This window comes from Sphaerodactylus townsendi, linkage group LG07 (assembly GCF_021028975.2).
Source record: "Sphaerodactylus townsendi isolate TG3544 linkage group LG07, MPM_Stown_v2.3, whole genome shotgun sequence".
Taxonomy (NCBI): domain Eukaryota; kingdom Metazoa; phylum Chordata; class Lepidosauria; order Squamata; family Sphaerodactylidae; genus Sphaerodactylus; species Sphaerodactylus townsendi.
The window spans coordinates 16,774,459-16,846,547 of NC_059431.1; positions in this window are offsets into that span (position 1 = coordinate 16,774,459).

The following is a 72,089-nucleotide window of genomic DNA, read 5'->3' on the forward strand; positions in this document are numbered from 1 at the left end:
GTTTCCACGCCATAACACAAAGCGCCAATCCACGATCGAGGAAATGGAAACAGGCACCAAGATGATCTCGCCCACTTAGCTCGGTTCCAGGGGGCCAACTCAGTTGCTGTGGGGACAGCCTGGAATCGCCCTCCACTGAAGGGAACCGGGTTGACCTTAGCTCCCTTCTGTAGTGGGGAAAGCCCCTTAGAAACACCAGCTGCTCATCTTGTGTGGGCAACTCCACCTTAGCACTTAGCCCTGGTTCAGTAAACTCACTGTGGCTCTTCTCCACTCAAGGTGCTTGAAAGACTTGCAGTGGAGTCAGTGTCCAGGCCCAAGGAGTGGCTGGCTACCCCAGGTGCCTTCAGGCCATTTATTTGCAGGAAGTGGTTCAAGCAGGCCTCCTCCTTTACTCTTCAAGATGTTCACTAATTATTCCCTATGCCCCTCTTCCCTCTAGCCTACACTGAACCTGCTTATACTAACCTATTTACACAAATCAAGCCATAATAAGAATGAAATGTCCCCTAACCATACATTAAGCCTGCCTTTTCACTAAATAAGCTCATGAGCATTTATTCAGAACACCAAACCCCCATGCATAGGACAAAAAGCAACCTTGCTCCATTCCTAACGGTTGTTTCTTTCCCCTCTTCTTTCTGCCTGCGGTCTGTGCAGGCAGGTTGATTAAAGGATGGGGCCGGGTGCCGAAGTGTGAAAAGTACCATCTTGGGGCAGGGGTTCATTAATGGCCTCTTTTCCCCTGCCAGACCTATGATTCACATACTGCTTGCATTAGTCAGGGATTAATGGTCCCATTCCAGGTTAGCTGTGTATAGATTTAGGAACCTGATCTTGCCCTAAGTAGTGGCTGGAACAGCTGCGTCTGAAGGCAGGGAAAATGTTAGCAGGTGCCTTCCCAACTCCAATCGACGGCGTCCTAATAAATCAGCGTCTGTTCGGAGTGGCACTTGGGAGAACAACTCTGCTATTCAAGAACCGGGCCCTCACCTCATCAAGAGGGCCACGCAGGGCAGGCCAAAATGGAGGAACGGGGCTAATTTTGTTTTCTTTCCTCTTCATACAGGAAATGTGAGATTAGGTCTCATTGGCTGGGTCGGCAGACTGAAACTACTATTTATTTTCAGGGAGGGGGGTTGTTGGATACTGACAGCCGCGCTCTCTAACTCATTTGCTCGCAGCTCTCCGGCCAGCCACAGAGTAACTGTTTATAAGGGCAACCCTCCAAGAGGAAACGCCCTTAAACAGCACTCCTTTGCCCATTCATTCACACTCAGTTTGGGAACAAAGATTGCGATTCATTCCTCAAACTCACATCACACTGAGCTATATTCAGAAAGCTCGGGTGCTGTATTGACGACAGATCCGTTCCCTGATCCGGGCTGGGGTTCCAGAAGAACCTGAGTCACCAAAAATTAGTTCACCTTGAGTCTTGCACTAGACTAGAAAGACGCAGGGTGATCGGCCAGGAAGTGGCCAGATGTACTTTGGCTGTACTCCTGTGTTAAACTAGGGCAGGGGTAGGGAACCTGCGGCTCTCCAGATGTTCAGGAACTACAATTCCCATCAGCCTCTGTCAGCATGGCCAATTGGCCATGCTGGTAGGGGCTGATAGAATGGATTCTAATTTATCTGAAAGCCCGGTTCCTGAACAAAGAGCAGGGGTAGGAACCTGCGGCTCTCCAGATGTTCAGGAACTACAATTCCCATCAGCCTCTGTGTCAGCATAGCCAATTGGCCCATGCTGGTAGAGCTTGATAGAGCAATTCTAAGGCTATCTGAGGTCTAATTTAGGGGCAATAAAATTTTCCCATCTGTGTTAGCCCTGGAAAGTCATAAGAGTTCTTGTCTGGGTTTTTTTCCCTCTCCTATGGGCCTTTCCTCAGATTCCCATTGGGATAACATGGTATATTGATGAGCATTTCACATGAGGACTGTTAAGACCTGAATCAACTGTTCCCACATGGAGATTTTTACCCAGATGGAACACAGCATGGTGGTGGAAATTGCTGTCAATTCACAGCCATCTTTTAGAGATCCGGTAAGGTTTTCAGGGCAAGAGACGTTCAGAGGTGGTTTGCCTTCACCTGCCTCTATGTAGCATTGTGCAGATTGGAACCTGAGTCTCCCAGATCGTAGCCCAACGCTCCACTGTGCTGACTCTTATTTAGCATTGCCAACTCTGGTTTAGTGCATTACGCCGATGGACTCTAATCTGGAGAACCAGGTTTGATTCCCTGCTCCTCCAAATGAGCGGCCGACTCTGAGCTGGTGAACCAGATTTGTTTCCCATCTCCTAAACATGAAGGGGAGGAGTCTGTAAGCCACTTTGAGATCTGTGCTGTTGAGAAAAGCAGGGTATGAATCCAAACTCTTCTTCTTTTTCTTATGGTCTGAGAAATTCCTGGAGATCTAGGGGCAGAGCCAGGAAGGACAGAGTTTAGCAAGGATGTGATTGCATAGAATGATACTCTGCCGTTTTCTCCAGGGAAACTGGTCTCTGTCATCTGTAATTCAGTTATAGGCCCTTTCCCCACTTACCTTAAGCCCCGCGCTACTCTCCTAAAGTAGCGTGGGGTCCAGCTGCACTCCCCACTTCAGGGGCGGTGAGAACGCAGCCGCCCCGACGCTGCCTCTCTCGCGCCCCCTCAGCGTGTGTAATTCCTGGAGCCTTTTCAAATGGCGCCTTTTGATGACGTTGTGGGGAAGCTGGGGCGCATGGCAGGAATTGCGCACGCTGTGAATTGTGCGCAGCAACCCTCCGACGAGGGTAAGTGGGGAAAGGGCCATAGTTCCGGGTGAATTCCAATCCACCTCCTCACCTGGCAATTCTACTCTTTTTCATGGAGCGGGCCGCAACATTATCCCTTGGATGATGAAAAACAAAGCAAAACTTGCAACACACTTTAATTTAATGATTTAAGCCCTGCCCAGTGTCAATGGTTCACAGCAAACAACAACATGCCTTTTGACTTGAAATCATTACAGATTTAAAAACCATCAGCCCCTGAGGACGAGCGTATAAATGGCACAGGACGTGTGTGTAACCTCAGCTTGTGTTTCAAGCTGTGTTTCAAATTCACACAGCAACATCACATAACAAAACAGTTTGATGGGGATCAAACCCCAACTTGCTGCACACTTCCATTGCAAGCAATTTATATTTGCAATCTCACTTCCAAGCCCCACGTTGGGCGCCAATTTGTAACCTCAGCTTGGGGGTTCTGTGGGGCAGAACTTGGAATGAGTTTGCAACAACAATTTTTTTAAAAAACCAAAATGGTTTACTTTCTTAACAAATAACACTTTTAACATTTAACATTTAACACATTACAGTTCAAGGTCCTGTTCAGGTTTCATTTCCTTCTAGTTACCGTCTTGTAATGCCAAGTCCATTTCTTCCTGCAAGTGGGTTGGCTCCTGAGGACTCCAAGGGCTTGGTGAACAGGATTCAACATGGTGGTTTCCAGGAGAACTCTCACCCATTACAACCACAAAAAGAAACCCTTAACACCTTGTTATACAGAAATCAAGGTCCAAGTCTGGTAGCCTTGTCTCCTCCAAACTACATGAGGTCTGCTGTAGCCTCTTGCTGCTTTGAGTCTCCACCCCTTACTGGGTCAACCCATTCTGAGCATGGGGGTTACACGTGGATCATATTTCCCACAGGATAGGCACTTGCAGAGCTGGTCTGAACGTTATATGGAGATCGCTGGGGAAATGCTGCCAGGTAGCTGTTTTCTGCACAGGCAAGGATTGTGTCAAGCAAGATACCTAGCGCTCCACACAATTTTACAAATCCCAGTGCCAGTGTGAAGGCATACCTACTGCCCATGTTCAGATACTGTGGCCCAGTAACAAAGCAAATACTGACCTACTGACCTTAATAGATCAATACTCTGGTTCAGCATAGGATGGATTCATCATGTATTCATTATACGTTTAGTCCAGCTCGTTGCTGTAACAGCTTCATATGACAAAAGGTCCCAGGTTCAATCCTCGGCACAAGACCACATGAATCTGTCTTGTATTGAATCAGACCCCTGATCCATCAAGATTATTATTGTCTATTTAGACAGACAGCGGCTCTCCGATGTCTCAGGCTGAGGTTTTTTACGCTACCTGCTACTTTATCCTTTGAACTGGAGATGCTGGTTGAACCTGGGACGCTCTGTCGCTGAGTCATGGCCTTTCTCCCCATCCCAGGGGGTCCAAAGCTATGGACTCCCGAAGGGGGTGCTCCCATCCCCCATTGTTTCAAATGGGAGCTAATAGGAGATGGGGGCTACATATTTGAGGGTCCATAACTTTGGCCCTCATGAATCAAACTTCACCAAACCTAGGTGGTACCATCAGGAGGGTCTCCTAAAGATACTCTGAAATTTTGGTGCTGCTAGCTTAACAATTGCACCCTTGACAGCAGGCACACCCCCCCCCCAAGGGACAGGCCTAGATGTCTTCACTATGTACCGGTAAGTTCTTCCTTGACCTTAGGATTGGCAGGGACTGCCTGGCAATCAGTAGGAGGGTTGTTGCTGGGAGATCGAATAAGATCACCGTAGGGTTTCTGGAGGTTGGTAGAACTACTCCCATCACTTCCAGATAGTAATTACATGTGTCCTTATTTTGGCTTTTAATGTTTTGCCTCAGGACAATCATGCCTAGGGTTGCTAGATCTGGGTTGGGAAATACCTGGAGGTTTTGGAGGTGGAACTTGAGAAGGGTGGGTTTTGAGGAGAGGTGGGACCTCAGCAGGGTCTAACGGCATACTGTCCAGCATCAAAGACAGCCATTTTTTCCAGATGAATTAATCTTGATTGCCTTGATTGTCTCAAGTTCAATTGTAATAGTAGGAGATAGCCTGGTGCCTGCCACCTAGAGGTTAGCAAGAACAGAATAATCTGCACCAGATTATTCTTGCTATTACTGGTGCCCCCATTCCCCCCTTCCTTATCACGGTGGATGCACTACCTGGGGGTTGCCAACCCTAACTGTGCTCCCACTTTGGCCTCACTTTCCACCTGCTGATCAGCTGAGCATCAGCAGACAGAAGCTACAATCGGCTGGAGGTCTCCAGCTATAAACTGGCAAGTGGGAACCCTGCTCCTTTTGGACTGAGACTGTGCTTATAACCTAAGAAGAAGAGTTGGATTTATATCCCTTCCCCTCTCTCCTGTAAGGAGACTCAAAGGGGCTTACAATCTCCTCCCCTCCCCCCCCCACACAACAAACACCCTGCGAGCTAAGTGGGGCTGAGAGAGCTCCGAAGAACTGTGACTATCCCAAGGTCACCCAGCTGGCATGTGTTGGAGTGCACAAGCGAATCTGGTTCACCAGATAAGCCTCCACAGCTCAAGTGGCAGAGTGGGGGAATCAAACCCATTTCTCCAGATTAGAGTGCACCTGCTCTTAACCACTACACCACGCTGGCCCCTAACAGATAAGAATGGATGCTGCTACAGGAAGCTACAGATGGGGGCTGGAGAGCTCCCAGAATTACGACTCTTCTCCAGATTCCAGGGATCAGTTCCCCTGGAGAAAATGGCAGCTTTTGCTGGTGGGCTGTCTGCTATTGGTCCCCTCCACAGGCTCCACCCCCAAATCTCCAGGAACTCCCCAGCCTGGAATTGGCAATCTTAGCACTTCCTGTATTCATATTTAACGCTGGAGCCTCAAGCTGCTTTCAATTGTAGATTGAGCAGCAAGGGTCAGAGCTGGCGAAGGGCCACGCTCCGCACCTCAGCATCCTTCCAGGGATCAATCTGGCTCTTAATCAGGACTGACAATTAGGCTATACGGTTAATATTTTTACAGCTGTTTTATTAATAACACATACAGTGCATCCAGCCAGGATTTGTTGGAGACACCTCAGGAAAATGAATGATGTAAATAACAGATGGGAGCGGAATATTCTTACAAACAGGCATAAAGATATTCCCATCTTGTTTAGAAGGAATTTAAATAGACAGATTGTAGATAAACAGGCAGACCAAAAAGAAAAGGGGGGGAAAATCCCTGGAGGGGGGGAACTGGTTGGCGGGGGTGGGAGGAGAGACTTTAATATACATACAGCACAATCAATAGCACACCCCCTTAATCTATTTTCAGGGTAATGTCATCTATTTGCAGCACTTGAAATACCCACTTGAATTGAGAAGGCAGCAGTGACAAAGGTGGCCGCGGCGCACACACAGACACACATGCCGGAGTTGTGGTTTCATAAAAACAGATGGTGCCAAGAAGACAACTCGTCTTCAGTGCTCACTGATGCTGTTTCTTGGTGCCTTCAGCTCTTTGTCAGATCGGGCGTTCCTTCAGTACCATGAGCCTCCCTGACTTCTGACAAGAGGGTAATTTAATGCCGTGGGAGGTGGGCTTGTCAATTTCCAGGCGGTGGCTGGAGATCTCCTGGGATTACAACTGAGCTCCAGGCAACAAAGATCAGTTCACCTGGGAAAAATGACTGCTTTAGATGGTAGACTCTATGGCATAGGTGTCAAACTTGCGGCCCTCCAAATATTATGGACTACAGTTCCCATCATCCCCTGCCATCATGCTGGCAGGGGATGATGGGAACTGTAGTCCATAATATCTGGAGGGCCGCGTGTTTGACACCTGTGCTCTATAGTATTAATGCCATACATGCATATGGTTGAGACAGCCACATATGGTAGAGGCAGCCTGTTCCTTCCTTGACCTTTTTCTTCCCATTTTCCCGTTTTCTTTTCCTTCTTCCTAATTTCCCTTTCCTTTCCCTTCCCCCCTCCCTTTTATTAATTTTGTTCCCCTGATTTCTCTGCAGGGGCCCCATTTAAATCCCTATTAAGTTACAAAGTTACAACAGAAAATGGGGCCCATGCAAAGGTGGGATCCAGCAGGCTCTCACCAGTTCCCGAGAGTGGGTTACTAATTATTTGTGTGTGCCGAGAGGGGGTTACTAATTGGGTCTGCTTTTCCATCTCCATGCCCTCGCCTCCCTGAGAGGCATACTGCCTTTGAACATGAAGGTTCCATATAGCAATTGCGACTAATAATGTAACTCCCTAAACTGGGTTAATCCCTTTCAGGTACTGCAATTCATTGATTCTCAGCCTTTCAGGTACTCTCAGCCAATTCATTGATTCTCAGCCTTTCAGGTACTGCAATTCATTGATTCTCAGCCTTTCGTACCTTTTATCTCACCAGTCTCTATCAAAGAACCTGCTGTGTTCAGATTTGTGAGTTGGGGCATTTTCTATAATGTGATGATGATTTAGAAATGACCTGGTGCAAAAAAATTTGGGGGGGGTCATGGTGGGGTGGCTTCCCATGGGGGGGGCATCCAACTCAGGTTTTGCCCAGGGCTCAGGTTTGCCTAGGTACCCCTCTGCCCCCTTTGCTGGGGGGGGGGGCTGGCGAGGGAACCTGTTACTAAAATTTTTGGATCCCACCACTGGGCCCATGTACAAACTGAACTGAGGGCCTGCAGGAGTCTATGCTGATATGTTTTAAATGTAAATGATATTTATGCTGTAATTTCAAAGTATTTATATTGTTTTGTGTATCGTTTTATCAGATGGTGGAAACCACCCTGAGCTTCTCAGAGAAGAGCAGTGAATAAATCCAATAATAAAATTAATTAACTTATACCCCATTAAAGTCCCTCCCCTCCACAAATGCCACCCACATCCCAAAGTTCCTGTTAATCTCCAACCCAGAGCTGATAACCCTGGTGTGAGGTCCCAGAATGGTTGGGACCAGGACACAAAGACATTTTGCAGCACACAAATTACCCGTGGACTAAGGAGATGGTGTGTTCCTGCATTGCAGGAGGTTGGACTTGATGGCCCTTGGGGTCATCCAACTCTATGGTTCTATGATTCTATGAGATGATGGGTAGATGGCCGAGTCTCTTTGTGACTGAAGGTCTTCTTAGATAACATGGAATCAAGCCACCTAGTAGTGGCTTCCTCCTAGAGAAGGTTACCAGCTCCGGGTTAGCAAATACCTGGATATTTTGGAGGTGGAGCCTGAGGAGGAGAGAGTTTAGGGAGTGGAGGATTTCAATGAAATATGATGCCATAGAGTCCACCTTCCAAAGTGGCCATTTTCTCCAAGTGAACTGATCTCTGGGGCTTTCCCCACTGACAGAGTTGAACCGGTTTCTACCTAGGTTCGCCTCAGTGAATCCCCACTGCCACCGAGTTCAACATTGTTTTGTCTCAGTCCCCCCCTCCCCTCAGAACTGTGACATCCTTGTCACAGTTATGAACTACACTTTCTGCCGGAACAAGGTCAATACCACTTCGAAGTGGGGAAACATCGAAACGACACCTCATCCGTTCAACCAATCACGAGCCGCTTTTGTGGCATGCGCAGAACGGGACAGTCGTGGCGGGCAGAAAGCGCATGTAACTGTAAACTGTAAAAACTGTAAAAAAAAAGAACACTCCCGTTTCCCGCCGTAACACAAGCGCCAATCATGATCGAGGAGCGAAACAGGCACCAAGATGATCCTGCCCACTTAGCTCGGTGCCAGGGGGCCAACTCAGTTGCTGTGGGGACAGCCTGGAATAGCCCTCAACTGAAGGGAACCAAGTCAACCTTAGCTCCCTTCTGTAGTGGAGAAAGCCTCTGTCTCCTGGAGGACAGTTGTAATCTGAGAAAAGCTCCAGCCTTCAAAGAGAGTCAAGCTGAGAGAGTCAAGTTGTAAGAAGCCTGGCCCTGGTTAAAAAAAAAACCATCATCATTTTTTCTTGGAAAATAATTATTTTATGGGTGTATGTTTGTCATTTTTTAAATTTTATTTTGTTTAGGAAAGTGAGAATTAGCTGAAGTGCAGAGTTTGTGATTACAACCTGAATGGACTGTGCAAGTAACTGTAACTGATTAGTCACTAACTACTGGCTTGTATCCTTGCAGTGGCGTAGTGGTTAAGAGCAGGTGCATTCTAAACTGGAGGAACCGGGTTTGATTCACTGCTCTGCCGCCTGAGCTGTGGAGGTTTATCTGGTAAATTCAGATTAGCCTGTGCACTCCCACCCATGCCAGCTGGGTGACCTTGGGCTAGTCACAGCTTCTTGGAGCTCTCTCAGCCCCACCCACCTTTGTTGTGTTTGTTGTGAGGGGGGAAGGGCAAGGAGATTGTAAGCCCCTTTGCGTCTCCTGCAGGAGAGAAAGGGGGATATAAATCCAAATTCCTCCTCCTCCTCCTCCTCCTCCTCCTCCTCCTCCTTCTGTTTCTGTTTCTGTTTCTGCTTCTAAATTTTTACACTGATTACTGAGCTGCATAGAAGTGCACTCACAAAGGCCCCTTCTGCACATGCAAAATAATGCATTTTCAAACCACTTTCACAACTGTTTGCAAGTGGATTTTGCCATTCCACACAGCTTCAAAGAGCACTGAAAGCAGTTTCAAAGTGCATTATTCTGCATGTGCGGAATGAGCCAAAGTAATACCTCATCCTCAGGTATACAGCCCATTTAAAGTGCCCAGGACTGTGACCTGGTGGAGCCCCCGAAAATCACAAAAATGCTCTGAAATGCTCCAAAAACAGGGCAAGGGGATTCTGCAGGAAAGGAGCGAGCTCATAAAAGGGCATTTTAAGTGGCCCGCCCAGGCAAAATGAAGCCTTTTTAAAAATGTTTCATCTGGAGGCTTGTTTGAAAAGGGGATCCATTTTGAGGCTGCAAATGAAACGTTTTCGGGGAGAAAACAATGCAAAACTCCTCGGAGGAAGCATTTTATTTCCTGCCTCAAAACATTTCAAAGTGTCTGTGTGGAAAGACAGTTAGAATCTCTTCTGGGCAGGAACCCCCACTTTACCCCCATCTACATTCTAAAAGCACATAGTGGGCACCAGAAAAGATGTCAGCGGGCGCCCCGCCCCTGCCTTTGGACCTAAAAGCTCCCATCATCAGAGCAGTGGTGTGACACTAAATATCAGTGGGCAATTTCAGAGGAAGGCCTTCTGAGTCCCGATGACCTCTGGTGTGTCATTTTTTGAGCACAGGATGCTGGATTTGATGGACTTTTTTTCGTCCGCTCCAGCCAAATATTCTTAACGTTGTTATGTTCTGAGTAATGTGAGCTGTTCAGAGTCAAGGAGCGGAACAAAACAGGATATTAAACTCATGCCTAGATCCTTTTGCATTGTGTGGTCAGCTGTCTTTTGCTGCAAACGGTTGGCTTTTGAGGAAGCGTTTGCAATACAAGGGTCGGAAACTGGAAACGCCAACTTGGACGCAGTAATAATTGGGACAATAGCAAACGCTCGGAGTTTGCAGTAAACAAGAACCTTTTTTCTCCTGAAAAGAATGCTGGTGAAATGTGTGCGCATTTTTTTTTTTTTTAAAAAGGACTCGGGTCACTCAGAACGAGACGTCTGTAAAATATTTGATTTCAGTTACGTTGCTGTTGGACTGGTGAAGCCACAAGTGAGCACTTAGCGGCTACAGCTGTGTCAGTTTGCAAACTCACAGACTGATCGGTGAGATAACAGGCAGGATATACTCTCGCACAGACAAGCCAATTTCTCAGGGATTTCAGTTTCTGGGGCTCTCACCAGAGAACGCTGGCATCAAGCAGAACAAGGTGTGCCCATGAGGATCACAAGAAGGGTCAGCTCTTGTCTGTGTTCGTTGTTGAAATGAACTGAAGGGAGCACACTTGGTGAAGGCATGCAAAACACCGGGTGATGTAATTCCAAAACAAAGGATTTCACAATGAGCTGTTCTCTTTCTGTCTATGCAGATGTTCTCAACTGGCGACATAGGACCAGAGGTGGGATCCAGCAGGTTCTCACAGGTTCCTGAGAGTAGGTTACTAATTATTTGTGTGTGCCGAGAGGGGGTTACTAATTGGTGATTTTGCCACGTGATTTTTGCCTTAGTTACGCCCCTCCTCTCAGCAGTAGCGCGCAGAACTTGAAGCAGTCTAGCAGGAGGTGCACCGGTGTGCGTGGCAGCCTGCACCTGCGTGCATTCATTTCCCGCCCAAGGACGGCGCAGTGGCTGCGTCCTTGCCACAGCCCCGCCCAGGAATGCCCTGCCCAAGGAATGCCTGGTCACGCCCCTGTCGTGCCCCGCCCAGCCCCATTGGCGCTATGCCACAGTTTGAATCCCACCACCATGGGAACCTGTTACTAAAATTTTTGGATCCCACCACTGACTAGGGCACTACCATGAAGAGGAAATAGGAAGTCTTTTTCTGGGTTGATTCAAAGACCAGAGTCCACTATATTGATTCAAAGACCAGAATCGACTATATTTCTAGTACTAGTCAGCCAGCCAGCTGGATATTCATAAGCAGGGCATTTATTCATTCATGCACCATTTTTCTCCCCAAGGTGGACTCAAAGCTGCTATGATGTTCCGGTCCTCTCCTTCTTGAAAGGAAATGCCCCATACTTTGCTCGGTTAGAGGTGTACTGCTTGTTCAGATAAATCTATCTTCTATGACTTTTCTATGCTTTTTTCTTTTCAAAGTCTTCACAGTGCTGAAGTAGCTATCACTCAGCAGATGATGAAGAAGAGGAGGAGGAAGAGGAGGAGGAGTTTGGATTTATACCCACCTTTCCCTCCTGTAGGGAGACTCAAGGTAGCTTACAAACTCCTTCCCCTTCCTCTCCCCACAACAGACCCCTTGTGAGGTAGGTGGGGCTGAGAGAGTCTGAGCAAACTGTGACTAGCCCAAGGTCATCCAGTAGGAATGTAGGAGCGGGAAAACAAATGTGGTTCTTCAGATAAGAGTCTGCCACTCATGTGGGGGAGTGGGGAATCACCTGCTCTTAACCACTGGTATAAAATAGTCTCCTGATTTTTTTAACAAATTAAAAGCAGCAGAGGGGTTGACTGAATGAGCTGTAGTTGAAAGAAGGATATGCATTATTCTTCCCGAGATTTTTTGCTCAGAAACTGCATTTTCCCACTATTTGTCCATCTGTAGGAGAGCCTACAGATTTAAAAAAGCAAGCAGATACAAAGGGAATGAAAACACAGTTGTAAGGGAAAGGACAATTTGGGCCAGTTTTCCACTAAAACCCATAGCCCTTGTAGGCTATTTTATGAAAACACCAGTCTCAAAACTGATTTGGCCCTGAGAAGAAGAAGAGTTTGGATTCATACCCCACTTTTCTCAACTGTAACAGCTTTAAAAACCCTTCCCTTCTTCTCCCCATAACAGGCACCTTGTGATGTAGGTGGGGCTGAGAGGGTTTGGAGAAAATTGTGACTACCCCAAGGTCACCCAGCAGGCTGCATGTGGAGGAGCGGGGAAACAAATCTGGTTCATCAGATAAAGAGTCCGCCGCTCATTTGGAGCGGTGTGGAATCAAACTTGGTTCTCCAGATTAGAGTCCACCTGCTCTTAACCACTGTAGCACTACACCACACTGAGCAAGCAGCAGTTACCTTATCCTGTGGTCATGAAATACAGAAAATAATTACTTCTGTGTAAAGAAAGGTTGTGGAGGAAGGCAGTAGCAAACCTCCTCTGCTCGTCTTTTGCTTTGAAAGAGCGGTTAAGAGCAGGTGCACTCTAATCTGGAGAACTGGGTTTGATTCCCTGCTCTGCCACTTGAGCTGTGGAGGCTTATCTGGGGAACTAGTTTAGCTTGTGCATTTAGCTTGTGCACTCCCACACATGCCAGCTGGTTGACCTTGGGCTGGTCACAGTTCTTTGGAGCTCTCTCAACCCCACCCACCTCACAGGGTGTTTGTTGTGGGTGTGGGGAAGTGAAAAGAGATTGTCAGCCCCTTTGAGTCTCCTTACAGAAAGGGGGGGATATAAATCCAAAACTCTTCTTCTCTCCAAAACCTCAAGCAGAATCACCATTAACTGTTTGCAACTTGGTGGTTGTTCACTCAAGAAGGGGTTCCTTTTGCTGACCCAGAAGAACCTACCACCACTCAAAATCATAGGGTTATTCTATCAAAAATGACAGGGGATGATGAAAATCCCAAACTGCTTCCAACCTCTGTCCAATTCTCTGTTAGTACTTGGTTGTTTTTTTTAAAAAAAAATAATGACTGGAAGCAGGATGAGCTTAACAAATGGTTTCAAACAATGGCTTAGATCCACAGGAAGGTTTCTGCAGGTGGAAAGGATTTCCATCTGTGAAGCACGTCTTCCTGCCGCAATCCAAGGTGCTCTCCAAAGTCCAGCTCTCAGGAGACACAGGAATTCTGGAGCAGCATGAGAGTTAATCTGGAGGTTTATAACAGAAGGAAGAATTTGGTAAAAATTGCCCCTTTCCCCATGTACATGCCAAGAAGTTTGGATTATTTTGACACAAGATTTAAAGGTGCAAGAGTTAATTTCAAGCACATGATTTTAGCCAGGTCAGTTCAGGCCTGTGGATTTCTTTCACTGAACAGCAATAGAAACAACAATTTGTACCTTAAACAGCAGCTCTTACGCATGTGTTTTTGTTTATCTCTGGCCCTTAGCTGTTGACTTCTTTAGGGGGAAGGCTGCCAAGTGGTCATATGCAATTTATAGTTTGGTCAACAACTGAACCATTAAGCATGCCAGCACTTTGCGTGCTCAACAGTGAGGCATCGTTGTTTGGCATCAACAGTGGGCAAATCAAATGGATTTCCAGTTGCATTTATGTATGGAACAATTGTTTTGCATTTATATATGGAACTATATCTGACATTTTTTTGAAGCTGTGATTTAAAGGGTAAGCAACTGTAATTGATTTGACAAGTTGGGAGCTTGGGTTATCCACCAAACAGCAAAGAAATGCGGGGGAAATGAGGTGAGGAACGGGATGACGCCAAGACATAACAGTGGAAACCTCAAAGGAAGAATGTGCCACTGATCCACTGATCATGTGTGTTGTGGGTGATTTCAGAGAAAGGGTATGTAACGTTCTGGCTGGCTCTTCCACATCTGCCTGAAATGGAATGGTGTACGTTAAAAGTTTGAACTGCCATCACATGATGTTCCTTTACAGCATCATCAGGTGAAAAAGGAGCCCTCGGAGCAGACGTCTTAGGCAGATTTGCTACAATGGATTCCCAGAATTCACCATTTTGTCCAAAGGCTGAATCTGATGATGACTGGGCTCATCAATATCACTGGAAAGATTTGGCAACAACCTTTCACTGAAGAGACAGAACAGAAGACTGCTCTGAAGCAGAATTTGTCAAAGTCTCAAGTCTGGGAAAGGGGGAACAAGAAAGATCAGCAACTGCCTCAACTTGAGCTTTTTTTTTTTAGTTGTGGGCCCTACCTGCTGACATGGCCTGCCTCATGAGCTCAGAATGACTCCCACGCTACTATAGTTCCACAACAGGAACTCTTCTTGAAAGACTCTGGAGGAGTCTTCAAGCTTGGTCATTGGCCTAGGGCAGTTCCCCTTTTCCCCTGTCAAGACAAGTGGGGGGGGGGGAGCTCTGTACTAGGGTGCTTCAATGCTAAGGTGACCAGATTTTCACCTTTTTAAAGCGGGACGCTTGTGACCGGGCGGGAAACCGGGGAGCGCCCCAGAAGGCAGTGTGGCAGCCTTCCAAAAATCAGGAGATTTAAAAAACCCCGTGGGACGTGGGACAAATTGCTTAAAAGCGGGACTGTCCCGCCAAAAGCGGGTCGTCTGCTCACACTATTCAATGCAGTTCTTTAGGAGTTCAGCTACAGCAAATCCCGTTCCTTTTTCCAGTTACTGCTGCTTGGAAGAAGGATTGTTAGCTCTTCCCAGGTTCCACAGTTCTCAATGAAAATAGTTCAGTTCTTCCAGCTAATGAATTCAGCTTTTCCTGTACTGTTTCAGCACCAAAGCTTGTCAGCTCCTGGTAATGCTCTAACAATTTCCACTAATCTTGATGGTAACGACCATAGACACAACAAGCTTGACCCTCCAGAGAAGACTACCTTCAGTGCTCCTCAATCAACCCCCTCTTGTTCTCTTAGCTAGCCCAGTCCAGCTTTAAACCACCTTTTAACGTTATGGCGATCGTTTCAATGGCATATCCCATGAGCCTTTGCTAAATATACAAATTACCACAAGCCTATACATATATCATCTATCTGCTGGTGTGTTCAGGCCTAAGGTCTATCAATACATCTATGATCTACTAATCAGACGGACACTTAAAACTCTTTGTTTTTTTTCAGTACAGACTACATGTATGCAGAGGTGGGATCCAGCAGGTTCTCACAGGTTCCCGAGAGTAAGTTACTAATTATTTGTGTGTGCCGAGAGGGGGTTACTAATTGGTGATTTTGCCACGTGGTTTTTGCCTTAGTTACGCCCCTCCTCTCAGCAGTAGTGCGCAGAACTTGAAGCAGTCTAGCAGGTGGTGCACCAACGTGTGTGGCAGCCTGCGCCTGCGTGCATTCGTTTCCCGCCCAAGGACTGGCGCAGCGGCTGCGTCCTTGCCCCACCCCACCCAAGAATGCCCCGCCCCTGGAATGCCCGGTCATGCCCCCGTCGTGCCCTGCCCAGCCCCACTGGCGCTACTCCACAGTTTGAATCCCACCACCATGGGAACCTGTTACTAAAATTTTTGGATTCCACCACTGCATGTATGTAATGAGTAACCAGAATTAGTTTTCAAATTGTGAATCTCTGCATGAGGTGAGAGTTGAGAAGAACCAGTACAGGCCTGGCATGGGCGCATTTTTACTTAGCCACAGTTAAGGAAGATGTCAAGATGCTGCCTAGGCCCGAGGCAAGCCACTATCTTTGTTCTCTGTACCCCTTTTGCTCTCCTCCAAATCCCTTATAGGTTTCACCTGAGCTAACATCCACTTTACCTCAAAGTTTTCTTTTTTCCCTTCAGGCAAAAATTCAGTGGCAGCTCCCAGACATAATGTATGCGAGTTGCTTGGAATGCTCCAAATGTGCTATATAAATAGTAAGCATTATTATTATTTTGACAGACACCTATATAGACACAGATTCAGGAGCTTCATTAAGGTATCCAATTTTGGGGCGGGGGGAAAAAGAAGAGGAGAACCTGGCACCGACACACAGATTTAAATTTCACATATTAATGGTACCAGATGGTGCTGCCGTGCGGTTTAAGAATGAGTTGGCTACTGAGAAGGTAACCTTTAGTAACAGTTTGAGGTAGTTATATCTGCAAAATGATAGCTGTGATTCACCTAAAATGGTTGGGCAATTAATTATATTGGTGCAACATAAAAGGAATCTAAAAGGCTTCTTCCCAGACATCTGACGACGGCTGCTCTGTGACAGGAGCCCAGCGGGGGGCCCAGGAAGAACTCCAAGGAACGGTTTGTCAGCCAGCCTTGCTGAGAAGCCATCTCTTCATTCAGATCTAGTGATGGCGCTGAGATTTTTCCACTGGGGAGATTTACAAGCAGCTCCTCCCAATTCAGGCATCGCAAGCTTTTCACTTCAAGCAAAAATATCCTTCAGAATACTGATATTTATGTAGCGGATTTCTGCAAAGTATCTGTTCCAGCTAGGATTATAAGCGGTGGTGGGATCCAAAAATTTTAGTAACAGGTTCCCATAGTGGTGGGATTCAAACTGTGGCGTAGTGCCAATGGGGCTGGGCGGGGCACGATGGGGGCATGGCTGGGCATTCCAGGGGTGGGGCATTCCTGGGCGGGGCTGTGGCAAGGACGCAGCCGCTGCGCCGGTCCTTGGGCGGGAAACGAATGCACGCAGGCGCAGGCTGCCACGCACGCCGGTGCACCTCCTGCTAGACTGCTTCAAGTTCTGCACGCTACTGCTGAGAGGAGGGGTGTAACTAAGGCAAAAATCACATGGCAATATCACCAATTAGTAACCCCCTCTCGGCACACACAAATAATTAGTAACCTACTCTCGGGAACCTGTGAGAACCTGCTATATCCCACCTCTGATTATAAGTACGGCCAAGCCATTCTAGTTAGCCCTGTCTTTCCTGTTTCCCCAGTTTTGGCCCAGCATTAAGCTGGGGAAGGCTATTCTATGGGTCTTTGTTATGCCCAAGGCCTTCCTAGGTTGCTAGCACCTCCTTGGTAAAGGTTGAGAGATCTAGAGGGTAATTCCCGGGGAAGGTGGAGCTTGGAGGAGGATGTGATGTTGACTCCGGGTGATAGTCTAACAATTTACACTAATCTCGATAGTAAAGATAATAGTCATGGCAGGAAATGCCTAGAGTGTCATTGTCAAGGGTAGGGAATTGGGACATAGGGTGGAAGTTATCTGCTTCCCTGTGATGTGGACATATAGTTTATGATGTTTTAAGCCATTGCACTTAATCATACAAGTTATATGCGAGTAATTCAATGGGTACCAAGCACTTCAGAAGCTTATTTTAGTTGGAAGAAACCAAACTCATGGGGCAGCCTGACACTGAGTTTTTCAGGTGGTTTGGGAAAACAGGGCCCCACCAAGGAAATAAGGAATTAGCAGAAGCTCACAAATACAGATAAAGGTAAAATAGAAACCAGTAGTTGTTATAGAAACCTTTTACGCAAGGTGTTTTTGACTTAAGTTTCACCAAATATGGGAATGGGCAAGGTGTGGTAAAAGGTGGGATGAGATGACCAGGTCTGTACGTCTTCTTGACTCAAACCAATGGTCAGAAGACAAGGAGGGATGTTTGCAAGAGGGTATAAATTATGTTACACAAGCAACAGCCCCTTGAACCTCCTCCCTGTTGCTAACAGAAGAGAGTTCCCTCTTCTGCACAGAATTGAAAGAAAACAATAAATCTCTGAACACTGAAGAAGCTTTTGGATGGTTATTTTTGTAACCGGTCAGAGCTTTTGCTCTGTGGACAGGGCCTTGCTCTGTGGACAGGGCCTTGCCCTGTGCCTATCACCTGGACTCTGGTAGGGGAAGTGGGAAAGGTTGCTGGATCCAGGCTGGGAAACTTCTGGAGATCAGGGAATGGAACCTGGAAAGGAGAGGAACCTTGGCTGGATACAATGCCATGCAGCCTATCCTCCAAAGCATCCATTTTCTCCTGGGGAACTCATCCCTGCAGTCTGGAGATTACCTATAATCCCAGGGATCCCCAGGTCCCACCTGCAGAAGGGCAACCCTAAGTCTTAGTGATACTGTGAAGTTCATCCACATATTCCCAACTGAACCCCTCTCAAAACTGCCATTTGCCCTACTTGGATCCATTTGTAGAGCCAAGTTTGTCTCACGTGACAAACGGGAATTCAGACTGGCCCCTTCCGCACATGCAGAATAATGCACTTTCAAACCACTTTCACAATTGTTTGAAAGTGGATTTTGCTGTTCCGCACGGTAAAATCCATCTGCAAAGTGCATTGAAAATGGATTGAAAGTGCATTATTCTGCACGTGCGGAAGGGGCCAGAGAGAGGCAATTTCAATAGGGAAAGCAGCAGAGAAGAAAAGGGTAACCTCTTTCAACATCTTCCATGGTCTAATTGATGCTTCCATGTTCAGAGGCAGTCAACCCCTCAATACCAGGGCCAGGAGGCAATGTCAGGAGAAGGCCTCAGCCTCTATCCCCTCTAGAGAAACTGGTTGGCCACTGGGTGAGAGAGGATGATCCAGTAAGGGTTGTCATGTTCTTACGTTAGACCTATGATGGACCCTTGGCTGTAGTTATCTTACCACATGCAAATGTTCTGCCCCTGAGCATTTCTTTCCTGCTTTAATTGAAATAATTACATTCTGCACTCTACCTTTGCATCCTGACTTCTTTCTTTGTAGCACCCCTCTGACTGGGATATAAAGACTAAGGGATCTCCATTCCTACTGTTATCTGACGAAGAAAGTTTTGACTCTCCATGCCCTGAACATCTTGTTGGCCTCTAAGGTGCCAGTGGACTCAAATCCAGCTCTTTCTGTCATTTTTAATTTTAAGAGAAGCAAGAGGTCATACATAGTTTGAAAATTTAGCCCTGTAACTATCACAAACACACATGAAAAAAAGCACTCTATGCTTTACTTCAAAAGCTTTCAGTAACTAGCAGTACCGCCAGTGGGCTTATCCAGTGGCATGATCAACCAAACGGGGCCCTGCAGATTGGTATCGGCTGATTGATACAAAGCAAACTCTGATGGGAGCCTCCCAGGAATGTAACAGCAAGACAGGAATGTCTCCAATATAGAGTCCTGGGGCTATATATTATGCTACTGGGCTCTTGAGAAATGCCTTCTCTTCCAAATCACAGAATCCCATCACAGAAACAAGTGTCTGATGGCTTGAACTAAAGCAATAACATCATATTACGTGAACCTTACCAGAGCAGCAGAATGTAAGCAAATCCTTTTGTTTAGCAATAATGGCATGGCCCTACTGTAACTTCAAACTTATCAGCTAGGAAATTCTCTGATAAGGCTGAAATTCTAACCTCTAAATGGCTGCAGGAGGATCGTCCTTTGTGACTTATCATAGCAATGTGAATTCTTTAGGCTTTGATGGTGTTTGGGATCGAAAGTGGGGCTTAGCGGAAAGCTGTTCAGCAACTGAGAGATGGCATCTTCAAAGAAGCACAGCCCACTGGCCACTTCTCCTGTTGAAGGCCCAAACGTCGAGCTTCGTGGGAAATTAATCACCAGATCTCCAGACTTGACACTTCCTTTCACGTGAAAAAGTAGCCATGGAGAAAAGCTCGGTTGGGAACAGGGCCGTGAAGTTCAGGCCTCCCTGACATGCTGTTTCATCAAGAGAAGTCCTAGTTTCCCAGTCAGTAGATATACCTGTTTTTATTTTGAGTCTAGTAGCGCCTCAGAGACCAACACAATTCTAGGAGCATCAACTTGCGAGAGTCACGGCTCCCTTTCTCAGATGACGAAAGAAGATTTGACGGTTGAAAACTTATCCCCTGAAAATCTTGGGGGTCTCTAAGGTGCTACTGGGCTCAAAACTAACAATACTAAAAAATCTGAGGCCAGCCAAGCCTAGGAAACATGGACTGTATATATAGTGACACAGGGCAATGAACTAATTGGTATATGCAATTAGCTTGAGTATAAAGTCAATAGATAATTCATACACCGTTCATCAAGATTATTCATAAAGATATATTGTGATTATATTATAAGTAATATTCAACTGGATATAAAGGTAATAACAAAACATACAATGAGGGCACTTAGGCAACCCAAGAAACGCAATGGGACTGTACTTAGTAACAAATTCTCAAAAGCATCGTATAAGATGTCATAAACATTGTACATAAGGCAAGAAATCTGCAACATTCATATTGCGTTTCAATACATTGAAAGAGTCAGTATCACCAATGTTCAATGAGTAAAAAAATATTAAAACGAATTGTGGTAGTAGACAGCAGCGGCTCCAGCAAGTGGATGAAGACACCACGGGCGACAACAGCAGCCACACTTCGCGGAACAGCGTGCATGCCATCGTCCACGTTTTTCAACAGAAATTTCTTCAGTGCCTTCAGGTAAATATAGTAGAAATAGAGATTGAATTCTCTCCTTGTGTGTTTAGCTAAGTAAAGCAGCACACAGCTTCAACATTCAGTGAATCAGCAAGTTACAAAGTAATGTATAACTGCCTCAGCAGACTTCCAACACAGACAACACAGCTGCTCTCTGATACTTGTTTTGTTTTCTTCCCAACTGGAACAGGACAGAGGATTTTAGGGAAAAGGCATGCTGAAAAGTTTTTCTTTTTTCCTTTTTGAAAGAGTCCTGTGCAGTGGCCCGGTGGCACAGCATGTAAGTATGGGTCCTGTGCTGTACCCCTGACCCGTCAGCCTCGTGATTTGAAACGTTGTTGTGTGCCCTTAAATCTTGCCAATCTTGCCCACCCCAACCTGAGCCCTTACTGCTGTGATGTTGAAGAAAAGATTGTGAGAGTGGGGTCTAGTGAGTGGAGGAGGCACCTTGGTTGGGTATAATGCCACCCAGGGCTGCCTTTCAAAGCAGCTGTTTCCTCTAGGACAAGTGGGGTAAACATTTGAAGAGTCTGAAGAAGAGTTTGGATTTATATTCCCCCTTTCTCTCCTGCAGGAGACTCAAAGGAGCTTACAATCTCCTTGCCCTTCCCCCCTCACAACAAACACCCTGTGAGGTGGGTGGGGCTGAGAGAGCTCCGAAAAGCTGTGACTAGCCCAAGGTCACCCAGCTGGCATGTGTGGGAGTGCACAGGCTAATCTGAACTCCCCAGATAAGCCTCCACAGCTCAGGCGGCAGAGCGGGGAATCAAACCCGGTTCCTCCAGATTAGATACATGAGCTCTTAACCTCCTGTGCCACTGCTGCTCCTCCTTAACCTCCTACGCCACTGCTGAAACCAATACGTAATGAATAAATGGACTGTTTAGGTAGTCTTGGGATCAGATGCCATTCCAGGAAATCTGCAGCTCCCACCTGAAGGTCGGCAACCCTATTGATGGCTGATGGTGTGAGGACTGATTAGACCAAAGGTCTGCAATGTGCGGCTCTCCAGATGTTCATGGACTAAATTGCCATCAGCCCCTGCCAGCATGGATCAATGCAGTAGCCTACCTATTCCAGCAACCTGTTTTATTCAGAGGCCTACTCAGTGGTGGGATCCAAAAATTTTAGTAACAGGTTCCCATGGTGGTGAGATTCAAACAGTGGCGTAGCGCCAATGAGGCTGGGTGGGGCATGATGGGGGCGTGGCCGGTAATTCTGGGGGTGGGGCATTAATAATTTCTCTGTTACTGTAAAAAACTCTTACTGTAAAAAAAAGCTCCTAATTTCCAGCTGGTATCTTTCTGTCCATAATTTAAACTCATTATAGCAAGTCCTATTGTCTACTGCCAACAGAAACAACTACTTCTCCTCTAATTGACTGCCTGTCAAATACTTCATACTTTCAAATACTTCATTCTGTTTCTAGAAATCAAAAGAAGGATACTTTCCTTAAACAAGGAACTTTACCATATTTCTAAAACATGTTTTTAAAACAGGCCAACAGGGAGAATTATCCCGTTTTCTACCTTCGCTAACCAGCCACATAGGAAACAACAGGACTTTATGATTTTTGGACCTAATGGAATTTCTAACGGAAAAGCAGACCCAATTAGTCACCCCCCTCTCGGCACACACAAATAATTAGTAACCCACTCTCGGGAACTGGTGAGAACCTGCTGGATCCCACCTCTGGGCCTACTAGTCAACTCTGGGGAGTGAACACTCAGGGTATTCCTAATAGATGGTTGATCGGCAACGGAGGACCCACCACACCTCTACTCAACTGGTTTAATTGTCAAACTGCTTTTATTCTCAGGAAGTTTGTGGTGGTGATGGAAAGTCAAGTGGCAGCCGACTTGTGGTGATTCAGTAGGGTTGTTGAGGCCTAGTAGTTTTCAAGGACAGGGACGTTCAGAGGTGGTTTGCCATTGCCTGCCTTTGTGTAGTGACCCTGGGCTTCTCGGTGATCTCCCATCTAAATACTATCTGGGCCTGACCCTGATTAGCTTCCAAGATCTAACAAGATCAGGCCAGCCTTGGCCAGCCAGGGCAGAACGAGTTATCCTCCTGCAACGACCCTCTTCTGCCGCAAAGTTCAACCCTTGGACCAGTCACTCTCTTTGGGTCTCATTTCCCTCGCAAGGTTCTTGTGATGTCAAAATGGGAGAAGAAGAGAACATCTGGCACTCCATGGAGAAAGGCCAGGAAAAAATGTTCAAGATGGACAGAGAAAGCAGTTATGCGATTTAGAACAGTGAAGGTCGCTTCCCCTAACTTACCTTTGACCCTTTCCTGCTGGGCTGCGCCAGCTACTTTCAGTCTTAAGGCTGTCATTTCTGGCACGCATCCCTTTGGAAAGCTTCTCCATCGACCCGCTTGTGAAGCGGGGTCATCAAAAGGCGCCATTTTGAGGAGTGCCGGGAATGACGCGCGCTGAGGGGGCGTGACAGCGGCAGTGTCGGGGCGGCTGCGTTGTCGCCGCCCCTGTAGTGGGGAGTGCCGGGGGATCCCAAGCTACTTGGTGACAGTAGCGCACAGCAGACGGTAAGTGGGAAAACGACCATAGCTTGTTTCAGGGCTCAAGCACATGCTGTTTTCTAAACAAGAATGTTTCTGCTTTAGGGACCGTCATCCTTTATCCCGGTACCTGCATGCTGATCTCGCGTGTGTGCAATAAAAACAAAACCCCTTAAATTGGCTACCTGCTTATGAATAAATGGACCTTGTTCAAGGAGGCTCTTCCTATTGCTTGCGGGAGCAAAAAGTTACATATAATAATATAATGGAAATAAATTACAGAAACATGGAGGTTTGCTTTAAAAGAGGGGAAAGGAATGTTAATATAGAAGGCCAGCAGAAGAATCTCTCTTGGCGTTAACAGCGTATACAACCACACGTTCTCCCTAGCTGAGCGTGGAGCGCAGGAGAAGGCTAACACAAATGCCTTTTTCCCTGGCTGTTCATCACACTCGGAAATTGTGCTATCAAATCACAAAAGATCATGCGAAAGTTCACTGTAGCTCATCTGAAGGTCTCTAAGGACATGAGTAAACAAACAGCAATTAGCACCAACTTTAACATCACTACTATTTAGACAAGCTGCCTCCTACTATGGCTTGCGTGTTTCATCGTATGGAACAGAGTGTTTGGAAAACTTCACGCATAGCATGGTAAGCAGCCTAAATCGTAGTGACGGCTGAGCTGGTCTTCTTGAGTGAACTTTGTGGGACCTCTCAGCCTGCAAGTCCCCAGTCTGCATCCAAGAGATGGCCGTAGGCAAGGTAGTCATTCTCAGCATTTATTATTATTATTATCATTGTAGATTTCACAGCTGCTAGATCTTTAGCTGGTTGTTGGCCTTCATTACAATTCGAGCCTCACCCAGAAGCCTAGGAAGTTGTAATGTATCGACATAGTATTCGCGCGGATCCCACAGGGCTGCCTTCTGAATATGACAGATGTTAATTTTGTCAATTCGAAGATGTTTCAAGTGCTGCCCTAGTGTTTTCGGGATGCCGATTACCACTGGGATGACCTCAGCTGGTTTGTGCCATAGGCGCTGAAGCTCGGTATCTAGTGACCTTCTCGTGTTCTTTTTCAATGACCCTGCTGTCACCAGGGACTGCTATGTCGATGATGGTCACTTTTTTGTCCTCGATCACGGTAATGTCTGATGTATTGTGTTTCAACACTTTGTCCATTTGTTGTTGTTGTTGTCGTTGTTGTTATACACATAACAACACAGCACAAGTGTCTGGAATTCATCTCTGAATATCGAGTCCTTCCCAAGGACCTAGGATATTAGAGGTATTTGCATAGAATGTGTGCAGTTCCTAGAAGTGCTGCTTTCTGCAGCAGGTGGACTTATGTTCAAGTTCAGGCTTTTCAGATGCTTTTCAAGGTTGTTATTATGATGGTAGATTTCACAGCTGCCAGATCTTTAGCTGGTTGTTGGCCTTCATTACAATTCGAGCCTCACCCAGAGGCCTAGGAAGTTGTATATTATTATTATTATTATTATTATTATTATTATTATTATTATTATTATTATTATTATTATTATTATTATTATTATTATTATTATTATTATTTTATTGATACAAAAACAGTAATACACAGCAAACAAGATCAATATGCTGGATTTTGTATTAAATCACACGTCAGACACCTCCCTAGCGTCTAGGACTGTGTGATGTATTGATGAATAATGCGTGCAGAGCTGAGTAAAGTAGCCTTCTGCAGCTGACATATGATGATTTTGTCAGTGCCGATTGTTTTTAAGTGCCATCCAAGGTCTTTAGGCACTGCACCCAGTGTGCCGATCACCACTGGGACCACCTTTACTGGCTTGTGCCAGAGTCTTTGTAGTTCAATCCTTAAATCCTGGTATTGTGTAACTTTTTCCAGTTGCTTCTCATCAATTCTACTGTTGTTGTTGTTGTTGTTATTGTTGTTAATATTAAAATTAGTACACTGGCCCATCCCCGAAGGGAATTGATTCACATCAACAGAAGTCATTCTTCACAGCATAGAGTTGCCAACCTCCAGGTGGGACAAGGAGATCTTCTGGAATTACAGCTGGTTTCCAGATGGCAAAGATCAGCTTCTCTGGAGAAAATGGCTACTCAGGAGAGTGGTGTCTAGGGTATCAGATCCCCACTGATGTGCCTCCCCAATTTTCACCATCCCTTGGCTCCACCCCCCCCCCCCAAATCTCCAGGCATTTCCCAACCCGGACTTGGTAACCCTTTCCCAGCAGAACAACAAATTCCAGCCTCCCCACTTCCACTACAACCCATCCAGTTTCCAAAAGTGGGGGGCACAGGACCCTCAAGGCCTGCCCAACCTGAGTGGAGAATCAGAGATCCATGGTGAGAGCAAAGAACTGGTGAAAATCGCTCCACTTTCCACTTGCAGAAAAGTACTTTGGGATTAGAGTAGTTCAGGATTAGCAAAAAAAAAATCCATAAAAGAGGGTGAGTGCCATTCATTTTATATGGTTGCTTAACAGTTTCTCAGATGTTATATGAGAAGCATTACAATGCTACCCAGAAAAATGCCGTGCATAAAATCAGAGGTGCTATAGTCCGCATAATTAACTCTTGTAAGCAGGTATTCCTAACTTCGTTGGATTTGTTCTCATACGCCGCCGGTGAGCACTGTAGCACTTTCCAGCTTCACAGGTTAAAAGTCTCCCCAGATGCTTCTGTCAGGATCCTACATGGTCTGGACACCATTCCCAAGCTATGGTGGAAGAAAAATATTTTTAAAAGCACCACCAGCCTCTGTGCCAGTATTTCACTTCTGGGTACAACCTGGAAATAACAACGGGTAGCTCTAGGAATTGCTGAAAACTCTGTGTTTTACCATAGAATTCCCAGAGATTCCTCGAGTTACCCACTGAAACTTCTGGGTTGCACCTGGAAGTGAAGTAGTGATGATGATGTCAGTGATGTCACATTGCCTCTCTATGTACCTAGCCTCCCCAGATCCTCCAGCCAGTTGCAGCAACCACGCCTAAAGCAAGCAACCAAATTCAGCACTGTGAAGAGACTGAAAAGATAAACAAATCCAGCAGGCCCTTTTTTAAAAGAAATTCATTTCTCCAGGTTATACTGGCTGACAACAACTCATTGTGCTAAGAATTTTGTATCTATCCCCCCTAGCACTGAAAACTCATGACCACGATGCAGAGGCAAGCAATGGAAAACCACCTATGGGATTGCCATAAATCAGCTATGTTTTGATGGCAAAATACTAACAATATCAATGCTGTTGTAGAATCCAATAGTCTTCCTCGCTAGCCATTTTCTGTTTTTAAAAACCCACAGAGGATAGGGCTTTGCTTCTGTGTATGGAGACCTAATGGAGAAACACTGAATAATGCCGGGAAACGGGACTTTCTGGTCCCTTTCCATCTGAAACCACTATTGGACATCAAAGACATATGCAGTCTGCTTCCAACATAAGAACATGAGAACAAGCCAGCTGGATCAGACCAGAGTCCATCTAGTCCAGCTCTCTGCTACTCGCAGTGGCCCACCAGGTGCCTTTGGGAGCTCACATGCAGGATGTGAAAGCAATGGCCTTCTGCGGCTGTTGCTCCCGAGCACCTGGACTGTTAAGGCATTTGCAATCTCAGATCAAAGAGGACTGGTGATTGTGAGCTATGGTACCCCGGCTTAGTGGGGTAAGCTACCAACATTCCAGAATTACAACTGCTGGAGAAAATGGCTGTTTTGGAAGGCAGGTTGGTGAGGTGCCCCCATCCCAAACTCTGTCTTTCCCAGGATCCAGCCCCAAGTCTCCAGGACTTTCTCAGCCTGGAGTTGGCAACTCGACACTCAGTGTTTCATAAGGACTTTAAATCACGCATTACGATTCTTTGTATTGCTTTTCTATCCTGCCTTTCCTCCATCAAAGGACCCAAATTGTGACTGTTGATTACGCAATTGACATTTACCAGTATTTAGTATTTAAAAATAAGTTGGTGGGGCGGGGGAGAGGGTTGCAATGCTTCGATCCAGATAAGCCAGTGGTGGCGAACCTTTGGCACTCCAGATGTTATGGACTACAATTCCCATCAGCCCCTGCCAGCATGGAGTGCCAAAGGTTCGCCACCACGGAGATAAGCTGTTCGAAACGTCTCTTTGAAGACAACCGCCCCAGATTGCTAGAAGGAAATGCAGATAAATATATTATTTTAAACTGATGTATTTCATTTCAGGGCTGTCAGGGTGACCAACGTCCCGCGTAAAAGCATTATTATGATCTCCTCTTCTATACTTATTGCTCATTAGGACCGCGTCTTTATGGGCTGGCTCCATAATTAAATTTTGTTAACTATAACAAACTATAACTATTCTTCCCCCCAGCATTTTCAATGGATGGCCCCTGGTTCTAGTATTGGGAGAAAGAGAGAAAAATGTCTCTCTGTCAACATTTTCTGCCCCATGCATACTTTTATAGACTTCCATCATATCCCCCCTCAGACGTCTCCTCTCCAAACTAAAGAGTCCCAAACGCTGGGTGATATTGGTCCAGTGCTGGCAATCTTACATTGACCTACTGTACACATGAAGCTGTCTTATACCAAATCAGACCATTGGTCCACCAAGGTCAGTTTTGTCCACTCAAATTGGCAGCTGCTCTCCAATTGGCCATGCTGGCAGGGGCTCATGGGAATTGTAGTCCACAACATCTGGAGTGCCAAAGGTTCGCCACCACGGAGATAAGCTGTTCGAAACGTCTCTTTGAAGACAACCGCCCCAGATTGCTAGAAGGAAATGCAGATAAATATATTATTTTAAACTGATGTATTTCATTTCAGGGCTGTCAGGGTGACCAACGTCCCGTGTAAAAGCATTATCATGATCTCCTCTTCTATACTTATTGCTCATTAGGACCGCGTCTTTATGGGCTGGCTCCATAATTAAATTTTGTTAACTATAAAACGCAGAACTCTGAGCCTTCTGAACTTCAAAGCCCCCTTGTCAGGTATCGCGAGCGGCCACGAGGCGTTCGGTGGAGTATGCGCCTTCAGTTGCTCCATTAGAGAAGGAGCGAGCATTTTAGTGCAGATAGTTAAAAGGATAAAACGTAAGAGATGCAGATAGTTGCCTGCGCCGAGTTCCTCTCTTCGATTTGCACAGATCTACAGTACAGACGCTTCGACACATAAATTCCGCAATTATTATTGTGTTGCCCTTTTCCGAGAAAGGGTAAAGGAGATTTGTAGGAGCACTTAACACATGTAAATCCCCACCTCTTCAAACCAAAGCAGCGTGCTAAATGGGTCCATAAATTTCTTAAGTATTCTGTCCTTTTAAAAGGGGGGGGGGCATACCAACCACGGAACCCTTTTGCATGTGTACATGTGTGTGTGTGTAATTAAATGCACAGCTTACACATCTGTAGTTCTTCAGAGCCGAGATTTTTTTAAAAAAAAGGAGTAATTGCAACATAAAAGTCTGCGTATGTATTCATTTTTATTACCTATTAGCTTATTTAATATAGTGGAATTTCTAACTTCCTGGACCTCAGTGGCTTGGAGCTGGTAATAATAGCTGCAAAACAGATGCCAGGGCCAAGAACAAATGCAGAGGAATGCCATAAAGGCTTTGATCAAGCCGTGCAAAGCCTGCATGGCTTTGATCAAGCCGTGCAAAGCCTGCATGTGCGATGTGCCACAAATGCACACCTGCGTGTAGATGCAGATCCGCATCCACGTAAGATGCATGTGTGTTGTTCCCAGTCTGACAAGGTATCTTTCTTCCATGTCAGATCTTTATCGCTGGATTGGTTCAACTGGGCAGTCTTCCACTGGCTTTCCAGAATGGGTGCTGAGGCGTTTGCATCACTGTTGGGTGGAGAAGTTCTCCCCTGGGATCTGGCATAGCAAAGAAAACCTTTCATTTGCCCCGAGATTGCTATGTTTATGTCCCTTGAACAAAGTGTTCCATCTTAAGAACATAAGAACTAGCCTGCTGGATCAGACCAGAGTCCATCTAGTCCAGCACTCTGCTACTTGCAGTGGCCCACCAGGTGCCTTTGGGAGTTCACCTGCAGGAGGTGAAAGCAATGGCCTTCTGCTGCTGCTGCTCCTGAGCACCTGGTCTGCTAAGGCATTTGCAACCTCAGATCAAGGAGGATCAAGATTGGTAGCCATAGATCGACTCCTCCTCCATAAATCTGTCCAAGCCCTTTTTAAAGCTATCCAGGTTAGTGGCCATCACCACCTCCTGTGGCAGCATATTCCAAACACCAATCACATGTTGCGTGAAAAAAATGTTTCCTTTTATTAGTCCTTATTCTTCTCCCCCAGCATTTTCAATGTAGGCCCCCTGGTTCTAGTATTGGGAGAAAAAGAGAAAAAATGTCTCTATGTCAACATTTTCTGTCCCATGCATACTTTTATAGACTTCAATCATATCCCCCCTCAGACGTCTCCTCTCCAAACTAAACAGTCCCCAATGCTGGGTGATCTTGGTCCAGTGCTGGCAATCTTACATTGGCCTACTATACACATGAAGCTGTCTTATACCAAATCAGACCATTGGTCCACCAAGGTCAGTTTTGTCCACTCAAATTGGCAGCTGCTCTCAAGGGTCTCAGATGGAAGAAGAAGAATCATTTGGATTTATATCCCACCTTCCTCTCCTGTAAGGAGACTCAAGGTGGCTTACAAGCTCCTTTCCCTTCCTCTCCCCACAACAGACACCTTGTGAGGTAGGTGGGGCTGAGAGGGTTCTGAAGAACTCTGACCGGCCCAAGCTCACCCACCAGGAATGTGGGAGTGCGGAAACACATCTGGTTCACCAGATAAACCTCAGCACTCTGGTGGAAGTGTGGGGAATCAAACCCGGTTCTCCAGATTAGAATCCACCTGCTCTTAGCCACTACACCATGCTGGTGGTCTTTCACATCACCTACCACTTGTTCCTTTTAAGTGGAGATGCCAGGGATAGAACCCAGATGCCAAACTGATGCTCTTCCCCGGAGCCATGGTGGTTTTTGCAAGATTATGCACATTCATTTCTCTAAACAGGTTCTAGTGTTATCTAAGTGCTCAGAATAATGATATTGTGTGATCTTCATGGGGATTGGCTGGAGCTGCATCCATACCTTGCAACGTTTCATGAATGAAACAGGATGGTATCCTTGTCGATCCTTTTCTTAATGAATCAATCTTTATTACGGTCGTAGACCAGCATAATGTAAACAGAACTGAAAGGATAAGATGTATTAAAACAGTAAACATATATTGAAAAAGAAAAAAGAAAACCTACTGGTAAAAAGAAACTGGGAACACGAAAAAGTATGGGCACATAAAGGAAATAGGATGACAGCATTAATACTAAAGGGGAATAAAAGCTTAGAAACTATAAAAGAACTATAAAGGAGGGATAAGCACAGGGGAACAATAAAATTGGTAAACTGAAGACTATAGCTATCAAACCATTAAGTTTGCTTTATTGCACCGACTATCCTGTGATGACCAGAGCCCTTTGGGGATGGGGCGGTATAAAAGTCCAAACAATAAATAAATAATAAAATGTATCCTGTGATGTTACACAGAACCTGGCCACACTGTATGTTATGTCAGGACAGGTGTCTGTAAGCAGCACTGACGTGTAAAATTGTTCTGCTTGACCTAGGAATCTTCATAACAGTAGTAAAATATTACTAATAAATATGTTTTTATAATACTGGCAGTGGAGAAGCACATGTTCTAATGTTCCTATGTGCCCTTCTCATATATAGAATTAATACCCACTGCCTCCCTCCCCATCACACACTGCTGAATATTTTCATCACCTGTTGTGTGATGTATATGGTGAGCCTGCAATAGCCGAGAGGGTATTTGTTCTTTGGGCAAAATTATACTAAAGAAGCACAATTATCTTTCCACTTGTCACTAGGAGTTTGAATCCTCCCAGCTGCAGCATGGAATACCGCACACGCACACAATTCTTTAGCATTCATGTACGCGCATTGACGTCAAGGATGGCTGATCGCCCCTGGGTTGATTGCAAATTTCAAGTTCCCTTTTTTACAAAAATGCTCAAAATTTAAATTTTAGATGCTCTGCATGCCCTGGTCTCCATTCCTCGTGTACCATCTGTGCTTTTGTCGGAGACCCCAGGGCTCTCTGGCTTCAAGAGGATTGAGAAGCCACCCTCTGAATCCACTCTCAATTGTTGCCTTATTCCACATTATTAAGAGAATAATGCACTTCTCTCAAACTGCTTTCTAGTGCTCTTTGAAGCAAAGGAATAGGCAAAATCCACTTGTAAATAGTTAGGAAGTGGTTTGGAAACGTGACATTTTGTGTGCATGTGAAGGGGGCCGCATGTCAGCCATGCACATACGATGCTCTTGGGTAAGTCAGGTTGTGTGGCAGTGATCGGTTCTTCAAAGCATCTTATACTGGCAATCAAGTTGGGAGACAGTCTTGAGGAGAAGATGAATCCTTGCTGAGATGTGTCACGTGGGGTGTGGACCCCTCCTGTGGAAACAATTCAAATCTTGGGAGTTCCAGTGTGGAGGAGCCACCAAAGGGGTGGGCCTCAAAGTGGGCCAGGAAAATGGCTGAGGGATTGTGGGCTGAGGGAAAGTGGGCAAAGGGGAAATGGCTGAGGGATTGTGAAAGGGCCCTGGCTCCGTGGTAGAGCATCTGTTTGGCATGCACAAGGTACTAGGCTCCATCCCCTTCATCTGCAGTTGTGGTGCCCAGTATTCCTTTACTAAATATCAAGCCAACAGAAGAGAAGTTTAAGTAGCTTTATTTGCAAAGAAAGGGGAACCGTCCTTGCATGGGCAGACTCCACCGAAACAACACATCCACGACACATTTATTCCCTTCTCCCGGTTTCGCCACACCCACTCCATTCCCCCATTGGCTAATGGTCCTTAGAGTTACAGCTTTCAGATCCACCTATGTAGATGTTGCTCCTTGATATGTTTCCCCCTTCCAAATTCCTCCTGTATGTCCATTATTGACACCCCTTATTCAAGCTGGGGTGTGAAAGTTAATATGCATTAGCTAATTACACATGCTTCTTCTACTCGACCCCCCTGCACCTTCCTTGCGGTTTCTGTCTAAGCAGCTGTGTGAGTTTCGTTATCACTCACATACTTGTTTTGAGCCCATGAACTTACTCTTTATCATTAGTTCTTGTGGTTGGTACTTTCCACCCCATAATTCTGAACCAAAATATTTATATCATCTGTCTACATCTTGCAATTTCTCAACTCTGTTGAACCCGCATCATTCTCTTTATCATCTCATGGTTGGAAACTCCTGAACAAACATTAATCCATTAAAAACCTTTAACCCTTTTGGTTCCCACTCTTATTCTAGTAGAAAACACATTTGTTCTATTTCATGCAGTTAAAATGGCAACAGGTGATGTGCAGTACCCTGGATGTGCCAGCGTGGAATAGTGGTTAAGAGCGGTGATCTCTTATCTGATTAACTGGATTTGTTTCCCTGCTCCTACACATGAAGCCTGCTGTGTGACCTTGGGCTAGTTACAGTTCTTTGGAACTCTCTCAGCCCCACCTGCCTCACAAGATGTCTGTTGTGGGGAGAGGGAAGAAAAGGAATCTGTAAGCTACTTTGAGTCTCCTCACAGGACAAAATAGTGGGGTATAAATCCAAACACATCCTCCTACTCTTCTTCTTCTTCTTCTTCTTCTTCTTCTTCTTCTTCTTCTACAATCAAAGCACTCCGACATATGTTCATCCAGCCTCTGTTAAAACCTCCAAAGAAAGGGAGACTCCCACCACTCTCGAGGCAGTGAATTCCACTGTCGAACCTGATGGTCGAAGGTTTATTCCTAAAAGTTTGGGTGGAATCTCTTTTCCTGCACCTTAGATCAATACTCCGTGTCCTAGTATCTGAGGGCAGCAGAAAACAAGCTTGCTCCTCTTCAGCATGACATCCTTCAATATTTGACGCTAACGATTATGTCCCCTTGAACCTTGCTTCTCCAGACTAAGCATCCCCAGCTCCTAAAGATACTCTTCGCAGGGTATGGATCCCCAGACCTTTTACCATTTCACTGCTTAATACGGCTGATAATATTACTGTGAATAAATGTGTAATTCCTTTCCTTTGTCCTGGAACTATTGCTGGTCAGTTCCACTGGGTGATCAAAAGGTTGCCTTCAGATAAGCACGGCAATTGTAGTTCTCTGTGTTTCAGACCACACACCATTTATTCATCAGGGTGTTTTGTCTGACTTTTATGAGACATCTTAGTATTAAAATACATTGGAGGGATTTTGCAGATTCAACCTTCACCGCTTAAGGCTTTGAGATTTGCTGCCTTCTACCGCCTCAAATACTGAAGGCTTGAAATAGCATCTCTGGGGGCAACTCCTGATTCAAGCCATGAACCTAACCTTTTTGTTTATCACATTCTGCATTATATACAAAAAAAACCCACCCAAATTGACAATATTAAGAAAGATGTTTTCCTTTCGGAGGTCAGCAAGTACCTAAAACATCTTTTAAAATGTGCTTAAAGCAGGGGCGAATCTAGGCAAACTGGAGCCTGGGGACAAAATCTGAGTTTGGTGCCCCCACCCCACAGGTATGAATGACCACCCTCCCCACAACGACCAAACAATGATTTTTTGCACCAGCTCACAAAACACCTCCACCACCAGCAAAACAGCCATGGTTTCCCCGCCCAACTCTCTTTCCACTGTTGTGTCCTCACACCAACCCTATATGAGGTAGGTTGTTAGCCTCAGAAGAGCTCAAGCCAGTGCAAGTGGGAGTGCTTTAAGCATGTAAATCTCTCTGGGAATTACTTTACATCTGAAGGTTTACCAAGCAAACATCAGCATCATCTCCTCATAAATCACATCCTGCTCCCCAACCAAAACAGCCACATGACCCTCCCCACCACTTTCCCTATTGTGTCCTCCACACCAGCCTGTGAGTAGGCTGCTAGCCTGAGAAGCAGCTCCAAGCCACTGCAAGTGAATTAACTTTTAAGCATGTAAATCTCCTCCTAGAGTCACCCCATCTGAAGGTTTACCAAGCAAGCGTCAACATCATCCTCAGTTCTGCTGCTGCTTCTGGGCTCCTGTACCAGCTTGCCTTTTCCTGTGCCTGCAGCCGTGCGGGGAGGGCTTCTGGTAATGCACCACTTAATTTAAGGTGAATAAGGCATGCTGGGTTGGGGGGGAGGGAGGCGGGCTCCCAGTCCTGCTCTGAAGATTTGAGTGGGGACTACTTTCCCTTTCGGACTCAAAGGCCACTGTATAGAGTGGGGGGGGGGCTCACGACAGAGCACTAGGAGCAGTCCGGCTGCTTCAGTGCCTGCTCTAGAACTTGCTCAATCCCTCCTGTGTAGGGAGATGTTTTGGCCCCATTGACCTCCAATCGTCGCCGGGGACAAAGGGTACCCGCCCTAGGCAGAGCATCCCAGTGGCTTAAAGAGGCCAGTTGGAGTTTAAAATTTTTTCATGCAGTTTGGGGCTCACTCCTTAAGCAGCATGGAAAATAAAGATCTAGATAAAACAAAAGCTAGATTCAAGTCCATTGAGAACCTTTGAGAGACCAACAAGATTTTCAAGGTACAAGCTTGCAGAGTCAAACTCCCTTCATCAGATACAAGTTGGAATGGAATCTCTGAGTCATTATATATACCAACCCAGACAGAAGCCCGGGAGGATGTTGCAAAGTAGGAGTTCAAGATCTTGAGGAGGTACAATGCACACTTCCAATGTCAGCTAGACTAGAGCAAGGATAAATCTTAGGGACAGAAAATTAGCATCAATAATTGAGATAAGAATCCTATGTTGCTGTACAGTCCTGGGGGAGAGGAGGAGGGTATCCATCAAGAGGTGGAGTGCTCACTTTGAACATGTGCAGTCCTGAAGTCCCTGGGCACCAAGCTGGTCACTTTGTGGGAGGCGGAGGAATTGCTCCACACACCCTGCCTCATCACACGCCCACCAGGAGCAGCAGTGGCATGGAGGTTAAGAGGCACCGTGTATCATCTGGAGGAGCCGGGTTTGATTCCCCAGCTCAGCAGCCTGGACTGTGGAGGCTTATCTGGGGTCAGATTAGCCTGTACTTGCTCCACACATGCCAGCTGGGTGGGCTGAGTCACAGCTTCTCGGGCTCTCGCCATTTTACCTCTGGGGTGTTTGTTGTGAGGGCAAGGAAGGTGTAAGCCCCCCCTTGAGTCTCCTACAGGAGAGGGGATATAAATCAAACTCCTCCTTCCTCCTCTTGCTGCTTCTTCCTCTTCTTCTTCTTCTTCTTCTTCTTCTTCTTCTTCTTCTTCTTCTTCTTCTTCTTCTTCTTCTTCTTCTTCAGCCAGGTGCCTCAGAAATAGTGTGAAGAGTACGTTGGGTGGCTAAAACAGGTGACCATTTCCCCACCCTAGCCTCTGGTATCCATTGATCTGAATCTGTGAATGGACTTAGGATTTATGATCTCCACATTGTAATCTCCTTAAAGCTTCTCTGAAGACTGCCTCTTAGGTCAGCAATCCGAACAACTTGGGAGATTAAAATGTTCTCCACTAGGGTTTTGTTGTGGACTTAATGGTTGTACCCATTTATTCTTTTAGCGTGGGGATGAATCTGCTTCTCCGATATGGAGAGTGGAAGGCCATTGCCCAACATTTGATGTCATATATAATGTTGGAAGGAGCCGCGTGGCGTAGCAGTTAAAGATGCTGCAGTGCCACTCACCGCGATCAGGAGTTCAGCCTAATGGGTCAGATATCTGGCAGCTGGCTCATGGTCAGCTCAACCATCCATCCATTCCTTGGTGGGTAAATGAGTACCTAGCACAGTTGGGGGGGTAAAGAATAGCGGGGAAAGCAATGGCAAACTACCCCACAAAAAGCGGCTTGCCTATGAAATCACTGCTTGCAGCTGATTACCCAGGGTTGAACGACTGGAAGGAGAAACTTTACCTATTTATAACACTGGAAGATCTGTAAACAAATTCTAATGAATGCAGTGGATCATAATACTCAGCCTTCAAAGTAAGAAACATTAAGGACTCATTTTGTAAGCCCTTACTACTGTCAGTTGGAGATATTGGACTTGGCCGGTTAATTACAGCTGGCGTTCATACTTGCTACTGTTTTGCTAATACCCTTATCTCTGTAAGAAAAGTTTCATGGGAATGATTTTTTTTGTAAGATGTGCCATATCAGTTATTCTTCCTCACAAGGAGGAGGATGAGGAAAATAGAATTGCTCAAAACTTCAGAGGTGCAATTTATATCCTTTCCATGACCGATTCGAGGTGGGAGAGAGTCTCTCTCTTCCTTCCTCTGTTTGTTCCCAACTGGTTATGTCGGTTATCATCTTGGCCCCGAGTGTGCTTAGGATAAATAAATCCTTAATTAAAAGTGAGGGTTTGAGTGCTCCGAATGATCGATCGAGGCTAACAAATAAACACAACACCTTCACCTTCCCATTCCCTTGCAGAAAGCCTCGGAGAAGCAATCGTACCCCCAATGGGTTTATGATGCGTTAAGAAGCCGATGATAAGATTAATGTAGCGTTAAGGCATGGCAGTTCACTTTCTGAAGATAAATTCTCCCGCACACATACTAGAGCAATACACCACTTGAAAGAGAGAAAGAGCCAGAGGAGGGAATTTAGGAAGAATCCCCATGTGATGTTACAGGCACAATGGCATCCTCTCTCTCTCTCTCTCTCTCTCTCTCTCTCTCTCTCTCTCTCTCTCTCTCTCTCTCTCGCTTTGCACATATAGTCAATGGGGTGAAACTAAACACAGTGACGTTTTTATTTGGCAGTGGTTTTGCATGATGTTGACTCCTCTGAACTCTCTGGCACATCACTAATATGTGTCAATGTTACAGTACATATCTTGGTGACACAAACATAACCTCAGATAAAAAAAACGTTAAGGGGTGAATTGTTACTTCAACATGCATCAGCAGAATGTGAGAGCTTTCAGATGAGTGATCACCACACCCACAGATCTAAATCGTCTTTATCCCCTCAGCTGTATTCTTCAGGATCTATCCATTTTGCCATGGGTAATTTCTTCCTCTCACCCATATTATCCACCAGAATTCACCCTTTTGAACTGCAGCTATTTTGTTGGCCGATTACCCACTGCAGCTGGTTCTCCATCCTCGCCCCACTCTGGCACAAAAAGTAGCGCCAGAAGTATTCTCGCTTTCCCCCATGAAAGCAAGAAGCACACACAGGGCAAGAGGAAGCGAATTGGGACAAGAAATCTTGCCCCAATGCAGAGGCGTATCTAGGGGAAATGCAGCCTGGTGGAAAATCTGAGTTTTCCACTCCGCCACAATATGGGCGGACTCCCTCCCCCACCACAACCAAACAATGGGGTTTTTTTGCACCAGGTCATCTCAAAATTACTTGTCTTGAAGTCAGTGTATGGACCGGGGGGAAGGAGGAGAGGTGTGGGGAGGATTTTCCTCCCCCCACATCACTAAATGGCTGCAGCCTGGGGACATTTGAAGAAGAAGAAGAAGAAGAATAAGAAGAGGAGGAGGAGGAGGAGGAGGAGGAGGAGGAGGAGTTTGGATTTATATTCCTCCTTTCTCTCCTGCAGGTGACTCAAAGGGGCTTACAATCTCCTTGCCCTTTCGCGAAAGCAACACCCTGTATGAGGTGGGTGGGGCTGAAGAGCTCTAGCTGTGACTAGCCAGGAATACCCAGCTGGCGTGTGTGGGAGTGTACAGGCTAATCCCTGAATTCCCAGATAAGCCTCACAGCTCGAAATGACAGGCCGTAAACCAGTTCCCTCCAGATTAGATACATGAGCTCTTAACCTCCTCATGCACTGCTTCTCCTACGGCACTGCTGACCCGATATGTCCCCGTAAGCGGTATGCCTACTTGATCGCCTCACTCCTTGGTATTATTAAGAGGAAGCAAGTCAGGACTAGATTTCTTGCCCCGACGTGCTTCTGGTCCCACCGCGCTCCCCAGCACCAGTGGTTAATCGGCCATAGTGACCACCATTGACGTACCTTATAACTGAAGGAAAATCACAGCAAGCCCAATTTTCATCATGAGTTTTCCCTAGGTTCTAAAATGAATCAATCTGTCCTATACAGATTCAGTCCATTGGTCTGGCTAGAATAGATCCATACTTCAACTGGCTGTGTAACTCAGAAATCTTAGTTAAAGTATTTTCAGGCTCTGTGTACATAATCCATTTATCTGGAGATGCCCGGGATTGACTGATAACTAGTGTGGAATAGTGGTTAAACTAGAATCTGGAAGGAATCAATTCTCTGCGATGGAGCTTGCTGGTTGACTCTGGGTCGATGCGTTAGTGGAATTCCCCCACTTACCATCTGCTGCTATTACTCGCCAAGTAGTCTTGAGGGGTCGGCCTCCCACTACAGGGGCGGTGACAACGCAGCCGCCCTGACGCTGCTGCTCTCGCGCCCCCTCAGCGCACGTCATTCCTGGCACTCCTCAAAACGGCACCTTTTGATGACCCCGCACAGAGCACGGGAACGTGGGGAAGCCCAGGAGCGCGCCAGAAATGACACACACTGAGAGTAGCGTGCAGCAAGGGTGGTCAATGGTAAGTGGGGAAACGCCCTTACTGTCTTTCAGCCAAATCTCACCAGGAGGTTATTGTAAAGGATAAAATGGGAGATGGGAGAAGGATACTGTAAGTCACTTTTGAGTCACCCACAAGGGACCTTCTGAATACAAAGGATGAGTATGCTCTGAGCTATGCCCCTTCCCTCTTAACCTTTAACAGATGATATATAAACTGACAGGAAATCCACCATGGAATATGAGTCCCCATGGTAAATATAATTCTTGACAGGCCTTCTCTCTCACATAGTGAACTATACTCAACAACTTAAATAGTTACATTCATGAATTGGTCTGAGAGCAGTCCTACTGAATCAGGTCAAAGTTCCATCAACCCTGTTTTTTCACAACGGCCAATTTATTGAAGAACGGCACAGGTGGGCTGCTGCAACAGCAAATGTGAAAACAAGACAACACAACAGGTGTACAGAAAATCTTTAATACATAAACAGTGTTTATTCGATAATTCAGGTGCATTTTACATCAAATCACATTAAACCATGCTATCGACAACAGCTCAAAAGGTTTCTTGAACTGCAACCAATTTTCCCACAGTGGCTAAAGAGATGCTTCCTAAATTCATGTCCAGTAACACCTGAGAGACCAACCAGTTTCAGGGTATGAGCTTTCAAAGCTCTCTTCCTCAAATACAAAGGCAGATTTGACCAGAGGCGTAGCAAGGGGGGGAAGTGCCGGTGCACTGGTGCGTCCTCCGCCCCTGTCCCACCTCGGAATGCCCCCGTTCTGACCTAAATGCCCCCGCCACGCCACACCCCCAGAACGCCCTCACCACACCCCCACAGGGGCGTGTGCCCGGTGCATCGCCCCCCCCCCTCACCCTTGGAGCTACACCTCTGGCTTTGACTCCTAAAAGTTCATACCCCTCAAATCCTGTTTGTGTTGACAGTGCTACTGGACTTGAATCGAGCTGTTCTTCTCAGAACAACATGACTACCCTCTATCTTTATGGGAGATGCTCCTAGACATCTCTAAACAAAGTAGGAAAGAAACAGTCCTTCAGTACAGTTGAGCCCCACCCGGGCATCCGGTGTTCAGCAGCATACTGCCTCCGCATGTTGGCTCCATTGAGTCGCCATTGCTAATAGCTACTGATAGACATACCTTCTCTGAATTTGTCTTAATTCCCTTTTAAACTATCATAAGCTAGTAGACGTGACTATCTTGGCATGGAATTCCATCAATTAATGATGTGTTGTATGATGAAGTACTTTCTTTTCTCAGTTTATGGAGGGTGATCTCATCAGTCTGGCTCATGTGTTATGGTCTAAGGTGGCTTCTCCTGAAATGTTTTGCTCTTTAGTACAGATACTTGTGCACATGTTAAGACATGGCTATTTCAAAATGTGGCATTCCCCTTTGAAATATACAGAAGGAGCAAGTCAGAAAGAACGGAACGTATTCCCTTGTGAATTTTAGAAAAACTGCATTTGAACAGGGGCGTACCGCTCAGGGGGGACATGTAAATTCAGTGTCCCGGGCTGCGGCCATTTAGCCCTCCTTCCCCCCAGGTGGGGGGTGGGCGGAAAACTCAAATTTTTCACCAGGCTGACCCCTAGATCAGGGTAGGAACCTCGCGGCTCTCAGATGTTCAGGAACTACAGATTCCCATCAGCCTCTGTCAGCGTGGCCAATTGGCCATGCTGGTAGGGGCCTGATAGAGTGGATTCTGGCTATCAGGCCACTAAACCTTTCTTCTTCTTCTTCTTCTTCTTCTTCTTCTTCTTCTTCTTCTTCTTGTTGGGGTGCACAATTTCTTGCAGGCTTGCTGGTGTGAGTGTACAACTGTGTGGCAGTCTCCTTCCCTTCAGTAGTTAATTGATCTCTCTTTTCTTTAGCCGCAGTGTGCATGCTTTGCTTGGTCATTCCCATGATGGTCACCTGCTCTTTCACACAAGAACATTGTCTTTATAGTCTTTATAGTCAAGACTTTGTGAATGATGCTAGATCATTCAGAGATTTTGGATCCCTTGTGTGGATGAGACCACACGGTAATACTGTCCCTTCAAAAAAGTTATTTAGTGTCCTGCATAGTTTTAATCCCGGCTGCATTCAACCAGAGCTCAAATATTTTCATCATTCTGGCCATAAAAGCGACCTGTGCCTCAGCGTTAGGTATGGAGTCTCAACATTTCAATCTCAGCTGATCTTTGGACAACGCAAATCTCTCAGCACTCCTCTTGTGATCTCTACAGAGAACTCATCGAGCAATTCCGCCATATATGACCCATTCATTCTTTGTCAAACATGAGACACAAGGCAACATCATGTCCAGGGTGAAAAGGATTGGCTGATCCAGTGTCCCTTGGACTTTGCAGGTAATTTTGCACTTCCCTCTAATTAGGCCCAGGCAGAGAGAAATCCAGGTAGATACAGCAAACATCGGGCTTACTCAGAAGTAAATGCCACAGGACTCAGTGGGTCTTAATTATTGCTAAAGCGGGTTTAGAATTGCAACTAAAGCAGATCTTCGGCCCCTTCCGGAAATGCAGAATAATGTACGTTCAATCCACTTTCACAATTGTTTGTAAGTGGATTTGTTTGAAAGTGTGAAATTTCTTCTTACCTTATTGATTCTCCTCCTGGCGATCCATATCTGCATTTGCAGATTCCACATGGTCCGTCTCTGGCCCTTCCAGTCATTCTCCTCTCAAACAATCTGCTGGCTGCTGGCATCCTCCTCTTTGCCATGCTGCTTCCGGGATGTTTATGCCTGATAGTTAAATGCCAAACTGTTCCCGACTGGGCTTTCCCTGGGAAAGACTCACCCGTTCCTGAAGACTGCTGTATTCCAACCCTGATTTATCAGATGAATCCAGAGGCTTAGCTGCATTGTTGCCACACTGATGAACGGATCTGTTCCTCGTTTCTTCTCGTCCTCTGGGTCTGGCGTAGTCCCTTAGCAGCGCGGCTCTCAAGTCTTTGCACAATTGACTGTAACGGCAGCCATCCTGACCATTCAAAATAATAAAAAAGCACCAAACTCAGTGGTGGGATCCCAAAATTTTAGTAACAGGTTCCCATGGTGGTGGGATTCAAACTGGCGTAGCGCCAATGGGGCTGGGCGGGGCACGACAGGGGCATGGCTGGGCATTCCGGGGCGGGGCATTCCTGGGAGGGGCTTTGGCAAGGACACAGCTGCTGCCCCGGTCCTTGGGCGGGTAACGAATGCACACAGGTACAGGCTGACACGCACACCGGTGCACCTCCTGCTAGACTGCTTCAAGTTCTGCGCGCTACTGCTGAGGAGCGGAGGAGGGGCGTAACTAAGGCAAAAATCACGTGGCAAAATCACCAATTAGTAACCCCCTCTCGGCACACACAAATAATTAGTAACCTACTCTCGGGAACCTGTGAGAACCTGCTGGACCCCACCTCTGACCGAACTCATTTTGAATCTATGGACCCGGTGGTATTACTGAAAAGCAAGATGGTCCTGAGCCTGCCACTGCCACCATGTGAGAACCTTGTTGGTAGTAGCTCACGAGCCTGGTGAAGAAGAAGAAGAAGACTTTATTTACAGTCAATGACCAAATATCATGAGCCTAGTGATTTTGATTCCCCTGTTCCATAACTGGATCCTGGAATTCAATCCCCCTGTAAGGTTGCCTTGGGTCGGACCCTTGTAAACAGCAAAAATATACCGTTAAAAGCTTTAGATTCTATTTCAGCAAAAAATAAAAGGTTCATATACGAGCATAAAAATAAATAAAAGGTTTATGTACCCCTTATGGGGGAGAGCAGCATATAAGTTTGATGAACCCTCGGGAGGGGGTTCTTATTGATAGTTTAATGCTGGACGCCATATGGTTTATGGTTTATATGAAACGCTGTAATTTTATGTAATTTTATGCAATTTCTATATTTAATAATGTTATTGATTTTAAATGATATTGTTATTACCATACTGTCGATAATATTTGTTGTTCACCGCCCAGAGCCCTTAGAAGATGGGGCGGTTTTATAAATAAATAAATAAATAAATAAATAAATAAATAAAGTTGGAGCAGTAAATTGGCGAGAGCCAGCATGGCATAGCGGTTAAGAGTGGCAGACTCTAATCTGAAGCCTGCTGAGTGACTTTGGGCCAGTGGGAGTTCTCTCAGAACTCTCTCAGCCCCACCTGCCTCACAAGGTGTCTGTTGTGGGGGGAGAAAGGGAATGTGACTGTAAGCTACTTTGAGACTCCTTCAGGGTAGAGAAGAGTGGTGTATAAAAACCAATTCTTCTTCTTCTTCTTCTTCTTCTTCTTCTTCTTCTTCTTCTTCTTCTTCTTCTTCTTCTTCTTCTTCTTCTTCTTCTTCTTCTTCTTCTTCTTCTTCTTCTTCTTCTTCACCAAACAAAATCTAACTCCTAATACTCAGATACATGAAGATAAGCATAAGTAAAGTCACAGGGGGTTCCAGAGCTTTAGTGTGCATGCACGATTGAGCAAGAGCTGTCTTCTTCTCTGAAGATCTTCTGAAGATGCCAGCCACAGATGCAGGCAAAACATCAGGAGAGCATGCTACTGGAACACAGCCATACAACCAGGAAAACCCACAACACCCTAGCTCAGGGGTCTGCAACCTGTGGCTCTCCAGATGTTCATGGACTACAATTCCCATCAGCCCCTGCCACCATGGCCATAGCTGTCTTCTTTGTTCACTCTGCCTATCTAACAGAAATGGGCTTCAGTTTCCTCTTTGCCTTTTGGTCCAGGACGTTAACCCTCAGGCCAAATCTTTTTTGTTGTGCAAAGAGATCTCACAGGCTTCGAAGTAGACCGAGGTTCTTCTCACATTCAACAGGATGTTTACTTGAGTTTTACGATTTGACCAAACACTCAGTGTAACCTTTTCTCACGAGAGAAGAAGAAGAGTTTGGACTTATATCCCCCCTTTCTCTCCTGCAGGAGACTCAAAGGGCTTACAATCTCCTTGCCCTTCCCCCCTCACAACAAAAACCTTGTGAGGTGGGCAGGGCTGAGAGAGCTCCGAGAAGCTGTGACTAGCCCAAGGTCACCCAGCTGGCGTGTGTGGGAGTGTACAGGCTAGGAGGATGCCTATCCCTTGACAACTTTGCAAGGCCTTCTGTAGAAAAACTGTCGAGCCTCCTGAAGAACCCAGTAAAGTCGGGGAATGAAAATCATTCTCTGTGTGGGAACTAGCAATAATTTTGTTCAAATGTGCTTCACAGCTGCATCAAGGGGGAAAACCCATCTCAGGCAAGCATTAATGTCTGGAAGTCGCTACACTTGCTATCCCTCCTCCCCGCAACTCCGCGCGACGCCTTTTCAAAGGAATCGTTACGCCACCGCATCAGCTCTTTTTAAACACCCCTTTTTGTATTAAATGCCAACACACCAAGCTCCCTTGCAACTGGCTCATCAGTTATTAATGAAGCAACATATTTGTTCAAAATTTATGATTGTTCATTTGCTTCTATCGCCGTATGAAATATTAACAGTGCATTTGTACTTGCAACCGTTTTGCCGGCATTAGATTGAGGATTTGCATATTCATGAAGACTCATAAATGTTTAAGGAGACAACGCAGGAAACATGTGAGCTGTCAGCCAGCCAGTAAAAAAGCCATATTTACAGTGCTAATAAGTGCTGGAGTTTATGGGACAAAAATGGCGAGTAAAAAATTAAACAAATTTTCCATTTGCCCCGTCTCAACAGCCTGCTGCACGCTTCCTCCTGCTTGCGCAAAGTTCAGTCAGCTCAGGAACCCACCTGCCAGTGGAATTCCCCCAAGGCAAATCATGAATGCCAAACTCTTGCTGTTTCTGCAACTCCATCTCAGACTCACCATGACTTCCCCTGTGCTATCCTGGGTCAAATCCCCACTTGAAATTTGCATGCAGAGCCAAACCTGTTTGTTGTGAAACCGCGTCCTCTTCATCGGAGTTTCTCCCTCCCCACTGCAGTGAGCACACAGCAGACACACCGGGTTGCAGAACTCTTAGCAATCCCCACTACCAGGCGAGCTCGCTTCGCCAGTCTCCCCTGATCGGCTGGCGTGCCTTGATGGGGTGGGACCTTTTCCCACTGTGGAAACATACATTGTAGGGGTGGGATAAAAAAAACCCAGTGTGTAAAAGTTTAACGTTAAACTGTTTAACTGTGCAAACAGTCCATTGTTACCTGTGTAAACCATTAACGATTCAAAGTTACGTGTTTGTTTAACGTTTGCGTCCCCTTCTGCTGGCCGATTGCAAATGCAGAAACGAAACCAAGAAAAGGCTGCGCGCGCATCGCAGGGCTGATTGGTTGCCCGAATTCTGTGTCACACTCCAGGGTGGCAAACAAGTCAGGGTTTCAACCCCCATCCCTCCCCTCGGATCAGCTCTGAACCATGTTAATGGGGTCTATGCCACTTGCAACCAAGTCCTGCCGGAACACGGATTAATGGGGAGAATGAGCGCCAGAAATGGAATCTGCCACGCAAGCAATGGGGAGGTCATCCCTCAAACCTGGTTAGTTTGTGTTCTGAAACCTGGCTAAGACGGTAGTGGGGATTCGACCCTAGACTAGCAGTAGAGCCCATTTTATGTTCAAAAATGGGCTCTAAACAGGGGGGAGGGCAGGCAGGGGACTAAGCGGGCTCCATCCTGCCTGTTCTATCCCAGCCCCACCCGTCTGTGATTGGCTTGGTGTTTGGGGTCAGGGGAGGGCAGGTGGGGGAATGGGGAGGCTGGTGCTGGGCCAGGCAGGAGAGTGGCTTTGTCCCCGCTGGCCCACCAGGCCTGGCTTGGTGTTTGGGTTTGGAGGGGGGTGGGAGGAAGGGAGAATGGAGAGGCTGGTGCCAGGCCAGGCAGGAGGGTGGCTTGCCACCACTGCCCCGTCAGGCCCTGCTTCCTCTTTAGAATACCTGGTGATTGGCTGGAAGTGAGTCGTCACCACGCGTTCTAAAACTTAGCGAATTATGTGTTAAGATAGGTTGCATAACAGCACTGGGCAACTGCCAACACAGTGGGAAGAAAGGCGATTTGCCGTTCTGAAATATTCATGCTTCCTTTAGGGTTGCCAACTCCAGCTTGGGGGAATTTCTGGAGATTTGAGACCCTGGGGCAGGTGGGAGGGAGGGAAGAAACTCAGCACAGATATTGTACCATCTTCTGAAGCAGCCAATTTCTCCAAAAACAGCGATCTCCGTCGTCTGGAGACCAGTTGGACATCCAGGAGAACTCTTGATCCTTTCCTCATAGGGAAACGCACCAACCTTTTGGGTTGCCCTCTTCTGTACTTTTTCCAGCCCTGCGGCCTTATTTTTGATTCCTGCTTTTTTCCCTAACTGGTTTAAGATAATGCTTCTGCTAAGACACACGCTTCCTCAGTGTGTAAACAAATGAGACAAAGATTAATTCCTTCTCCCAGCATGTTTGGTACCACTTCCTGAAACTAACAAACTTCCTTTGTTAATCTGCGAAAATCAAACTGAATGTAAACAAATGTGCATTTTTTATGTAAATCAGGGCAACTGAGAAATCCAATGAAAAGAGTAAAATAGTTGAAGTGCACTATTGTCGTAAGAGGAAAACAAATCCATCATGTACCAGGGGAATGTTTGTAATAAAAAGCCAAATTAATTTTATTAAATAATATATTTTATATTTATGAACTTCTGAGGAATCTGGATAATGACCATGTGGCATTCATTTCTACTCAATATTTTCAATGCCTTTTAAAAGATATATGGCCCTTGCTTGATAAAGTAAATCTGTCCTGAATGGTCCGTGTTTTAACAAGATAATCAAATTAGTTATTTTCATTTCTCTTGATGTTTATAATAAATATCTCCTGTTGATTTCTTTTTAACACACTTCAGGAAAACCGTTCACAGAAAAACAGTGAAAATGTCTGGACCAGCATGTTGCTAAGTAAATCTCTGTTGGCTAGCATTTACTTGGAGCATACAAAGTTCTTGAAAAGTATTTTTGAAAGTTTTTGTTTCTGTTTGAGCCATAACTGTCCTTGCGTCAGACTATTTCAACTGTGGAATGGTTTGGCTAGGATGGTTTGGCCTGTACGATTCTATGAGCTATTTTGGTAAGCTGGGCTAGATCCCACCCAATGGGAGGACTTGAAGGAGTTAAGTATAGACCTTGCCTATGCAGCTCTGTCCTAGGATAAATCTAATGGTAGGCCTGGCAGTGTCCGGAGCCAGGAGAGAGTTGCCCTCAAATGCTGGTAGCCAATGAGTTGCCTTTGTTACTAGCTGCTCCTCACTCCAGCAGCTCACTTACATGAGGTGAAATTCTGACTGGATCACTTCAATTTTTTTGTTTAAAGTTTGTCTGAACCATAGTATCAAAATGGCTTTGCACATGTTCAGTAGCAGCTTGTGCTTCAGAGAGGAGAGCAATTATATAACAGAGGAAAGGTGGACATACTTTTTCTTTTGCACAGTCCAGGAACCAATCTGCTCAGTCTCCAGAGAAGAGGTACATATCCTCCAGGGTCATCTTTGGGTCATGAAAGCGACCTACTAGTTGAGCAAAGTATTGGTTGCAGTTCAACCCTGGAAGGAAGGAAGGAAGGAAGGAAGGAAGGAAGGAAGGAAGGAAGGAAGGAAGGAAGGAAGGAAGGAAGGAAGGAAGGAAGGAAGGAAACCTGAATCCATAGCTATTTATCAGCTTCCTTTCTGAGCTTCAGCCTAGGTCAGTCAGAGAGATGGAAAATTCCAGGTTAAACTTCTGTGTTTCTTGTTTCCGTAACCAAAAATTTCTCATGATATTCTTCATTTTAATTATCAAACGGGGAATGCTCAAATCAAGCAGCGATTAATGCATAGAGAAGTTCTCCAGGTAATTCTATAATAAGAGCCGCATTACCCCGAGTTTGTTATGATGCATTTACATCTAGCGCAGCAAAGGGGTGGGGGGGAGAACAGAGCTCTTGACAGCCTGTCGTTGAGTGCAAGGGGGAAAAAATAATAACAACGCATGCTATTGTTGGAAAGGCAGCCCTTGAATTCCCATTAAGGAGAAATCAATGGCTACCCATCTTCCGAGCCCGCTCTCGGAGCCGTGTGACAAGGGCACCACATTTTTCCTAATCAAGCGGATTCTGCGAAAGCCAAGAGTCTAGCTGAGCTTGCTATCTCCAGCTGTACTTTGCTTGCTACTTAATGGAGCAGGTCATAGTTATAACACCCCAAAGAAATCAACTAGTCTCAGCCTGAGGAGCAGAGGAGAAATGCTAAAAATTCAGCCTCTCTGCATTAAATCACTTCTATAGGTCATCCACAGTCTGAAGCAGAAGGACTCTGGGCAATAATGTACTGCTGTCATGATCTTATTTGTGCTTCTCGTCTCACTCACGCAAACTCATGGCTAGAAAAGCAAACAGCAGTGCCACGCCTGGGAAGACCATCCTTTACAGAGGATTTGTTAGGTCAGGACGATATGAAACATGTCAAGCTTTTATGTCCCAAAGTGAATTCAGCTCTGCTTCAGAAGGCACATTAGGATCCAAACACTAGACTTCTCAAGAAAGAGGCTGCTCGTACTTGCACAGAAGTAGTAATCAAAAGCTCAGCCTTGGAAAAAGAAGCCTTCAACCCCAAGTCATTACGACCTTTTCTTTTTGCCCTGTCAAGTCATAGCAGACTTATGGTGACAACAAGGGAAAATGAAAATGGCACCCGGGACAAGCACTGACACTACAACACACACACACCTTGACTCTGCTGCCCAGCACCATCTCCACAGTGGGGCAATGGAGTTGTGGGGGGGGGGGGGTTTGCTGAGCCATGCTAGTTGTGTTAACAGGAAGGAAGGAAGGAAGGAAGGAAGGAAGGAAGGAAGGAAGGAAGGAAGGAAGGAAGGAAGGAAGGAAGGAAGGAAGGAAGGAAGGAAGGAAGGAAGGAAGGAAGGAAGGGAAAGAGTGGGGGAGGAAGAGAAAGGAAGAATGAGAAAGAGAAACAAAAGCAGAAAGAAAAATGCAGACAGAAAGGCAGAAGGAAAAACAGAAAAAAGCAGAAAGACAAAAAGAAAGAGCATTCAGGGTGTTTTGCCATTGCCTGCCTCTGTGTCAGTCCCTTGATATTCCTTGTCAGTCTCCCATCTAAATACTTGCCAAAGTCAAGGCTGAGAGAGTGTGATTAGCCCAAGTTTCCATGTGGGGATTTGAACTTTGATTTCCCAGGTCCAAGTCTGACACCTTAACCACTACATAACACTGCCTTTCCTCCAGTACCACACAATGCCAAAAGTAATCCCAGCTATCCCCCTTATTAAATTAAATGGATTAATCTGTTGGGGGAGGGGGCTGTAGTAGCCATTTGCTTGCAGAAGGTCCCAGATTCAATCCCCAGCCTCTTCAGTTTAAGCACCAGGCACGCCTCAAGGGGGGCATTCTGAAGACAAGGAGTCACTACCAAAAAAGCCCTGCCAAAAGTCACCACTCACCTCACCTCTACAGATGTGAGCACAGTCAGCAGGGCTTGAGAAGAGGATGTTAACCAGAGAGGCAACATGGTACAGTGGTTATAACTGGGTTTTCCAACATAGCATCCTTGGGCAGCCGGGTGCCCACCAACACTTTGCCAAGTACGCACAAGGTATTTTCAGAAATTGGATAGGGTCAGCATAGCATCTTGCCCACCATAGTTTCTGATGGGTTGTTGGAGATCTGATTGATAGTGCAGATTAAAATAATGTTGCTTTACAGGCAGCTGCCTTCATAATGTTGGTGTTATCCTCTTGCTCTTCTTATCCAGGTTTCTTTTAAGTTATCTCTCTTCTCCCCTGCACTTGAATGGCCTCTGGGTATATAGTTGGCTCCACTTACTGTGGCAGTCATTGTCATGGCAACCATTTTGGGGTTGTGCCCACCACCCTGTGTCAGAATTACCACAATGCCTGAGGGCTCAGAAAAGTTGGGGACGCCTGGATTCGAATGTGGTACTTGGATCTTGGAAAGCCCAATTTGAATCTCTGCACTGGAAGCCTGCTGTGTGACCTTGGGCTAGTGAAGTCGCATATTCTCAACCTAATCTATGTCTCAAGGTTGTTATGAGGATAAAATGGTGGAAAAGAGAGCAAAGTTTGACATTTTGGGGGCATACTAGGGAGAAAAGCAGATTATAAATGGAGCAAATAAAAATAATAAAACAACTGGTACACTGAGCAACATGGAAGGAGGCGGTCCTTCAGTATCCCAGCAGCCAGATGTTTATGACTTTAATATTTTCCCAGATGGGGGAAGGGCACTATCAGCTGATTATTCAGATTTTTTTTTTTAGTCAAACATTTTTAACCAATTAATGGAATGAATAGAAAACCTTTTGGAGATCTAAAAATAACCCTAAGCATTTACAAGGCTGAGGGAAGAATGGCTTAAGGGCGTTTCGTGTTCATGGCTGAGATAAGGTCCAAACCAGAGACTTCTGAGATCGCACTGTTAGCATGTTTACGTGGTAAATTTGTATTGATTTTAAACCACATAATGTCCAGACTTTCCCAAAAGTCGTCCTGGGAAATGTGTGGTATGACTGCAGGTGCCTGTGGACTGCAGAAGAGGAGGAGGAGGAAAAGAAAGGGAAGAAGGAAAAAAGAGGTAGAGGAGGGAGAAGAAGAATTTGAAATCTTCTCCCTAGCATCCTAACTCTCAATTTTCAAGAAACTTCTTACAAGAATCCCCCATGTACATCCTGAAATGGTCCCATGAGGGACTACCAGCTACTTTTAATTAATATTTAAGCATTTATTTGCTAAATCTGACTAGCATCCATCAAGCCCATGGGCTGACTCCTCACAGTTTTTTTTGATGATTTGGGAGGAAGGGCCCAAAATGTATATGGACAAAGGACATATGGGACCAGAACTGGAGATGGATGAATTTTTTAAAAATTGCTGGATCCAACCCCATCATTCTATCTCCTACAGCACAGGTGTCAAACTCGTGGTCCTCCAGATGTTATGGACTACAGTTCCCATCATCCCCTGCCAGCATGATACAGCATCCAAACAGATGTCTTGATTTGTATACACAGAGCATAAAGTTCTTGTTCGCATGCTCCTTCAGCTTAAAATGATGCACATTAAATACCTCAAAACTGAACATAAAAACACAACCAAAAACAATGGGACTCTTCAATGAAAAGCCTGGACAATCAGGAAGACTTTGGCCCGGTACTTAAAGACAGCACAGCCAGCTTCCTGGACAAGGGCATTCCAAAGGTGAGGGGCCACTAATGAAAAAGCCCTGTCTCTGGAGGCTACCCACCTCACTTCTGAAAGCAAAGGCATATAGAGGTGTACTTGGGAAGAAGGAGTTAACAGGTGGGTTGGACATCACTACATATTTTGTAAAAAAAAATAGATCCTTTGACAGTTCTGAACATCTTGCCCCTCAATTAAATTTGCTAACTCTAAGTGCTAGTATTACAAAAGACTCACAAACATATTCTCGTTTTGGTTTATACAGTTCATAATCTAGATTTATCATCTCGGGACATTTTTATATTCATTTCCCCCCATTCTTAACACACATCACTTCAGGCACAGAATTGATCCTCAAGTCCCACTTTGGAAAGAAGGTTCAATTTGCATTCCAGATACGAGGAATGATTTTGAACTCCTCAACTTTCCTGTTTTGATCCCCAAATTGACCCCCTGTTTTGATTCTGTTTCCCCTTTGAGGGCATGAAAATGCTGACTCTTTCTTTTTATACCATTTTCTGTTCCCTGACATAGAAGTTCTTCCTGTTTAATGTATGAGTTTTTCAGTGTTACTTGTGCATCAAAAATTAGAATTATATATTATAGAAGTTCTAGACACATAAATAATGTATACTGCAGGTATTAGAAACTATATTCATGTATTAAAACATGCAATATAAGGACATTTAAAAATATAAAAAGAAGTGACAGAGAAGATTCTCTCCTCTGTCATGGGTGACAGTGTTAGGCACAGGGCAAGGCCCTGTCCTCAGAGCTAAGGCTCTGTCCAGTTACTAAAATAACCATCCCAAAAGTTTCTTCAGTGTTCAGAGTTTTATTGTTTCAATTCTGCGCAGAAGAGGGAACTCTCCTCTGTTAGCAACAGGGAGGAGGTTCAAAGGGGCTGTTGCTTGTGTAACATAATTTATACCCTCTTACAAACATCCCTCCTTGTCTTCTAACCATTGGTTTAAGTCAAGAAGACGTACAGACCTGGTCATCTCATCCCACATTTTACCACACCTTTCCATCCCATATTTGGTGCAACTTAAGTTAAAAACATCTTACGCAAAGGTTTCCATAACAACCAGGGCCGATTCCGCACGGCCCCCTAGGTGCCCCCACGCCGGCAAGAATTCTGCCAGCGTGGGGGCGGAGGCCGTTCGCACGCAAGCGTGCGAGTGGCCTCAGGAGAGGCCGGCGAACGACAGGCGGCTCCGCATGGAGCCGCCTCTGCCCCCTTCCCTGTCCCACTCACCTTGTCCCCGTCGTCGGCCTGCTGGCCTCCGAAGCCCCGCCCACGCTGCCCTCCAACCTCCAGGGGTCGGAGGACAGTGAGGGAGGGGCTTCGGAGGCCAGCAGGCCAACGATGGGGACAAGGTGAGTGGGAAAGGGAAGGGAAACAGCGTGTTCCCGGCGGTGCCGTTCGCACCGCGCCGCCAGGAACACGCTGTTGGGGCAAAAACAACCCTTTAAAGGGTTGTTTTTTAGGGCGGCCTGACGCCGCCCTGGGGGAGGGGGAGCGAAGCCAGGTTGGTGCTGCTGCGTTGCGGCAGCGCCGCCTGTGCGAATGGCTCCCTGGGAACGGCGTTTTTGCCGTCCCCAGGGCGCCATAAAAGGGCCGTGTGGAAACGGCCTAAGTTTCTATTTTACTGTTATCTGTATTTGTGAGCTCCTCCTAATTCCTTATCTCCTTGGTGGGGCCCTGTCTTCCCAAACCACCTGAAAAACTCAGTATCAGGCTGCTTTATGAGTTTTGTTTCTTTCAACAAAAATAAGTTTCTGAAGTGCTTGGTGCCCAGTGAATTACACTTATATAACTTATATGATTAAATACAATGGCTTCGAACATTATAAACTATATGTTCATATCAACAGTGGAAAGTGTTGTCAAGTCGGAACCAACTTATGGTAACTCCACAGGATTTCCAAGGCAAGAAATGTTCAGAGTGGGTTTGCCATTGCCTGCCTCTCCATCACAACCTTTGGACTTGCTTGTTGGCTTCTGTGGAGAAATGTGTTTTTTTTCTCCCCCCGCCCTTCCTTTTGTCCCCAACCAGGCACCATAGAGCGGGTGGGCAGAAGTTGCAGTGAGCCTGGTAACAACATCAGGGGGAGCCAAAAAAGGGAGGGAAAAAAGGAGGGATAAAACCAGCCAGAACCCTGTGGGTGGGTTCTTCTTGTCTTGCTGGGCTCTGGGAAGAGGAAGGCTCTGCCTGGGAGAGAAGGCAGCGGCCATTTCCCAGCAGGCCGTGTGCTAGGCCCAGTGATGGGAGCTTCCTCATAAGCAATACCTCCTTAAGCCGAGGACCTACCCTGCTGGGCAACAACTAGTAGGCAGGGTATGTGGTAGCGACAGGGCCAGAGGACTTGCGGTTTGCTGTTCTTTAGTTTGTGTTCCTTGTTGTCTTTGGGGGGCTGTGCCAGAAAAGCTCTCTAAATTATTCTTCTATTATTAAAGAATTGACTTGGTTAAATCTTTACCAGGAGTGGACCGTTCTCTGTACCGTGTGTGCTCCCCCCGTTTTGGACACGCTAGTGGGAGAGGAGACTGGGAAGTCCTGGTCCTTCCCAGTGGACAATCCAAAAACTGGCCAGGTGGTGGCAGCAAACCCTGGAAATAAGATAGCCCTCTCCAGGGAGAGGTTGGCAACTCTGGGAGAGGTCAGAGGGCGAAATAGGGCCTGCAAGCCATAGGCAAGCCTGTTTCGCCACAGCTTCCCATCCAAGTACTAACCAGAGCCAACCCTGCTTAAATTCCAAGATCTGATTAGATGGGGCTAGCCTGGGTCATCCAGGTCAGGACATGATGAGCAAAGGTACTTGCCATTGCCTTCCTCTGCATAGAAACCTTGGCCTTCCTTGGCAGTCTCCCTTCTAAATTCTAACCAGGGCTGACCCTTCTTAGATCTGATGAGTTTGTGCAAGCCAAGAAGGAGGAGGAGGAGGAGGAGTTTGGATTTACACCCCACCTTTCTATCCTGTAAGGAGACTCAAGGTGACTTACAAACTCCTTCCCCTTCCTCTCCCCACAACAGACACCTTGTGACGTAGGTGGGGCTGAGAGAGTTCCGAAAAACTGTGACTAGCCCAAGGTCACCTAGCAGGGGAAACACATCTGGTTCACCAGATAAGCCTCTGCCACTCTGTTGGAGGAGTGGGGAATCAAACCCGGTTCTCCAGATTAGAACCCACCTGCTCTTAACCACTACACCATGCTGGCCAGCCTTGTTTAGTTTCCAGGAACTGATGACATCGGGCGAGCTCCAAATCTGGGTATAATGCATACTTCCTTTTCAAAACAGCCTGCTTAAGAATTTCAGCCTTGTCCATGTCACACTTGCTTCTCCATGTATAAATCCACATTTCTAACTTGTGTGAACAACACACACACACACACCCCGATTTTATTTTGCAGTGAAGTTGTTTTAGCTAAAATTTGAAGCCACGCTTTCACTTCTGGTCAGTTCACACGCTGCTAAAATGGCAGCTTGAAAATCCACTTCAGCATTTGATAGAGACGGTGGGGAATTTGCAACTATTTTTTTTTTCTGATGGGAAAATTATGAATGTAAATAAATTCCAGAGAGCTTTGCTTTATGCAGAAATTCTTTACATTTAAATCGGGGCATTATAATGTCAAAATAATCAGCAGGTATTAATCAGTGTTTCAGCTCTGTAGATGTTTGCTAGTTTCCATAGTGATTGGCAAGCTAATGTACAAAAATGTACCTTTACCATCTACACCATTTATCACTTGCTATTAATATAAGCACAAAAACATTCTTCAGACAGCTAAAAGAAGAATAAACACCATTAATTAACAGATTTATAAAACAGAGGAGGAGGTGGTAGCAAATGGGAGGGGGGCAGTACAAATACATTTAGGAAGTAACACTCCAAGGCTTTACACTGTTATAGTTGTTTTCTTTCCCTCTCTCTGAAAATAAAAGCTCCAGCGACAGTTGCACATTGGGTGAGTCTTTACCCAACAAACTAACAGTTTTGGGTAGAAAGCACTGTCAGGTCACAGAACTGTAGTAGCATAGAATCATAGAGTTGGAAGGGGCACACAGGCCATCTAGACCAGTGGGGGTGAACCTTTGGCACTCCAGATGTTATGGACTACAATTCCCATCAGCCCCTGCCAGCATGGCCAATTGGCTGATGGGAATTGTAGTCCATCACATCTGGAGTGCCAAAGGTTCACCACCACGGATCTAGACCAAACCCCTGCTCAACTTAGGATCAACCTACATCCCAGACAAGCATTTGTCCAGCGGCTGCTTAAAGAATATATGTGAGGGGGAGTTCACCACTTCCCCAGGTAGCCGATTCCACTGTTGTACAACTCTTGCAGTAATTATTTCCCCCAGTGGCATAGGAGGTTAAGAGCTCGTGTATCTAATCTGGAGGAACCGGGTTTGATCCCAGCTCTGCCGCCTGAGCTGTGGAGGCTTATCTGGGGAATTCAGATTAGCCTGTACACTCCCCCACACACCAGCTGGGTGATCTTGGGCTAGTCACAGCTTCTCGGAGCTCTCTCAGCCCCACCCACCTCACAGGGTGTTTGTTGTGAGGGGGGAAGGGCAAGGAGATTGTAAGCCCCTTTGAGTCTCCTATAGGAGAGAAAGGAGGGATATAAATCCAAACTCTTCTTCTTCTTCTTCTAATATACAGTTGGAACCTTCCTGCCTGTAATTTAAACCCATTATTATGAGTCCTATCCTCTGCTGCCAACAGAAATAGCTCCCTGCCCTCCTCTAAGTGACAGTCTTTCAAATACTAAAAGAGAGCAATAGTGTCCCTCTCAACCTTCTCTTTTCCAGATTGAACATTCCCAAGTCCCTCAGCCTTTCCTCGTAGGCCTTCGTCTCCAGGTTCCTGATCACCCTTATCGCTTTCCTCTGCATCTGCTCCATTCTGTCTGCATCCTGTTTGAAGTGAGGCCTCCAGAATTTTACTCAGTACTTCAGAGGCATTACATGCAATTCAGTGTGTGACCCAGCCAGGCCAAGCCTTCAGTTTCAAGCTGGACCTGTCCAGAGTGGAGGAGAGTTCTTGGTGGGAAGAAGACCAGGGGGCAGCCATTGAAAATGCTGGGGGGAAGAATTAGGACTAATAAAAGGAAACACTTCTTCACGCAACGTGTGATTGGTGTTTGGAATATGCTGCCACGGGAGGTGGTGATGGCCACTAACCTGGATAGCTTTAAAAGGGGCTGGGACAGATTTATGGAGGAGAAGTCGATCTATGGCTACCAATCTTGATCCCCTTTGATCTGAGATTGCAAATGCCTTAACAGTCCAGGTGCTCAGGAGCAGCAGCCGCAGAAGGCCATTGCTTTCACATCCTGCATGTGAGCTCCCAATGGCACCTGGTGGGCCACTGCGAGTAGCAGAGAGCTGGACTAGATGGACTCTGGTCTGATCCAGCTGGCTTGTTCTTATGTTCTTAAGACCAGGTGGCTGCCCCTGGTGGCTAATGGCACCCTCCTGGCTGCCCCACCTTAGATAAACTTCTGATTTCACCATGCCATTTTTGGGGTTGGGGGAGGGAACTCTGGATTTGAACTAGAGACTTTCTGCTCTGAGACCATTCTTAGCCCTGTAAATTGTGGTAGACTATTCAAACTGAGATTTTCATCAGGCAGAGAAAGGAACAATATTATTCAACTTCATCGCATCAAGTGTGATGTTCTTGGATTTGCCCAACCTGGTATAAATATTAGGAGCTGGGCCTTCTTCTAGTTTAGTGCAGCAGCACCTTCTGCCTGCAAAACTTTGTGCTGAGCAACTCTTGTTATTGAACTCAGAGCATCTGACACGGAAATGTTTCCTCCTGGTCTAGATTTTGGTATAATCAAAGTTTGCTAACGTCAAGGTGGGGACTGGACGTTCCCCAGAATTACAACTGATAACAAGACAGAGATCTGTGCCCTTAAGGAAAATGAATGTTTTGGTGGGTGAACTCTATGGCATTGTACCCCACAGAGTTCTCTCTATCAGCCATTAATAAACTAGTTAATACACATGATGGTGTCCGGTATCCTTAGTAGGGAGTTACAGGTACAAGTGGATACACAGCAAGCCAAATCCTGTATTTCTGATCACACATGTTTTGGAATATCCATTTTCAAAGCAAGAGATAGCTGGTTCACTATAACGGAATCACCTCCATGACCAAATATGAAGGAGCAAAAAAAAATAGTACCAGGGACAGAGTAATATCTAAGGAATACATAGAACACATATCTAATTCAGAAGTGTGTCCCTTACCTGCGGATACTTAAATCCACAGATAAGGGGCACATTCACATCCAATAGACTTTTCTGCAGGCTCAGGGGTCCCCTGAAATCTGAAGGGGGGGTGGGAAAGAATACCAGGGAGGCTAAATTCCCCACCCCCAATTATTAAAAGAACAGACATGTGCAGACAATAGTCTTTAGTCATCACCCTTGTAGAAAGCCGGGCATGGCTGTGTCCGTGGCTGACTCTACGCTGTGCTGCCATGCCTGGGGCTGCTACAAGCATGTAGAAAACTGATTTGGGGGGAAGAGGAGGCCTGGCCGTGCTTGCAGGGCTGTTGGGGTAGGAGGAGGACACTTGATCATTATTATTTATTTATTATTTTATTTTATTAAATTTCTATACCGCCCTTCCCCGAAGGGCTCAGGGCGGTGTCCATCATTCAAATAACAGTTAAAAACTATTTCACCCCAATCCCAGTTAAAACCATATACAAATTATAAAATTCAAAGTCCCGATGGCGATTAAAATTATTTCCCCTTCCCCCTTCCTGCCCCCCCCCCCACAGGAGGCCAGTTTTTCCACAGAAGTGAGATGTTATCCCGGCTGGCCAAATGATCTCACTTGGGAGCCTGTTCCACCAGGTAGGGGCCAGGGCTCCTTGCCTGACACATTGCTGGGAAAACTGGCTCTAAACAGAAAAGAACCAACTACGCTTAGGCATAAAACAAAAACCAACCAATTACGGGGTGCAATATGAAGTGAGTGTATTAAAGTGATAAAGTGAATTTAGGTCCATTTTGCACAGCACAAAAAAAGACATCTGGGGGACATCTTAAAAAGAGGAGACTTCTTGATTTTACTCCACACACCCAAAATAAAATGTCCCGAAGATGTTTTTTTTAAAAGCCACCTCTCATTTGTTTTCCAAACAACTCAGGTGTCAGAGGAGAAAAGAGGCTTTTTACCACCAGACTGTTTAGCTCTCTGGTCAATTTCACCCTCCACTTGAGCCCAGCATGTTGTGTGCTGCCGGAGGGATTCTCCCTGCCTCCATTTGCTGGAAGTTGCTCCAGGACGTTTGCGCTGCAGGCTCCGATCCTGAGTGCCTTTTCAGCCTGAAAACTACATAATTCTGATCAGCTCTTCCTGCCTAATGTAAGCTTAGTTGTATAACATTAAGGGAAATTGACAAGTCTTCATTCCAATGATATGAAGACACCCATTCCCTTAAGCAAGCTTATTTAAAATTTCTGAAAATGCTACAGCTGAAGAAGCTGCGAAACAGGCACCGTTTCTGGAATTCTGGTCTTGTTCTTGAGGAATTTGGCTTTTGAGGAATCCATTCAGCTGTGTTAAACATCGAGACATTTCTGATCACGCTGATGACACACACAGGTCTTGACTGTCAGTGACATACCTCTATGGAATAATGCCCCAGAATGCCCCTGCACCGGCACGCGCCCGGTGCAAAAGTCCCTCCCCACCTCCCCTGGGCGCTACGCCACTGCTCTATGCAGCAGGTCTTTCCTGCTCTCTGGGGACCTTGCATTTGTTTGTACATCTTGTCTGCTGCCATGTGTGGTTATGTATGATTCTATGTTCACTTTATCACTTTAATGTACTCACATCATATTGCACTCCATAATTGGTTGGTTGTTGTTTTATATCTAAGCATAGTGGGTTCTTTTCTGTTTAGATTCTGTCATTGTTCACTGCTACGCTGTTGTCTGGTTTGCTTTTTCAACATGGCAAAACACCAGGGCTGGGGTAGGGGTGAAAAGGAGGTCTGTCTGCACTTACCTGGTGCATCTTGGGGCAAGCTGGCAAAAGGGAGGTGCTGGGGGGGGGAGAGAAAATCTGGAGCCACTGGGGGTCAAGAGAGATGGGATTCCCCCTCACGAGTTTCCCCCACTTGTATGATGATAACAGGAAAGCTTTCAGCATACAGATAATCCCGAATGGGTAACCGGCTCTCACAAAATCAATTTATTAAAACATGGCACCTCTCTATTACATTTTCGCATGAAATTAAGCCACAGGAATCTGTTAAAGTGGAAAGTTTGGATTTTCTTTGGATTATTTCATAAAAGGAGGGAATATCAGTTTATCATTTCGTCTCACTTAGTTTGAAATCATTATGTTACTTATGGTTAGTTTGCCTCATGGATTATTTCAATATTGTAACGGACACTAATTATAGAAGATAAATTCAGAAAGAAACACAATCAAAGTAATATGAGATTTTAGCCAACATATGGAAGTCCATGGAAAACACCATCCATAAATTGACAATGTCAGATGAACAGAACTATTTACCATTGCCTGATCTTGGACTTCCCACACATCAGCTCCACTGGCTGGCTCTCAGGATGGGGTGAACTTAAGGTTTGTTTACATCTACTTAATGAATGGTGTTTCTTCGCATGTGGCTTGTTAGGAATTGGATTGCGCTTTAGTCTCAGTTCTATAAATCCCTGTTCTGTGGTTCAAAATCACTCACCATCACCTAGAAATCTGCACATACACATCCAACTGAACGTTTGCATATCCATTAGGGATACCTCATGCTAATGTGGTATATTTGTGTTGTTGCTTTAAGGACAACTCCCAGAGGCTCTCTAGAATGAAGAAGCTCAGGTCTTGTGACCATAACTGGAGGAGGAGTTACAGTTACGGAACACCTAGCTGGGCTCTGGTAAGTTAGTGGGCTGCTGTGCTCCAGTAAACACGGTTCTTAATCACTACTGTCTCCAGAATCCTTTCCCTCCATAAAGACATAACAGGTAGAACCTGGGGATTGTCTGGAATAACGCTTCATCTCCACACAACAGAGAGCAATTCCTCTAGAGCCATGGTGGTGAACCTTTGGCACTCCAGATGTTATGGACTACAATTCCCACTAGCCCCTGCCAGCATGGCCAATTGGCCATGCTGGCAGAGGCTGATGGGAATTGTAGTCCATAACATCTGGAGTGCCAAAGGTTCTCCACCATGGCTCTAGAGACAATGGATGTGTAACCTCTATCTGTGGGTTCTGTGGGGCAGAACTTGGAATGAGTTTGCAACAACAAAATTTAAAAACAAAATGGTTTACTTTCTTAACATATAACATCAACATTTAACATCACACTTCAAGGTCCTGTTCAGGTTTCATTTCAAGTCCTTCTAGTTACAGTCTTCTGATGTTGCCAAGTCCAATTCTTCATGCAAGTGGATTGGCTCCTGAAGACTCCAAGGGCTTGGTGAACAGGATTCAACATGATGAAGGTTTCCAGGAGAACTCTCACTCATTACAAACACAAAAAACCCTTAACAAGGCGTTAAGGGCTTATACAAATCAAGGTCCAAGTCTGGTGGCCTTGTCTCCTCCAAACTACATGAGCTCTGCAGCCTTCTGCTGCTTTGAGTCTCCACCCCTTTCTGGGTCAACCCATTCAGAGCATGGGGGTTACAGATGCTTTGGAGGGTGGACTTTACTTTGTATCTCACTGAGATCTCTGTCCTCCCCAGGCTCCATCCCCAAATGTCCAGGAGTTTCCCAACCTGGATCTGGCAACCATACCAAACGGACCAGGCAACCCTAATAACCGTCTGTAGGTATACTTGCAGGTGGGCATGTGTTTCCACAAGATCTGGAAACAGATATTTGCAATGAGTAGCAGCCCTGATTGTTCAGACTGGAGTGATCTTGTTAGAACCCAGACGCTAAGAAGGATCATCCATAGTTGGTATTAGGACCGGCCCCCAAATCTATTACTTCTTCTCGTCCATCTGTCATCGTTTCCAGGGAGTGCCTCTCCTGCTCTTGTGGGCAAAATGGTTCAGGAGAGGAGGGTGAATAAACAGACTGCCAGAGTTGCAGGATGTCATTATTTCAGATTTACAACAACCTGTGTCAGAGGAACACTTATCACATGAATATGTGTGTGTATAAAATGTGTGTGTGTGTATGTGTTCGCGTGTATATAATTTTTAAAATACACACGTTGCACTCTGGCTGGGTCTGCTCTTATATATTGATCTTATATTTAATTGTTCCATTCAACACTTCTATTAATATTTACATTTCCTTCTCAATAAGACATCAGTCTTTCAACTCTTATAATTAAACATTAATAGTCTCTTAGTCCATTCAGTTCTCTATTTAGAAAACAAAGCTTCAGTTTCATATATTCATACAATCAGTAACCAAAACTTCAGTTTCATGTAGCAGTTTCTCTGCCTTCCGTTTTTTTAAACTGGAGATGGAAGCAGGCAACTCTGAATAGAGAGCCAATATACCCATTAGGAGCCTCAAAGAACTGATGGAAGTTGTTTGAACATATGGGCATACTGAGGAAGACGCACGAAAAACGTTCTATACGTGCGAGACATTTCTATGGACTATATGAAAGTGAAGCTTTGGTTACTGATTGTATGAATATATGAAACTGCTACATGAAACTGAAGTTTTGGTTACTGATTGTATGAATATATGAAACTGAAGCTTTGTTTTCTAAATAGAGAACTGAATGGACTAAGAGACTATTAATGTTTAATTATAAGAGTTGAAAGACTGATGTCTTATTGAGAAGGAAATGTAAATATTAATAGAAGTGTTGAATGGAACAATTAAATATAAGATCAATATATAAGAGCAGACCCAGCCAGAGTGCAACGTGTGTATCTTTGAATTTGTTTGGGTTAATGTTGACATTGCACTCTTAAAGATAGTTGGTGATTATAATTTTTAAAATGCCATGCAATTCTTGTTTGTTTTTGCGGCACTGGGGTAATGTAGTCACTCCTTGGTAAATGATTATATCTGGCAAAATCATACATATTTCAACTGATCATTTATTGATTTTTTAAAAAGTTTATCTCGAACTGATTCAAAATATTTCTACTAGGGAGTGGTAAGTTTCATTTTGGAGGAAGGGATCCAGAACAGAAACAGCATTCGATACCGGAAAAGTACTACAAGGCTGCCGGGAACAGGACGTAAATGGCAGATTCAATAGATCAGGATAATTAAATATTATAACAGAGGTTTGGCTAATGATGATTCTGCCACGCACATCTCTTCCAACCACTTTGGAGTCAAGATTTTTACCTTTGGGATCTTTACAACCTCGTCTGCTGTAATGATAGCCTCATTTTTGCGATCTGAAATTAAGCGAAATTGTATTGCTACCCCATTATTCCCGTATTTTAATGGCAGCTGGAGAACTAGCAAACATTTTTGGGTTGATTAATGCCACACAACCATCTGTAAAGAGAAGAGAGCATCTCCGTGAGATGCAGCTTTAGCGATCGCGCCTGACATCTAAGTAATGTTGATTTTGTTTAGATGACAACCTCATTATGGTGTATAATTGCTAAGCAATCACCTAGCAAAGACTGGGTTAAAAACTACTGGAAGACGCTTGTTCTTCTCATTATTAATTAGTACGTGTCCACTCCGCCAAATCCCGTGCCCAAACTTCATTTGTTATGTTCAGCCAAATGCATGAATAGCTTTTGAGTAATTATTTTCCAACATCATCTAATACCTCTTTGCACATCAATTAAAAATCCTCTTAACAAGGAACTGCATTTTGTTCGAGATCAAATGCCTAGACCAAGGCTGTATCAATCATGTAGAGCTAATTAGTGGCTCTGCTTTATATCATTTGTTTTACTTTATTATTCTATTATACACTTCCTAATGAAACCAACTGAACAATTTTAAAATCTTTGTTCAATTAATTGAAGCTTAAAGGCCAGCTACCTAACCACCACCACCCCAACTATTTTTTTTTTAAAAAGCACAAATAGAGGAAAAATCCCTAACAATTCACTATCTGCTTAATTTACCTGGCAGATTTCTCTAAAACATTTTTTGGCAATCACTCATTGCTCACTGGAGCTGTTTTCTGGCATTTATATTAAATAGAAAAGAGACAAAGCAATAAGAGAAACATCTAGGATAGTTAACCTGTGAATGGCAAAGTGGGGAATGGGAGAAATTAGGAATTCTTCAAGACTTTGCAGGTCTAAAGCCAGATGTACCATTTAAGATTGTTGAATTGGGGGGCAGGGGTGTGTGGAGAGATAAGTTAATGCACAATTAACTTCAGGAAGCCCCTGCCACAAAATGTGATTTTGGCCCAGTAAATTAGGGCTTTTTAAGTGTTAGGAAAATTTACCATCTACCAGTGAGTATCTGCCATGATAACTAAACAGAGCTGCCATGTTCAGAAGCAGTATACCTTTGAATGCAAGATACTAGGACTTATTACAGGAGAAGAAAGTTGCCTTTATTTTTCTCTTGTAGGATTTCCAGTAGCCTCTGATTGAGGGGGGAGGGGGGGAAGCATGCTATTACTGTGTTATCTGATCCAGAAAGGCTTTTGTTACTGGGTGAGAGATTTCCATCCAGGTTTCATGGGTCTTGAATATATTAATGCCTAAGTTCGAAAGCAGCTGTCCTTTGTAAGAGCATTTGTTGTACAGTGGAACCTCGGTAATCGCCGCCTTTGGTTTACGCCGGTTTCGGAGTTCATCAGTTGCGCCCGGCCGTTTTTCTTCCTCAGTTGTTGCCAGGTGCCTTGGTGTTCGCCTACGCTGTTTGTGCAAATTGGGTAAATTTGCTACGCCATTTGCATAGCACATGCGCAAACAGCTTAGCCTCGATTTACGCTGGTTTTGGAGTTCGTTGAGTGCTGCCAGACGGATTACTGGCAATTACCGAGGTTCCACTGTAATTTGCTGTTTCCTACTTCATAATGACTTTAGCAATATAGTTCAGAGGTCATATTAAGCAAAGTGGTCCAATTCTATTATTGAAGCAGATGTAACTTTGGATAATGTTCACATAGCGTATTCGGTCTATCTTGCTATACATACCAAAGAAAGAATGTTCATCAATAACCAAATTCATTGTGTGCTTCTTACTAGAAGAAGAATTTGGATTTATACCCTGCTTTTCTCTACCTTTTGAGGAGTCTCAAAGTGGCTTACAAACTCCTTCCCTTCCACTCCGTACAATAGTTACCTGGTGAGATAGGTGAGGCTGAGAAAATTCTGAGAGAACTGTGACTAGCCCAAGGTCACCTAGCAGGCCTTGTGTGGAGGAGTGGGGAAATAAACCTGGTTCTCCAGATTAGAGTCCACCTGCTCTTAACCACTACACAATGCTGGTTCTCTACACTGGTACAACAACTCTTCTCTGAGAAGCTTTACCCTGGGACAATGGGTTGCAGGATATTTGCACTATGTTGCAAATTACTATAGCACGGAACTGCAGTCACTTCTTCCTGCCCTGCAACTCACTAATAGAGATGGAGTAAAAAATACATTGTGATTAGTGTATCCCACTAGCCATATCAAGTTCATCAAATGAAATTCTTCAAGGGTGTTCTTACCAAGCAACTTCTTTCTCTGGAAGTTCTGAAGATGTTTCCTAAACAAGGAAGTACACTCATGATGGGGAAAATTCTTCAGTGACCTTGACTCTATGGGGAAACAGAACTTTCCAATACAGTTGTCGTATCAACATGAAACAGATCCGCATGGTTAGAAACCCTCTGGGAATTTATAACTGTTGGAGATCAGATCAACAATAGTGGTTTCCGCACAGTCCAAATACAACGGGCTCAGGAAGCTATTTATCCTGTTTTCGGGAAGGACTTTGCACAGGGTTCTTCCCCAAAACCGGTTCATTATATTTCCCTCAACCCGGGTTTTACAAACATTGCTACACTAGCAATCTTTTCAGAGAAAGCAAAGGAGCCACAGCAACCCAGACTGTTTGCAATCGCTTCTTGAAGCGGTGAAATCTCCAGTGTGAGGGCAAACGGGAAACCAGGTTCATCAATAACATGTTACAAATGTTATTAGTGTGTGGTACAGAAACCACTTGAATGAGTTAGTTCGACTCTCTCGAGAAAGCACGTTGTATCTTCCTTGACAACAGAGCAAAGGACATGGGACTACTTTACTTACTTACTTACTTACTTACTTACTTACTTACTTACTTACTTATTTATAATTGGTTTTATATACCGCCCCTCCCCCTAAGGGCTCTGGGCGGTGAACACCACAATAAAACAATAGTTACAATAAAACCCCATTAAAACAGCAATTAATAATGTTACATTGGCATCCAATCGTAAAAACATAAACTTCATAGATCCACCCTGGAAAGTAAAACAGAGAAGCGGAGAACCCAGAGTGTAAAGGGAAAGGAGGGGGAAAGGGGGAAGGGGGGATCAGCGGCCGGCCAATCCAAACGCCCGGTGGAACAATTCGGTCTTACAGGCCCTGCGGAACTCTCCAAGATCCCTCAGGGCCCGGACAGCTGGAGGGAGAGCGTTCCACCAGGCAGGGGCCAGGGCTGTAAAGGCCCTGGCCCGGGTAGAGGCCAGCCACATCTTTGGTGGATTCATCCATTCCAATGGGAATTCACAAACATTGCATGAAAATGAAGATGCCCCTTGGTTTTCTGGAGTTCTGTCATCTCTCACACAGAAGACCCCAGGTTCAATCTCTGGCACAGGATCAAGGATCAAGTAGGAGGTGATACAAAAGATATCTGCCTGAGAACCTAGTAGGGAAATCGGCCTCCAGCTGGGACCTGGTCATCCCTTGGAATTATAGTTCATTTCCAGACTATAGAGTTCAGTTCCCCTGGAGAAACTGGATACTTTGGAGGGTGGGCTTTAATGGCATTGCAGCGCACTGAAGTCCCTGTCCTCCCCAGACTCCACCCCCAAATTTACAGGAGTCTTCCAACCTGGATCTGGAGACCCTGCTGCCCCATCCTCCACCAGTGGCCAGAGAGGATCTGGCAAACATAGAACCAGGAGAGTCACTGCCAGTTTGAGTAGACAATACTTTATTTGATAGACCAATGATCATCAGATCTGATCTGATATGAGAGCTTAACTGGTTCAGGAAGATTCTGTTTAACTATGATGGCTATTAGTTGTGTGTAATATACCTATCCCTTATGAATTTGACTAAGATGTTTTCCCCATGGCCAAAATATCCTGGGGGGAAACCGGGATCATACATACCGGGATGTTTCCATCTCGGTTCTTCCCTCTGCACGGCAGCCCGTCAGTGCGTTCAGGCCTGGAGGAAGAATTCCAGGTGATTAAGCATGGCCCCCGGTTCAGTTTCATTTTCCCCACCGAACTGTCCCATTTTTCTGCCATTCTGATTGGCTGCAGCCGGCAAGGCGGGAAAAAGAAACCAGTCCATCTCCTGTGGTGTTTGCATGGGAGCGGGAGCGGTGCGGTTTTTCAAAAGAACCTCCAATTTCATTGTTTTTTGAAAGGTTCGGGACACGGGAAATCTTGCGGGGCGGGTCCAAGTTAGACCCGGAAGCCATGCAGAAATCACGGCCAAACCGGGATGGTTCACTTCCTTATCCCAGGATATATTGGCCGTGGGAAAAAATGCCTACCCTGTTTCCCCTAATATAAGACATCCCCGAAAAATAAGACATAGTAGAGGTTTTGCTGAAGTGCGAAATATAAGGCATCCCCCGAAAGTAAGACATAGCAAAGTTTTTGTTTGGAAGCATGCCCGACGAACAGAACACAGAAAAATAAGACATCCCCTGAAAATAAGACATAGCGCATCTTTGGGAGCAAAAATTAATGTAAGACACTGTCTTATATTCGGGGAAACACGGTAATACTCTTTTAAATCCACCTATGACAGAGGCTATCTTGTGGTGCTGATTTCCTTACGCAACAGACATTCTTTGAACCAACTTCACATTTTAAAAAGTAAGGTTTCATCTTCAAAAAGTAAACAATGGCAGTAAAAACTGTAGTCTGCTTGTTGGAGTTTGCAAACATAGGGGAAGGGTTTTGATAACCGAGCATTTCGTTAAAGATTGACAATTCACCCGGCTGTCCTTGCTAACACATGGCCTAAACAAAATACCTGAGATCTAACTCAATAAATACAGCAAGCTGTACTCCCAGTGTGGAATATATACATTTGCTGCCAAGCCCTCGCCTTCAAAATTAATTTTAATTTGCCAAACAGACCTCCCATTCCCCAGGTTCCTGCATCAGATGACTACCCGTGCCACAATGCATATCATAATTTTTCTAAATCAGGCTAGTTAATGTTGGAGAAGCCAAACCATATTTCTCTAGCTAGCTTGTCTAGGCGGTCCCCTTGCGCAGCTAGAGTGAATCCACTTTAACTAAGTATGACTGACAAACTGGCAGATGCTGTGGGGTTTGCAGCAAAATGGGGAAGGAGGCAGATGAAGGAGACACAAGAAGAGCATTCGGTCAGACCCAGAACTACAGCCCCTCCATCACTCTGCAAGATATCTACAGACAGCAGGAAACACGGTTGTGAAATGCAGAGTGCAACATTTCTATGCCTAGTAAAGTTGCCAACCTCCAGTATAACCTGGAAATTCCCTGCTAATACAATTGATCTCCAGATGACTAAGATCAGTTCCTCTGGAGAAAATGGCAGTTTTGGAGGGTGGATACTCTGCCATGATACCTGGCCAGAGGCGTAGCTGGGCCAAACTGTGCCTGGTGCGCATTCCACATTTTCTGCCCCCCATGCCCCCCCCACAGTGCCCTGCCCCCCCACAACGCCCCCTCCCCCGTGGCCTGGGGGTGATTTTTGCGCCCCCCAGGCGTGCCCCCGGTGCATGACGCACCCCTAGCCTCCTTGTGGCTTCGCCACTGTACCTTGCTGAGGTCCCACGCTGAACTCTGCCCTCCCCGGGCTCCACCTCCCCAAATCACCAGGCATTTACCAACTCTGAGCTAGCAACCCTATTGCAAAGTTAAGAAGTATGCACGGTAACCACACTTTGCATAGCAAGTTCCACCCCACACTTACTGATTGGTTCCCTACCCTGGGACATGGACAATATATACCCCTTCTCACTAGACCAGGGGTCTGCAACCTGTGGCTCTCCAGATGTTCATGGACTACAACTCCCATCAGCCCCTGCCAGCACGGCCATACTGGCAGGGGCAGATGGGAATTGTAGTCCATAAACATCTGGCGAGCCGCAGGTTGCAGACCCCTGCACTAGACGCAGTGTGTAACAGACTTCTCTCTGTGATACACCTCTGAAGATGCCAGCCACAGATGCAGGCGAAACTTTAGGAACAAGATCTACCAGACCACGGCCACACAGCCCAGAAAACCCACCACAACCAGTTCAAAGCCCATCAATAGAATGTTAGGGAGGTGTCTCGGTGGCTGCTGCTCTGAGTGGTGGTGGGAAGGTTTTTGTTCTTTAAAAAATTGTCTGCACTGCTATGTCACTCCTGGGGAAAACTTGGAAGTGACATGGACAAACTCTAGGAATCACCAGAATCTCTATGGTAAAACCATAGAATTCCTGGTAATTCAAAAAGTTACCCTACATTGTGACCCCGCTCTCAAGCCTCTCACTGGTTGGCAGGCATGACCGGGCAACCTAGTGATGTTGCCAACTTCTAGGTGGGGTCTGGAGACTTCCCGGAATTATACCTGATCTCCAGACTGCAGGGATCAGGTCTCCTGGAGAAAATAGATGTTTGGGAGCTGGATTGACAATATACTCCGCTCTCTCCTTCCAAATCCTGCCCTTTTGACTGCACCTCCAAATCTCCAGGAATTTTCCATCTTAGTGTTGGCAACCATAGTTGTTGGGAAGCTACATAACAGAGAGGTCATGGAGTTGTGGCCCATGTCTTTGTGATCAATTAACTCAGGCAACATGTATGGCTTTCCTCACCAATAACCCCTAAGTCACAGGTCCCGATCAACCAACAATTTTCTCCCATGTGGTTTCAAATATAAGCAGAAGGGCCATCTGGAAATTAATTCCCAGTGGAAAAAAATGGTAAAGGAAAAAAAAAACTGGGAAGAGACGATATATTTTTAATTTGATCTTCTTCTTTAGGTAGCGTGGTTTAATTTGCCCATACAAAGAAAATGAATGGGAACAGAGATGCAGAATAGAACTTGAGCGGCAAAGGAAACGCATTGTTCCATTCTTATTCTGCCAAGCGCCAATTATTCCCCTCTTCTTAAGTCCTTTAGTTTCAGAGGCTGACTGAGTAGTTTAAAGGATAAAAGTATTAGTCTTTCATCTGCAAGATTCAAGTGCCAGTCCTCCACACAGACCAAAGCAAAATGAAGTAGGCTGCTTTCAATATGCGTCTTAAAGCATTATTATTAGAGAACGGCATCATTAAAAATTAGCACAGAAGAGAATGGGACTATCTGACATCGGCTCTTTAAAAAAAATCATATTTTGTCTCGTCAGCAAAATTAGAAAGGAATGCTTCTCGTGGAAAGAAGCCAATGCGTTCCATTTCCTAGGACTGTTGGTAGCTCTGAAAAATATATATAATAATCTTAAGAGTTTTTTAAAAATGCTATACAAGGACATCACTCAAATGGATTAAAGACAATTCCAGGATTTTCATCCTTTTCATATATTTTCATGACTGAGGAACAAGACTCACTATGGGTATGTGAAGGTAAAAGGAGCAGCAGTGGCATAGGAGGTTAAGAGCTCGTGTATCTATTCTGGAGGAACCGGGTTTGATTCCCAGCTCTGCCGCCTGAGCTGTGGAGGCTTATCTGGGGAATTCAGATTAGCCTGTACACTCCCACACACGCCAGCTGGGTGACCTTGGGCTAGTCACAGCTTCTCGGAGCTCTCTCAGCCCCACCTACCTCACAGGGTGTTTGTTGTGAGGGGGGAAGGGCAAGGAGATTGTAAGCCCCTTTGAGTCTCCTGCAGGAGAGAGTGGGGGGATATAAATCCAAACTCCTCCTCCTCCTCCTCCTCCTCCTCCTCCCTCTCCTCCTCCTCCTCCCTCCTCCTCCTCCTCCCTCTCCTTCTTCTTCTTCTTCTTCTTCTTCTTCTTCTTCTTCTTCTTCTTCTTCTTCTTCTTCTTCTTCTTCTTCTTCTTCTTCTTCTTCTTCTTCTTCTTCTTCTTCTTCTTCTTCTAAAAGGCCAGGATTATGTAGACTGGAGTGGACTCTGAGCAAGTTTACGCAAAGACACACCAGTCTAAGGACCAAAATATGTAGGTGTGAAATCAACTGGGACATGGTTTCCCTCCCACCTCACTTCCCAGAATTACAATTAATCTCCAGACAACACAGATAAGAGAAAATGGCTGCTTTGGGGCATGGATTCTGTGGCATTATACAACACTGAGGTCCCCTGAAATCCTGCCTTCCCCAGGCTGCACCCCAAATTGTCAAGTATTTCCCAACCCAGAGTTGGGAAGCCTACCACAACACCTCCCATCTTCTTCCCTAACAAAGTGACTTCTACTCAGAATCATGCTTTCTCTGAATGTGGGGACCTTGGTTGTTACACCAACTGTGCAACCCAAAGACGGGGGAGACTGAAGGGTTGGAAGTGACTGAAGGGTTGCGCTGGTGCCAGTGCCACCAGCACTGTGAAAAGTGGCATGGACACTTGCGCAGAAGAGTTAACTCAGTTTTCGGGACCCATAACACTGAACCCCCTGAAGCAAAGGTCGCCAAACCTGGATGGTGTCACCAAGAGACTGTCTTGAAGATACCCTGAAAGTTTTGTGGCTTTACCTTGAAAAATTGTGGCTTTACCTGTGCACCCCACAGCCCTCCCCCAAGAAATTCCCCATTGACTACAATGGAGTCAAGGCACTCAAGAGCACAGAATCTGGGGAAATTTCTTTGGGTGACTGTCAGGGGCGCATTTTTAAAAATACTGGCACCAAAATTTTGGGGTTTCATCCAAAGACTGTCTTTATGACATCCCCCAAGTTTGGTGAAGTTTGGTTCAGGGAGGCCAAAGTTATGGACCCTCCAAGGGATAGCTCCTATCTTCTGTTAGCTCCCATTGGAAACAATGGGGGATGAGGCACCCACTTTGGGGGTCCATAACTTTGCCCCCCAGAACCAAACTTCACCAAACTCCGGGGGGGGGATCATCAAGACAGTCCCTGAATCATACCCTGATATTGTTGTGCCGCCAGCTTTAAAAATGCGCCCCCTGCAGGCCAAAATGTGAAAAAACACCAACAACTCAAACCGAACCAAATTTTTAGGATATACCCGAATATTCGGCTATATCCAAATATGTTATTTGTCTTATTCGGGCATACAGATAATTTTATGCTCAAATTAATCCGAATCTAAATTTTACTGAATTTTTAGGGTATTTACCAAGTCCAGGAATCACTGGACCACATGGCCTGCTGTTTGCATAGACCAGTTCAAACTCTCCATCCTTTGAACCACAGCAACACTTGCTGCCAAACCAGAGAGTAAGTAAATCTCTAAGAACACCCCCAAATAGAAAGGCTATGTTGTTTTTAGATCAAGATTCGTTAAAGCCAGAGCCAATTTTCAAGGCAAAGGACAGATTCTCATGTCCTGATTTGGTCTCTGTCGCCCTATTTTTCCAGATGAGGGGGGGGGGAGAGATATTTTGAATTTAAACAAGAGAAGGTCCCTTTAAATTTCAGCAAGTGTTTTACAGGTAGCCAGCCAGTAGGACAAAAATGAGAAAGAAGGTACTAAATTCCAACTACCTTGGCATTCCAATCCCTCCTGGCCAGCATGACTGAATGTTTGGGCTGCTCTGTCTGTTTATGCCATTTCATAATCACAGCCCTAATCCTCAAAGCACAGTTCCTCTACACTCACAGTGGAAAGGAGATTGCCGTAATTTTCAGCTGTACCAACCTCCTCCCTTGGCAGCTGAGCTGACTGGCAGAGATACCTGTGCCAGGATTTAGGCTATGGCAGGAAATGGATTAAACCCAGGGTGAATTTGGCTTTGAAAATGCATCTGGAGGGGTTGGGGGGGGCCTTGCTTTTGTACGCATTTTTTCCTCCCTTCTTTGTTCGCACCAATCTGCACTCTGATTTTGCGCTGTATGGGAAGAGTTTTAGCATTATTCGGAAATGGCATTTGCAAACACATAGACACACGGGTCTAGGGGTGAGGGGAAGGCTGAGCTTTCCTCTGCGGTTATTTGCATAATGCCGAGATTCAGTACCTGACTCGGGGAGGACTAATTGAGCGTGTCCAAAGAGAAAGACAAAGATGGAGAGGTGGACCGCGTCCAAGCATAACATCAGATGCAGGCTTCACAGGAAGCGATCCAAGCTCCAACTTCCTGTGACAGTGCCGGCTCCAAAAATCCAGTTCAAGCCTCTGAGGACTTTTTCATGCTCCAGACTGGATGCCGCGCTAGCTTCCCTTTCCAAC